This window comes from Sminthopsis crassicaudata, chromosome 1 (assembly GCF_048593235.1).
Source record: "Sminthopsis crassicaudata isolate SCR6 chromosome 1, ASM4859323v1, whole genome shotgun sequence".
Lineage (NCBI taxonomy): Eukaryota > Metazoa > Chordata > Mammalia > Dasyuromorphia > Dasyuridae > Sminthopsis > Sminthopsis crassicaudata.
Window position 1 is genome coordinate 675,538,122 of NC_133617.1, and position 71,868 is coordinate 675,609,989.

Below are 71,868 nucleotides of genomic sequence, written 5' to 3' on the forward strand. Positions count from 1 at the left end.
GAGATGAGGCAGAGAGACAGAATGAGAAAAAGAGAAAGGAGGTAAAAATGGAGAGGAGAAGAGAGAGAAGAAAAAGAGAAAAAAAGAAAAAGAGAGAGAGAGAGAGAGAAAGAGAGAGAGAGAGAGAGAGAGAGAGAGAGAGAGAGAGAGAGAGAGAGAGAGAGAGAGAGAGAGAGAGTGAGTAATGGGAGTGGAGGTAGATTATGACTCAAGAAACATCCTTTCCCCACTAATTCACTCTTTAGTATCTGTACTGCTAAAGAAGGGAGAATGATTAGTAAGAATGACAGAGATGGGGGACAGGGGGGCTGGGGGAGAAGAGACCGACAGAAGAGAAATGGAACAAACATATTCAAAGAGAGACACGGGGGGGGAAAGATCTCTAAGGTCCCTCGCAGCTGTATGATGTTATCTGAAGACAGAACAGAGGCAGTCGTAAGAAAAAGAAGGTGGAAAGATGAGGAAACACATCCACACACTGCTAGAAAAAACTGATGAGACAAAAACTTGGAGGGGAGAGGATGAGGAGAGACTTAGGAGTCACACCGAGAAACTGAGCCCCAAGGTGGAGAGATTCGGAGAAAGGGGTGAAGGAGACTTTCGAAACTGAGACAGAAGGACTCATCTCGGAGAAGCTAGAGATTCTCTACCTCCCCCGGCCCCGCGCGCCCCCCGCCCTCCCCAAACACTTCTGCAAGAGACAGAAAGTACGAAACGCAGCCAATGGGGCGGAGCGGCAGCAGAGTTGCAGTTTGGGGGGGCCGAGGGAAAGGAGGGGCCAGGAGGGAGAGAGGGAAGGAGGGAGACCTCAGCTGAAGAACGGGAGCAGGGGAGGGGCCGGGAGAGCGGCGGGCTGCAGGCGGGCCTCGGAGGCGGCCCTGGGAGGCTGTGGGCGGAACTGGGAGGGCCGCCGGGGTTCCCAGCACCTGGGTGAGGTCTCGGCCGCCCCGCCCCCCACCCTGCACTTCCTTGTGTGACGGTACCCGGAGCAAGAGGCAACTGGAGCGGCGTCCGGGCCCCGGAACCCAGCGAGAGAGGGAGCTCCCCCTGCCCCAGAGCAGAGGGATTCTGGGGTTGTGAGATCCTTGCAACAGAAGCAAAGAGATACCTCTTCCCCCCCCCCCCGAGAGATCCACTCCCCCACCCCTCTCCCTTCCCCTCCCCCCCCCCCTCCCCCGTAGCCGAGAGACGCCTGGGCCAAAAGATAGCTGATCACTGCTCTGTCCAGCAGAACCGAAGCACTCTCCGAGGGAAGAGACTCCTTGGACGGAGCGATCCCCCCACTCCTGGGGCGGAGAGAAACCCCAGGGACCTAGAGGTTCTCCCCCTCCAACTCCTAGGGTGGAGAGACCTCATAGGACTGGGCGATCCTCCGCTCCCAGGGCGAAGTCACCGTGGTCCCGGCAAGCCCCTCGCTCCCGAGGCAGAGGCACCCCAGAGATTCAGCGATCTCCGCACTCACGGGACTGAGAGACTACCCCGATCTCCTAAGCGCCAAGTTCCAGAGGACTGAGAGATTCCCGCCCCCCTCCGAGAGCGCCGAGACGCACCCTTGGGGCCTCAACACTCCCCGGAGCCGAAAGCCGGAGACTTCGCCCTTGCGATCCCACCCATCCCCACTCCTCGCCCGAACTCCGGGAGTCTGGGGGCTGCAAAACTCCCCGGGAGCTGAGACAGATTCCTCCCCTCCCCAGCTTCTCTCCACCCCCGGAACTAAGAGGAGAGCTTCTCCACCCCCGACTCTCCTCCAACCCCTCCCGCCCAGTCCCAGTTCGTGAGGAGGCCGTGAGAAAGGACTGCAGAGACCCCTCCCCCAAGCTGAGACAGCCCCCTCACTCCAGAGCACAGAGCTCTCCCAGACCCCTTCGGCCCGTGGTGTCGGGGTTAGACCCTTCGCAAGCAAGAAAGGCGATTGGGCCTGGAGAGACCCCTCATCGGGAGAAGCAACCCCCTTTCTTGGTTACCCGAAGGTGAGGAGGCAGGAGAGGGGCTAAGGTCCCTCACTCCCGGGATTGGGGGATTGGGAGAGGAACCTGGGTTTTTTCAGGGTAGTCAGGGCTACCAGTCTCTTGTCTCAGGACTTTGGGAGTCTCGGGGACCTTCTGAAAGTGAACTAAGTGAAAAGTATGGCCGATGGTCCTTCTGCTGATTTGCCTTCCCAGCGACCATTCTTCAGGCTTTCTCAGTTGTCGGGTCTCGCCTTTTGTCTCTGTCATTCTACCCTTGAACCCTGAAAAGCTCTCTCTCACCAGGAGCTTAAAAAACTGCTTCATCTGGCATCCCCATCCCCCCTCCCCGAAATTTATCAATTTCCATACACGTCTTCTTAATCCCTTCATTGAACCCCAATTCATTATCTCCCCCATTATTGTCCACCAAAAAAAAATCATCCTATTCATCTTCTTCCCTGTTGTCCATCACCCAGCTTCCCCCTTTCCATTATCCCCTAGTTCATCATCCCAGTATTCTGATGTTCCTTATTCATTGTTGTCTAGTCTGTCATAGTCTTTCCACTTCCTTCTGTCCATCATCTCGAATCCATTGCTCTCCATGTGTCATACCCACATCCATTGACCCCCCTCACATATGCCCCCTTATCCATTAGCTTCTTATTCATTGTTGCTTCGTTTTGCCTGTTCTCACCCACCATTCTGTCCTTTGTCCCCTTGGGCTTCCCTTCCTTTCTCTCCTCTCTCTTTTGTGTTCCCACTTTTCCTCAAGTGTCTCCTCTATCCTAGTATCCTTCCTTCTGCCCTCCTTCCATCTGTCTAATGTCTTTCTATTTCTTGCTCCTTTTACCATCTGGCCAAAGAGGAGACTAACTATCACCTTTCTCCATCTCTTTCTATGCTCCTGGGATCTTTTTCTTCCTTCAGCCATTTCTTTCTCCTTTCTTTCTTTCTTTTTTTCTTTCCCTGTCTCTTAGCGTACCAGTTTTCCTGAACTTAAATGGGTACAAAGGTACCCATTTACCCCCATCTCAGCTGGAACAGTAGATATGGGGCTACTCCACTGTGATTCTGGACTAGAAGAGAGGAGATTTCTGGAAGGGAAACATGGATACTTCTTGATTTAATGAGTGGCCTGTCTGTGTTTTTGGGGAAGGGTGTAGAAAATGAATGCACTTATTCCTACTCATGGAAATCATTATCATGCACGACCCTTTCCATTTCTAAGTTCTAACTCCATTCTAAGAAATGGAGTTTCCATTTGGAGAGTGGAGAAAAAGGATCTGGCTCCCATTTGGCTATCTTTTCCCTTCCCTTCCATGCCTTCCTCCTCTCTCTGGCTTCCTCCCCAGACTGGCAGTAGTAGGACAGATTTATGGCTAAGGAATTTGTGACCACTAGCCAGTTTAATTTCCTTGGGGATTCTCTCTGTATAATATCTTTATACATCTCTAGCTCTAGGTAGAATCTTCATTTTTCTCTATTCTTCCTGTTCCCTGCATGACTACTGTCTCTTTGGATTCTGTTATTCCTGTCACTGTGACTCCTGTTGGGAATTTAGTTATCAGGGTAGTTTATCAGTGCAAACACTGAATGCAGAATCTATCCATGCATCCACCTGATGTGTATACATGCATGTTGTGTGTATGGGTGTGTGTGTGTATTTGTGGGTTTTTTTTTTTTTTCTAGATATGTCCTCAGACATTCTATAGCCACCAGGATCACTGAGAAGTGGAGACCAGGTCATTTGGGCTTCCTTGTCATAGACCTATTTGAACCAGAATACCTAGTGACAGGCCAGCAGAGGGCGAATAGGCAACTAAATGTGTGGGAGGCAGTGAACATAAATGTGACTGTGCGTGATTGAGTGACTGTTCCTGTGTGGGTATGTCTGGTTGTATGTGTGAGTGTGCATGACTGTACAAATGCCTGCAGTATTAGTGTATGAGACTTACTCTCTGTGAGAGTGTGACTCCATGCTATATTCTGTGATTGAGAGTGTGTGGACCAGTGATGCAGTGAGTCTGTATGTATGCATATGTATTCTTGCACTTCTGAGTGTTCACAATGCTTGGAGAAAGTGGCTTCTCCGATGGAGATCTGAGTTCCCTATTTCTGGCTTCTTTCCTGTATGGGAGGGAAGGATTAGGAAAGGCTGGGGTCAGCCTCTCAGGATCATGCTCACACAATTCGATGGGCCTTAAACCTGGTGTAGGGGAAAGAGAGTTCACCTCAAACTCATTAAAACCTAGCATATCTTGTTCCTTCTCATCTCCCATCCACTGGCTTCCTTCAAGTCCCAGTGACAATTCCACCTTTTATTGGAAGTCTCTTCCACTTCCTCTTGATTCTAACAACTTCCCCCTATTGGTTATTTCCAATTTCTCCTGCTTCTAAAAATTTGCTTGCTGTCCTATTAGATTGTGAGTTTTTTTAAGAGTTGTTATTCTTGATAAGTATGACCCCACTTGGGGTTTTCTTGGCAAATATACTTGAGTGGTTTCCATTTCCTTCTCTTGCTCATTTTACAGATGAGGAAACTGAGGCTAACACTTGACTTGCCCAAGCTAATAAGTGCCAGGCCAGATTTGAACTGCCTTCCTGACTCCAGACTCTGCTCTATCCACTGGGTCACCTAATTATCCCTTTGAGGGAGAAGTTGTCCTTTGCCTTTCTGTATATGCCCACCACTTATCACAATATCTATGAAATATAGTAAGTTCTTAGTAAATGCTTTTTGATTGAGATCTGTATTGATAAAAAGGAGTTTCATCATGTATATGAAGTTGCAGATCTGGACCAAAACCCCTACAACTTTTCAGGCACTATGCATAACTCTGGGGATAGTCAAAAATGAAAAACAAAACAGTCTTTGCTCTTGAAGAACTTAGACTCTACAGGGAGGAAACTTACACGTAGATAAATAAATACAGTCACTTCCTGGGGGCTAGAGAACAACTCTGCTGACTGGAGGGATCGTGAGAGGCCTCTGGTGGGAGGTAGAATTTAAGCTCGACCTTGAAGGGAGCTAGCGATTCCAAGTACATTCCAGGCTTGGGGGACAGCCTGTGCAAAGGCATTGAGGTGGAAGATGGAATGTTGCGTTAGTTTCCAGTTTAGCTGGAAAAAAAGCCTTTGAGAGGAGCAGGGTGAAATCAGCCTGAAAAGGTAGGTTGGAGGCAGATTGTGACAGGTTTGAAAAGCCAAAGGGAAGAGTTTGTATTTCATCCTTTGGGTAATAGGGAACCCATGAAGCTTCTGGGGCAGGGAAGTCACATGGTCCAATTTACTCTTTAGAAATTCCAATTTGACAGCTCTGTGGAAGAGGGAATAAAGTCGGGGGAAAGACTGGAGACAGGGGAGCCAATTCATAGACTCTTGAAATAGTCTCGGCAAGAAGTGATGAGCACCTGACTGAGGATGGCTGTATTGTGAATGGAGATAAGGAGACAGGAACAAGACATGTAGAAGTCTTCAAGATATAATTAGATAGGTACTGGGGTATAGGGAAAACCAGAGACATAAAATAAAATCTCTAGATAATACCGATTTCGTTCTAAGCTTGATTTTTTTCTGAGATTTCTCTGCTCTTTTCCTCTTGCCTCTATGACCCTAAACCTTAGTTTCTAGTCCCTAGTTCTCAAGTGTTGTTATAGACTGGAGTCAGCATGGTATGGGCATTGGATTTGGGAGTCCCAGGATTTGGGTTCAAATTCCAGCTCTCCCTTTTCCTACCTGGGTGAGTTTTTTTGAGGGTTGTTCTTCTTGATCAGTATGTCTTACTCTTCATGACCCCACTTAGGGTTTTCTTGGCAAAGATACTGGAGTGGTTTCTGTTTCCCTCGATAGCTCATTTTATGGATGAGAAAACTAAGGCTAACATGTTTAAGTGACTTGCCCAGGCTCACAAATCTAGTAAGTGTCAGACCAGATTTAAACTGCCTTCCTGACTCTAGGCTCTGTGCTGTATCCACTGGATCACCTAATTATCCCTTTGAGGGTAGGAATAAGCCAGTGAGATCAGTTGTCTCAGTTTCTTCATTTGCAAATTTAGAGAATTGACTATAGGCCCTTTCAACCTCTAAATCTGTGTTTCCAGAATTTCTTTGCCTGATTTACTAAAAGAATGATGGAGGGAAGTTAACCCCAGAAAGGGAAACTAAATGTCTGGATGATCCACACATTGAGTCACTAAGCCCTGGATAATAGAGAGTAGCCTATTCTGGGTTGATTCTGGGCTATGGCTGCAGGGGATTGACACCATTTAGCAAGAAGAGATAATTAGAATTTAAATTAAAAGTTAAAATAATTTAAAGTGTTTTTTTTTTTTTTTTAAAGGGAGAGAAATATGAGTCAGTGAATATAGCTCTGGCCCTAGGATTGGATCTGTGACCTTTTGGACTAGGGCAAAGGAGATGGGTGAGCAAGCATGTCTGTGGCTTGGGGATGATGGCTATGATGATCAAGTCATAAGCTGGGGAGTGGCTCATTCAATGTTTAGCATTCCACTGCCCTGTGTTCTCTCCTGGTCTGTCAGAAGGAGAAGGGATCCTGGTTTAGAGGTCTTTGTCTTTCCCTAGTGCCTAGAACAGGGTTTGAATATTCATTAAAGACTTGGTATCATAGACTAAACATCAGAATATAAAAGGATCTTAAAAACCAGGGAGTCAGGGGTTCTTAACTTACGATCTATGAACTTGTTTTCTTATAAGACAGTCAGTCAGTCAGAGATATATAAACAAATAGATTAATTACTTCAGTAGAATTGATTTCTTTTGAAATCCTATGTATTTTAATTTATGTATTTAAAAATATTTTGAGAAGGGACCCATAGGCTTCATTAAAAGGTAAAAAAAGATCCATGACAGAAAAAAAGGAAAACTTTATCAAATTTGACAAAGATGTATAAAATAAAGCAGAACAGGTAAGTGTTATTAAAGTCCCACAGCAAATCAGCCACAGACAAAGATTAGAAGAATCCCAGATTTCCCGGTTCCTAGTCTGATACCCTTTCTACCCCTCTACTTGTAGATCGAAAGCTATTTCTGAAGTGATTATCTAATTCACCTTCTTTCTGTCTTGACTCTGTAGGTCTGGTGGGGATTTGGATGCTCTTTGGTCTCACATTAGTGCCAGCCCAGTCTGTAATTTTCTAATTCTTCAGAATTATAAGGATCTTGGACAAAGAGTGAGGCTGTAATCGGGAACAACAGGTAATGATGATCCAGGGGCTTCCTCAGTCCCTGAGTAGTTTTTTCTCAATTTTTTTTTTTTTGACTCTTCCTCTAATGTCAAAACCCAACCCTCTGTGAATCTGTTATCTATCTCTGGAATATCGGTTTAGAGAGTTGGGCCTTAGGATTCCTGCTAAGGTTGAGGACTGGGATGGGTTTGGGGTTGGCTGCCTGGGCTTAAGAGTCCTTTAACTTCCCAATGTCACTTTCAGATACTTTATGTTTAATATATGGCTTCTTTGCTTGGTTCTGGCTGAGCTTCCTGCTCCTCAGGATTTCCAAACACTGGAGTTTTCAAACTTTATACTATTAAAAATTATTGAAAATCTGTCCAAAACTTTTGTTTATGTGGGTTTATATTTATAGATATTTTTTCTATCACCTCTCTGATGTCATGGTCCTTTTTGAGAACGAAGGACAAACAACAATAACAACAATTAGAAATAAAAATTAATTTTGAATTTATAGACCCTCTGAAAAGGTTTCAGAGACCCCCTAGGATTCTCTGGACCATACTTGGAGAATCACTGGCTTAGAGGAAGGAGTTTGTAGGCTAGAAAGGAGAAGGATGGAAAATTGAAAGATAAAAAGAGACCAGTGGAAGAAATTGTTTGAAATGATATGTTACCTTTCAATCTGTGTGCAAAACACTGCCCTCATCATTGGTCAGTGACCCCAAAATCTACTTCTCTAACTAAGGATGCTTCGGCAGGCTCCTTTTGCTGGGGAGGGAGGCTGAAGGGAAGGTTGTACTTTAGGGGCTGCTATAGTCAGAGTGTTAGAGCCTTATCGTCTTAAGATCAGAAACTTTTACAGGTAGAAGAGAACATAGAGATCTATTTCTTACTGAACATAAAAGGAAATTAAAACCCAGCTAAGGGACTAACTTGCTTGAGGCCATGGAATGATTTAATGCCAAAGGAAACTTTCCAGCCCCTGTTTGCTGACTTTCCGAATGCCTATTAACTGATTTTGTGCTTCTCTGTTATATTACCCAGCCCCTAGGCTAACCCGTAACATAAGGGAAGTATGTAGAAGTAAACTGGAAGGGGTCATTGGGGTGGGATGGAATTTGAAAGAGACCCTGGGAAGGGTCACAGACTCTTATCTTTCCTTCTTTAGCTTATTATCATTGCTATAAATTCTGCCATTACGAATTCATTCTTGCCCTTTCCAGGGTGCTTTTGGGAAATACAAATTTAGTTTAATTCTCAGAAGAGTAGCATATCATATCACTAATAGCTCAGAGTGGGTGAATTTATCAGTAGCTTTCATTCATTTATTTAACAAATATTTATCACGTACCTCCTGTTTGCAAGATCCATTCGAGGAAAACACATTCTATTAAGCTATGGCGCCTATCCAATTTATAGCAAATTTCATGAGGAAAGGGTCCTAGAAAAGCAGCAAGATAGGGAAAAGGAAAGTAGAAGTTTTAAATTTGCTACTTTGCAGTTTTGCTTGGGACTGCCCCAGTTCTTTTTCTTCCAGGAAGTCCTTTATAACTAGTTCTGTCTTGCTCTGGTCTTTCTTTTTCCTGATTATCATCTCAGCAGATGTGGGGATATATTATGTGCTAGTTACCAAACATTTTAATGTATCTTTCACATATGGAAGTGGGATACCCTGTATTTAGGGCAACTAAGAGTGGGGATTTTGCTAGTTATGTTAACTTCCTGGGGCCTTGATCCTTTCTAAGTCTTACCTTATCTTCTCTCTATCCCCCTTGTCTCTTCCTCCCACCCCCCAATCATATTTTGGTCCCATGTTTCTTTGTAAGTCTGGATTCTTCCCCTGCTTCCCCAAGCCATGAAAAATGATACTGTTGCCCCAGAAAGAACACCCAGCACTGATGTGGGATCAGTCAACCTGAGTCTTTTGGACTAGATTCGATCCTGGCTCACTCTCAGCCAGTCCAGAAGTTCTGCTCTCTTGAGGTCACACAATAAGTGACTGGTGGGACTCAAACCCACACTTCCTGATTCCTATTCCTGTGTGCTCTTTCAACCACAATTTTCCCAAAATATTTACTGTACTTCAGTAGACACTTCTATCACTACATTTCCCAAACTAGGACAATGTTGACACCTTTCTCATCATCAGACTAGTTTACAGGGTGCTTTTGCCCCTCTCCCTCCTCTGCCCTCATTTTTTCCTGTCTTTTCCCTTCTCCCTTCATAACCCCCTCCCTTCCTTCTTTTGTCCTTCTCACTTTCCCTGTTGAGCACTGGTACACTCCACCAGAACAAAATCAGAACAGTAGTCTGGGGATCCAGAGCCAGGGCTGACTTTCCCTGAAATCTAGACCCCAAGCTGGGGTCCTGAGAATGTGGCAAGGGGCAATGTTGAATCTTAGCAGGCTTGGGAATACTTAGACTTATAGCAGAACAGGACCTTCAGAAGAAGGGAGATTGAGAAGTCATAGTCTCTGATCGTAGTTTAATGGGCCTAGAGAGCCAGACAGGGAGCTCCCCACTGGGAAGTCATTCTGGTGATTCAAGCATTGGATGATAGGAAAAGGGGAGGTGTGGCTATCTAAAGTCTAAGACTTAGAGGGGAGGAGGTTCTGCCCCACTTCCCCCTTTACTTCTCCCTTTTGCTCTAAGGAGCTCAATCCTCAACTTTTCTAAACAGAGCTGAAGGAAGGAAAGAAGGAAGGAGGGAAGAAAAGTACATATGCAGGGCCAGCCTCAGATTTTCCTTTCTTTTCCCTTATCTCATGTGAATTTCATTATCTAATGAGGTTAATTAGCCTTGGGACTGTATCATCCCTGCTACTCCCTACCTAACACACATATACAGAAATACATAAATATATCATGTCCGAAGATGTACACACACACATAAATACAATCCTTATCTATATACTCATAGAGCATGTGCACAATCAATCAAAAAGCATTTATTAAATGCCCATGATATAGCAGGCACCATGCAGAGCACTGAGGGTAGAAAGAAAAAAGATAAAATCATTCCTACCACCAAGAAGTTTATATGCTACCGAAGGAGGCAATATGCATATAGGAAGAATACACGTTTATGTTTATTATGTAATATAACTGCACATGCTCATACAGGTGCATGTATACATATAATGCATAAATGACATGTGCATATACACACATTATATATATTAATATGCAAAAGAAGTACAAAATGCAAGGTGATTTTTGAAAGTATATATATATATATATATGAATGTATATATATTTTTTAAATGGTACACAAAGTAAAGGTAATTTTTGAAGGGGCATATATGTGTATGAATATATGTAAATATGAAAAAATATAAGCTCAGAGTTATTTTTGGAAAAAAGGTACTAGCAGCTAAGGGGATCAGTAAAGATTTCATGTAGAAGGTGGTCCCTAAGCTGGATTTTGAAGAAAGAAAGGTAGGGATTCTAAGTAGCTATATGGGACACACTCTAGGAATGGAGTTTGCTTATGCAAAGGAACAGATAACAGAGACGAAATGCAATATGTGAGAAACAGTAGATATATTAAGGGGAATAATATTTAATGAGTCTCCTTACGTAGGGAGGTTGGAGCCTTATGAAAGGAGATAAAGGTTAAATTGAAGAGTTTATCTTTGATCCTCAATATAATAGGGAACTACTGGAAATTATTGGATGAAGATGTTGACATGGTCATCCTTGCTTTCAGTAAATCACTTTATCATCTTAATGGAAGCTGGATTAGACTGGGAGGAATCTGAGTCAAGGCTTTTACTGTCGGTCTGATAAGTGAAGATCTGAAGTATGATGGATTAAGGGGAGGGGTTGATTGTACAATATGACTATAAGAGAGCTAAAAAAGGCAAGACACAAACACAGAGAAATACGTGCTCAACACAGTTGTATGATCATATGTCCACACCCACTTAGGCACACAGGTTTATCCCATAGAAAAAAATTATGGGATGTTGAGGTCACATTAGCTTGGTCTTAGAAGACTTTTCTGGGAACATAATGTGTTTCGAGAACATCTATGATAGGAATGAGTCAGTTGATGGATCTGACAAGTGATGAGTTCTCTTGTACATTTTGTCTATGAATATTCTAGTTTTAATTCTCCCACTAACTTTCTTTTTAAAAAAATATTTAAAATAATTGAAAAAACATTTGGCATGCATATATTCTTCAAAAAAATTTTTTAATGATAAAGTCCCCTTTATCACATAGTTTTTAGATGCTCTGCATGACCACCCATCATTTCTACTGAAGTTTGTGGGATTTTCCATAATAACTATTCAACTTAGCAAGTCATTTAAATCATTGTTTGTTTTTTTTTAAGAGCAGTGTTCATAAAGAATATATCCATATTGATCAATGTCCACTATATAAATAGGACAAAGCTATCAAAAAGTTGTATGGGTAAAATTACCATTCAAGTCAAAAGTCATCATCTTTCTGAAAAGTTTGATGTGAAAAGTAATCCCAGTCATTTGCTGGCCTTTGGACCTTGCATTTCTTTATAACAGTTTATTGCTTACAACTTTAGTGTGATAACCTGGGGAGGAATGTTGGTATTTTCATGATCTTTTGAGTTGTGCTAATACCTTTCTCTCCCCCCCCCCCCCAATTCTAGAAGGGATTTTACTTTAAAAATCAAGCTAAGTTTCATTAGATGTTTTTCTAGGATCATCACTGCTATTTTCACCTAACTATTTTTTGTCTAGACTTTAGCATTTATCAACTTTTTAATAAGTTGATAATTACATTTCAATAGAATTCATTTCCTTTGTAATCCTATGTATCTAATTTTGTATAAATAAATTTTCAGAAGAAGTTCATTGGCTTTACCAGACTAGACCACCCAGGGGTTCCTAACACAAAAATGGGGAAGAGCTCCTGGTCTAGTGCTAGATAAAAATGATCAGCACCTATATTTATTAGTGATAATAACAGTGATCAAGGTTGCACTCTTCCCAGAATTCCTCAGCTACTCAATACTCAGTATTCCTGGGTGCCGTGGGCACCAGCTACCCTGCTATTGTGATTCTACAGTTTTAAAGGAGAGAGAACTCATCTTTCTAACCTGCATGAAATTGGACTGAATGGAAAGAGACCTTGCTGCTAAGTCAAAAGCCACATTTCCTTCCCCCCCACCCCTGAGGCTGGGGTTAAGTGACTTGCCCAGGGTCACACAGCTAGGAAGTGTTAAGTGTCTGAGACCAAATTCGAACTCGGGTCCTCCTGAATTCAAGGCTGGTGCTCTATCCACTGCGCCACCTAGCTGCCCCCACATTTCCTTTTGCCTCTTGCAAAGCTGAGCTCAGGAACTAGGGTCAGGCCAGAGGGTGGGATTCATCCATTAAGTGGAGTAAGGAGTTGACAGAATCATATGCAGCAGATGAGTGTGTGTGTGTGTGTGTGTGTGTGGGGGTGTTATGTGGTGAAGTGCAGAGAAAATTGGCCCTATAGAGAAGTTAGAACACCAGAGGTCTACTGGTTGAGTAAGCTGGAGCAAGTTCCAATCCTTCTTTGGCTTTCAGAGTTTTCCTCCATAAAGTCAAAAGCTTAGATTGGATCTCTTAAATCCTTTCAAGACTGGTCAGTCTGTGATCTAAAAAGCAGTCAGCATGAGGAGGCAGCTCCTCAGATTTGTTAAGAGAGCTGGGAGTATGGGATATGTTTTCAGGGCACAAGGTTCTCCCTTCCTGGGATGGGAGTCTCTATTAGAAATAGAGGACTATGTGAGCAGTGGGTGGCTTTGGCTTCAAGAAAGTAGGAGGGCCAACTCATGATGGTATTTCAACCTTTAGACCCTGGGCTAAAGCGAAGGTAGGGCAAGGGACAAGGCAGACCTGGCTTGTTCCTTCCCTACCCATCCTTTCTGTGGGTGCTATCACATAAATCCTCTTTGTGGGATATCCTTGGGTTTTTTTTGGAGGAGAGGCCAGAGAGCAATAGTTCCCACACTTTTCCCCACTGGTCTTTTTGTAGTGGGTGTTTATAAAGTGTTGCATATGGGGGAATAAGTAAGTATGGTAGGAGAGTGGTAGTGTGCATAAGACTTGTTTGAGGTTTGTGTGCCCACATCTCTGTGTTTGGTACTTACCTGAAATGTATGTACTACATGTAGTATAAGGGTACATGTGTATATGTTATATATTATCTGTGTATGTCATGGATGGTACATGTTTATGTATAAGGTATTTTGTGTGACATGTGAGGGTATGTGGGTACTAATTATGTGTTATATGTATGCCTGTCATGTGTAGTTATGTGTTTAATATATGTGAGTGGAAGATTGTACAGTAAATGAGGTAGGAGTGATATTGCATATGGGGTGTGTATATATAGTTGTAGTATATATATTGAGATGTGTAAGTAGTATTGTGATTGTGGGAGCATGTGTGGTATTACGTGTGGTGTTGGATTGTGGGGATGTATGGCTTGGAGCTGTAGAGTGGGTGGTACATGTGGTCCGTGGGTATGTGGGCATATATGATTCTGTGGTATGGGGGGTATAAGACATGTGGTACTATGTGTGGTGAGTGGTATTGTATGGGGGGCATGTCTATAGGGCATGTGCATTATGTGTGTTGTGTAGGTCTGTGAGGATGGGGGTGTGGGTGGCATGTGTGGTATGTGTGGTATTGTGTGGGGTAGTATCTGTGTTCAAGAAGAAGAGCCTTGTGCCTTGGGCTGCTGTGGAGGAGGCGTGCCCCACCGCCCCTTGCGGAGAAAGCCCCCCCATCAGCTGCAGCTGAGTACCGTTGGTGGCTGAAAGCTGGGAGGAAGTCTTGGGGAGTGTGGTTACCAAGCTGTTGGAGGGCCCTCTACCCACATGGAGAAAATGCATGGAGGCAGGTGTCAGCCACTGGCATTGTTCTCTCTTATCCTGGGCTTTGTGGTAAGCCCTTGGAAGCATGGCCAGGACTTTTTTTTTGCAATCTCACTCATTGGGTGAGAGGTATAGGGAGACCAGAGAGATGGGCAAAATGTGTGAAAGAATCCTTGAAGGTTTCTCTAGGGTCATGAGTAAGACTGAGTTTCCTGATTCCAACTCCTGCTAAGGATGTGACTGGGTAAAGCATTTCTCCTTTTGAGGCTTCCATTTTTATCATATGTAAAATGGGTTGATAATACTTTTTCTGCCTCTCTCAGAAGGCTGACATAGGAAAGGGCTTGGTAAACTCCAGATGGATGTAGAAATGTGAGTGGTCACTAGCATGACTATTAAATTACATGTCCTTGAGGTTATTAGAAAGCTATTTTCATCAGCACCTCAAGAAGACTTTCCAGTTTATACCAGCCAGCTCCCCCCTTTGGAAATACTGGTGAGAGGGAGTGAGGTATCTGGTGAATTTCCGGCCCATATAGTTCCCCTTGGGGCTGAACTAGGAAGTGGTTTACAAGATGGTCAGTTCCTCATCTTCCAGCCAGCTTGCTGGCTTAGTGCTTTGGAGGAGGGCAGATGCTGTCCATTTGCCCCCCATCCCCTGTTATGCCAAGTGATGCTAGGAAGTAACAGGCCAGACCAATTAGCTATGGCAGTGTTGTAAGTCACTGTCCTGATGCCTCAGACTCCAGGAGCAGGGCATAATGGGAAGTGACCTGAACTGCCTATACAGATGGAACTTTTTTTATCATAAAATTGCTTATTAGGTAAGGGCAGGAATTTGGTGTCTCTGGGCATATATCATTCCCCCAAACTTGGATTTTTCACTCAGTTATGTGTAATTTCCTGGGGTCATGAATCATAAAGGAGAATGTTAGAGTTGGGAGGTACTTAGTGATCACATAGTCTAAGTTTATCCATTTTATTGAGGTAGGAAGGACTTTACCCAAGTGACTTGTCTAAGATTACATGAGTTAAAACCCAGGTCCCTCAAATCACAGCCCTATGTTCATTCCACTGGTTTTTTGTTTCTTTTTTTAAAATAGTATATTTTACACCTTTCATGTAAAGAATGTCCAGGGATGAGAGGAGGTAGGATCTCCATCCCTAGATTCTCCTTCTTTCTCTCTTTCCATCTTATTTTTTTCCAGGGGCAAACTTAGAACTAAAAATACAAATTGTTCTCAAAACAAGTGACTCTGAGAGCCAGTGCTATGAGGCTGGTCCTCCTTCCTCCTCAGACCCCAATCAATCAATCATTTATTAAATGCTTACTGTATTTTAGGCAACATACTAAGTGCTGGAGATACAAAAAGAGGCAAATGACAGTCCCTGCCCTCAAGGAGATTTCAATTTAATTGGGGGAGGGAGTGTGGAACAACATGCCAACAAATATATGCAAAGCAAATTATATATAGGATGTAGGGAATTATTAATAGAGAGAAGGCACTAAAATTAAGAGGGACTGGAAAAAATTTCCTGTAAAAGATGAGGTTTTAATTGGGAGTTAAAGGAAGCCAGGGAAGGCAGTACGTGGAGTTAAGGAGGGAGAGCATTCCAGGCACAAGGAGCAACCAGAGAAATTGCCAAGAATCGAGAGATAGTATGTTTTGTTCATGGAACAGCCAAAAGGCCAGTGTTGATATCTCACGCAGTACATGGTAGGGTGTAAAGTGTTAAGAAAACTGGAAAGGTAGGAGGGAACTAGGTTCTGAAGGCTTTGAATGCCAAACAGCATTTTATATTTGATCCTGGAGGCAATAGAGCCTTTTCAGTTTATTTCAGTTTATTGAGTAGAGGAATGACATGGTTAAACCATCATTTTAGAAAAGTGACTTCAGTGGCTAAATGGAAGATGGCTTAAAGTAGGGAGAGTCTTGAGGCAGGCAGACTCACCAGAAGCTATTTTTGTTTTTTACTTTATTCAAATACCTTTTTATTGGAACAAGACCTGTGATTTCATTGGTGTAAAGAACCCCCCCCCTTTTTTTAAATTTTATTTTATTTATTTATTTGATTTTTATTAAAGTTTTTTATTTACAAAACATATGCATGGGTAATTTTTCAACAGTGATTCTTGCAAAACTTTCTGTTCCAAATTTTTCCTTCCTTCTCCCCACCCCCTCCCCAGATGGCAGATAGTCCAGTACATGTTAAATATGTTAAAATATGTGTTAAATCCAATATATATCCAATACACACACACACACACACACATTTATATAGTTATCTTACTGCACAAGAAAAATTGGATCTAGGAAAAAAAAAAAAACCTGAGAAGGAAAACAAAATGAAAGCAAACATCAACAGAAAGTGTGAAAATGCTATTTTGTGATCTACACTCAGTTCCCACAGTCCTCTCTCTGGGTGTAGATGGCTCTCACTGAACAATTGGAACTGGTTTGAATCATCTCATTGTTGAAGAGAGACGTGCTCATCAGAATTGTTCATCTTATGATCTTGTTGTTGCCATGTACAATGATCTCCTGGTTCTGCTTGTTTCACTCAGCATCAGTTGATATAAGTCTCTCCAAGCCTCTCTGTGTTCCTCCCGCTGGTCATTTCTTCCATATTCTATAACATTCATAGACCATAATTTAAATAGCCATTCTCCAATTGATGGGCATCCACTCAGTTTCCAGTTCCTCGCCACTACAAAAAGGGCTGCCACAAAAATTTTTGCACTTGTGGGTCCCTTTCCCTCATTTAAGATCTCTTTGGGATATAAGCCCAGTAGAAACACTGCAGGACCAAAGGGTATGCACAGTGTCATAACTTTTTGAGCATAGTTCCATATTGCTCTACAAAATGGTTGGATTCTTTCACAACTCCACCAACAATGTATCAGTGTCGCTGTTTTCTCACATCCCTTCTAACATTCATCATTATAATTTCCTGTCTTCTTAGCCAATCTGACAGGTGTGTAGTTCACCAGCAGCTTTTGCAATAATTTAGATATGGGATGATGAGGGAGTCTGTGGGGTGAAGAGCGGGGGGAAGTTGGTGAGTTTCATTTTAGACAAATGGAGTTTAAGACATCTGCTAGACATCCAATTAGACATGTGTGAAAGGTGAGATTGGATGGAGGTCAGCAATGGAATGGGAGCAGAAAAAACAAATCAACATAGAGATGACAATTTAATCCATGGGACCTAATAAGCTCATCAAATGAAATAATGGAGCAGGAGAAGAGAAGAAGGCCCAGGACAGAATCCTGAGGAACATTACATTTCAAGGCTATGCTCCAGATGAGGATCCAGCAAAGGAGATCAGATAAATAGGAGGAGAACCAGAAAAAAGCGTGACTTGAAAACTAGAGAGAAGTGGACTAGTGGAGAAAGTGATCTGCTGTCAAAAGCAGAGAAGGCAAGGAGAATGAGGATTGAGAAAAGGTCTTTGGAATTGGCAACTAAGAGATCACTGGTAACTTTGGGGAGAGCAGTTTGGGTGGTGTGATAAAGTCAGAACTTGGATTGTAAGGGTTAAAAGGAGAATGACAGTTCCAATTGATCAATGATGGACAGAATCAGCTACACCCAGAGAAGGAACACTGGGAAATGAGTGTAAACTGTTGGCATTTTTTGTTTTTCATCCCAGGTTATTTTTACCTTCTGAATCCAATTCTTCCTTTGCAACACAACAACAACAAAATCTGTTCTGCACACATATATTGTATCTAGGATATACTATGATATATTTAATATGTATGGGAATGCCTGCCATCTAGAGGAGAGGGTGGAGGGAAGGAGGGAAAATTCATAACAGAAGGGAGTGCAAGGGATAATGTTGTAAAAAATTACTTATGCATATGTACTGTCAAAAGATGTTATAATTATAAAATTAATTTTTAAAAATCTATTGAGAGAATAAAAAAAGGAGAATGAAACTAGAGGAACCTGTTGTAGATAGATCCTTTTCAAGGAGTTTAGCTATGAAGGGCAGAAAAGAAATAGGATAATAGCTAGTGGGGATGGAAGGGTCAAAAGAAGGTTTTTCTGAGGATGGGGAAGACATGTTTATGGGCAGTAGGGAATAAGCCAGTGCATAGAAAGAGATTAAAAATAAGTGAAAATATGGGGATGACAGAGAGGATGATGTGTTGGAGGAGACAGAATGAAATGGGATCATTTGCACAAGTAGATGGGTTAGCTGTGGTCAGGAAGAAAGCCATTTCCCTCCCCCCAATCCTCCTGCATTCTTTCTCAGCTTGTGAATGAATGAGAAAGCATGTGTAAGCCTTTCCCATTTGCTAATCATTCTGCTAAGCTCTGGAAATACAAATACACAACTGCCACAATTTCTGTGCTCAAGGAACTTACCTTCTATTGAGGAAAAAACATACATGTGGAAGAGTGAGATGTGGACAGGGAGGAATATTTTGGTTGGAAACTTTTAAGGATGGTGTGAGTAGATTAACATTGGAACAATGGAACCATTTTTTGTTATGGCTCCAGAGATAGAAAGTACTAGTTTAGTAGGAGTTTGGGTATTCACATGATTGGGAGGTAGATGGCAAGGATATAGGCAGTAAAGTGAAGCATGGCTGAAAAAGACCAAGATATGGTGGAAGGCCTTACCAATCAGGAACATAAAAGGGAAGGATCCAAGATGGAGTTTTAGGGCTGAAAGCATGTAGGGTAGAATATTTAGTCTGGGAAATATAGTCCTGGTAGTGAGTAGCATTGTTTTAGGATCTGCTAGTCATATGGCTGAGAATAGGAAGGAAGGAAAGATGCATTTATGTAGTGTCTAATATGTGCCAAGTAATTTACAAATATTGTCTCATTTGACCTTCATAAGAACCTGGGAGGGAGGTGATATCATTATCCCCATTTTATAGTTGAGGGAACTGAGGCAGACTGAGGTTAAGTGATTTGATCATACATGTAGGAAGTATCTAAGGTAAGATCTGACTTCCTGACTTTCTGGTTTTCCTGACTCCAGACTGATGACACTATACCACTGAGCTGTCTGTAGGATCCTAAAGGAACCTGTCTTTGCCTTTTGGGAGTCTTTTGCTTGCTAGGTTTTAAGGAAACGGCAGGGCTGAGACCTGGGGGCAAAGAGCTGAGTTGTGAGGTAGTTGGGATTAGTAGATCATAGATTTAGAACTTCAAGGGACATTTAGAGGTTAGGTAGTCCCTTCATTTTACAGATAAACTGAGAATCAGAGACTTTTGGTGACTTGTCCAAGATCATGCAACCAAGACATGATATAACCAGGATTCAAATGCAGTACTTCCCAATATATTATTACCATTTGTCTCAGGAATATGGGGATACATCTTTTTCTACTTTTGAATACATAGAGTGACTTGAATGAAGCTTACCAGAGTTTGCCTAGCACAGAATTTCTTAACCTTTTTCTGTGTCAAGGATTCCTTAGACAATCTGATGAATCTTGTGGACCACTTCTCATGTTAAGGTTTTTGAATGCATAAAATAAAATATACAAGATTAAAGAGGAAACTAATTATGTTGACATATAGTTATCAAGATACTAAAAAAATACAAACACTAATTTGGAGACCTTGTGTTAAAAATTTCTGTTTGCTGGAAGTTAGAAACTTTCTTTACATAAGAAATAAGAATAACATGATTAGCATTCAATTAATTCTCTTCTGAGAATTTAACTCTTATTTATATAGTTGGCTGTCCTAAACATTTTCAATTTCTAAACAACCTTGTTTATATTCTTTATTTGCCTGCAGAATAAAACTGAAGTTACATATATCCATTGCAAATATAGTGTCATTCCTATCAGAATAAATTAATAGGGATCCAGTTACTGAGATTTTACTGTTTTTAATCAACTAATCAATCACTATAGATTTATTCAGCACCTTCTATGTGCCAGGTATTAAGCTGGAGATAAAAAGACAAAAATGAAACCATTCCTGTTCTTTACTTTACTAGAAGAGATATTATAGATAGATAGATAGATAGATAGATATAGATATAGATATATGTGATATGATATGATATATCTATATGATAGAATATATAAAGTTAAATACAGAGTAGTTGGCAGGGGAAGACTGTGATGATGCACTAGCACCCTGGATATCTTAGAATCAGCCGGAGTCAGAATTAGCAAAAGTCTTTATTCTAGGTCTTTAGCGATTGAAGTGAAGAGAGTGGACGAGTAGGATCTCTGCAACTTCACCTCTTCTTCTCTCTCACAGAAGTGACCCTGTTTAGTTTCCCTCCACCTCCTAGTCCCTTTCACAATTCTCTGTATACACCAAATGATTGGGCCAGCACAAGATAGTGGAAAGGGCCATTTTCCAAGCATATTCTAATAGAGTATTGTCCAATCAGTAATTAGCCTCAAGTGCTCGATTGTCAGACCCCAGTACATTGACTCAAGAGTTTCAGCCCTTCACAGAAGACATAGCAGCTTGGGGAAGATGAGGAAAAACTTCATGTAAAAGGAGGCCGAGTCTTGAAAGAAGAAATGGATTCTAAAAAGTTGAGGTAAGAAGGAAGTGTGTTCTCAGGAAAGGTAAGGAGGGAATTGTTGTTGCAAAAGTGACAGAAATGATAGATGAAGCCTTTGTGTAAGGATAGGCAAGATGGCCAGTTTGACTAGACCATGGAGTTTAAGAAAGGGAGTGATCCAGAATGAGGCTGGAAAGGTAGGTTGAGATGAGGCACTTGTGAAACAGGAATTTCTGCTCAATCCTTGAGGCAATAGGGAGCCACTGAAGTTTCTCCAGTGGGGGGAATGACATGATCAAATCTTTAGTTAAGGAAAACTGGTTTGGTATTTGTGTGGAAGATGTGATTTTCAACAGGCAGGGATTTTCAACAATTAAAAGATTATTGCAATAGTCTAGCCAAGAGGTGACAAGGGCCTAAAACAAGATTGTGGCTGCATGAGTAAAGAGAAGAAGATGGATTCAAGAGATATATAGATAGAAATAGCAAGTGATGAAAGCTGATTGGAAACATGGAATGAGGAGTCAAGACTAATGTCCAAGTCAAGAAAGAACCTGGAGGAAACTAGAAGAATGGTGGTTTGATTAATGGAAAGAAGGGAGTTTGGAAATGGTGGCTTGGGGAGGAAAAAAGAATTCTGTTTTGATTATGTTGAATTTTAGATGCTTGTGGGCCATCCTATTGGAATATTCAAAAAGCAGATGATGATAATAACAAGAACTGGCATTTATATAGCACTTTAATTTGCAAAGTGCTTTACATAGAATTATCACATTTGGTAATATGAGACAAGACCCTGAGGCACTGAAGCCAGATGTATAGATTTGTACAAATACAGTTATCCTTCCTCACTGAGCCTTTCCCCTTTGTGGTTTCGATATATCACGGGTTAGTATAAAAAATTAAATGGGAGTTTTGGGGAAGTTTTGTAGAGGCTGATATGCAAAGACCAGCAAACAACACAGAAAAAGTTCAGAAATTCTAAAATGCATAAATATATGTATGTTATTGTATAATATGAACATATTTTATCTTTTAATACCATGATAATTCAGACTTCTTCTCTGACACAAAAGGAGGGCCTTAATGTGGATTTTCCAAATATGGGAGGGGGAGTGCCTTACCTCTATCTCCTACAATGTGGAAGGAATAATTGTTCTTAATAACCTAAAGATAGGAGAAAGCAGAGAAAAGGGAATCCAGCTGTGTTTCCCATTTTTGGATCATGGAGTCCATAAAATGAGGGAGTTTGACTAGATGTTTCCTTTCAGTTCTGAATCTCTGATCCTAAATGTTACTCTTTGGGTAGAAGGGGAGGCAGCAAAAGTCTGTGAGAGAAAGGTGAAGGTTAAAGTCAAGGAATATTCATGGTTTGGATCCATACTTGAGTCAGCGAAGTTGACAGTTAGGGTATGGATGAGATTTGGATGTAAGCCAGGGTTATGATCTTAGTTTGGCATACTATGTGGGATCAGCTAGGGATTGAACATTATTGTTCAGAAAAAGGTTGGAGGTTTGGGCCTGGGTTAGGGCTAGGGATTAGTGTTAAGGCTAGAGGTTACTCTCTGAGAAAGGTCAGGAGGTTCTCTGATGGAGACATCAAGTCAATAAACTAGAATTAGAACTTAGTGTCTAAATGTGGGGACCCAGGAAAGAAAGTTCTGTTCAAAGATGTTGGGGGCCCACCTTGGGTGCATGTATGGCATTGAGCTGTGTCTGGGTTGTATTTCACAACATCCTCTGGAAGATTCTGAACACTTCTTTGCCCATGTTGGGTAAACAGAAGCAGCTGATCTGGGCAGTGACCGTGGGCTGGGGATACTGTGAGTCCAGATCCGATTTCTTGGCCTGGCTCTCTGACAAGTATATGTTAACTGTGGAAAAGGAGTGAGGGATGAAAGTTTTGGGGGTAGGGAAGGGAAAGTCTGGATTATTTTTTTTAAATTGAAGTTTGGTCCCAAGAAGGCAAAGAGTAAATAGGGAATAGTTCTCCTATGAATTATATGAGGAATTATCAGAATATGAGGGTTATTATTTTTAAAAAGCCATGGAGGACTTCCTGGAAGAAGTGGTTCTTCAGGTAGCAAGATAGCTGTGTGACAGCTCTATTTTGTTTCTGTTTTATGTCAAACATGGGGATGACTCCCCTCTTTTTGAAGATAGGCCTTCAGGAAATCCTCACTTGGAAATGGCTAGTGGGAGTTCTAATTTCATCCTCTAACTTTTGCTAGTGTTACACTATACCTATTCCTCTCTGCCTGGAATTCAAGTTCTCATACAAGAGTCCTTTCCTCTTTGCTTTAGTTCCTCTCTTTTCCTCTCCATTATTCCCTTCTCCCCACCTAATGGGGGCTCAGTTTCACTCTGTAAATGGCTGATGAGAAAAAAACATGCATTTGGACATTTCCTGGAGAGAACCTGGAGTGAATAGGGGATCCCTTTCTGCAGAGGTGTCTCTATCTTGTTAAATATTTCTCTTCCATGTATATATCTCCCTGGGTGGGCCCTTCTTTCTCTCTGTCTAGACAGGAGGTTAAGCCTTCTATACAAGGATTCTTCTTACTCCCACTTCCACCCTCTGCTGGGCCCCTTCTTGGTCCTGAAAGTTGAAAGCAACTATCTTCTTTCCCTTCCCCTAGAATCCGGAAATTGTGGCTTTCGCCTCATCAGACTGGCTGGAGGTACCCTACATGGACCTTGTTCCATGCTATCGACAGGGGAGGGAGAAGAGCAAGGGAACAGCTCCCCATATCAGCTGTATCCGGGCCACTCCTTTGCCTTGTGAGACAGGGCTTATTCCATATGGCATTACTTCTGTCCTCCCATCCTCCTCTCTTTTCTGCTCTGACTCCTCTTTTCTTCTTCCTTTGTTCCCTTCTCCCCTCTTAATGGGGGCTCAGTTTTACTCTGTAAATAGCTGATGTGAAAAAAAGACAAAAAACATGCATTTGGACATTTCCTGAAGAGAACCTGGAGTAAATGGGGGGGCCCCTTTCTGCAGAGATGTCTCCATCTTGTTAAATATTTCTCCATCTATATATCTTTCTCCCTGGGCTGGCCCTTCTTTCTCTCTGTTTCTCTCCATTTTTAACTCTTTATTTCTGTATATTATATTTTCTCTATCTTCCTCTAGCTCCCCGTGTCTCAAGCTCTCTCCATCTTTGTTTCTTTTTCTGTTTCTTTGTGTCTCCATCTCTCTCTCCTCCTGTGACTTTCTGTGTGCTGTGCTTATAAACAGGGAGAACTCTAAGGCCTGAAGATTTCCTGGAGTCTTTCCATTTTCCCTTTCCTTGAAGGTGCTGGAGCTGTTGTTGCTTTAAAAGCCAGAAGAGGAAAGCAATGGGGGAGGGAGCAGCTGCCAGCATGGGCAGTGACTGCTCTTGGTGGGCTGCTCTCCTTTCTAATTCTTTCCCCCTGTTGGCTCTGAAAAGGAATCTGTAGGCCAAAAAGTGTGAGTGTGGGTATCTGTGGAGGTCCATCTCTGTGTAGATGTGTGCGTGTGTTACTGTATCCAGTGTCTAACCCCACATGTGCCTATTTGTGTGTATGTTACTGTATCCAGAAATGTGTAAATTTGTATGTGTCTATCCCCACATGTGCCTATTTGCATGTGTGTTACTGTATCCAGGAAAAAATAAAAATAAAAATATATATATATATATATATATATATGTGTGTGTGTGTGTGTGTGTGTGTGTACACGTATCTATCCCCACATGTGCCTACTTATGTATATGTTACTATATTTATGAATGTGTAAATTTGGGTACATGCTCTATCCCTATTTGCATGTGGATTATTGTATCCAAAAATATGTATATTTGTGTATATATATCTATCCCCACATGTGCCTATTTGCATATGGATTACTGTATCCAAAAATATGTATATTTGCTTTTTTTTCCCCCTGATGCAATTGGGCTTGTTACTTGCCCAGGGTCACACAGCTAGGATAGGCTAAGTGTCTAAAGTCAGATTTGAACTCACATCCTCCTGACTTCAGGGCTGGCACTCTATCCACTATGCGACCTAGCTGCCATAAATATGCATATGTGTCTATCCCTGCACTTGCCTCTTTGCATGTATATTACGATATCCATGAATGTGTCTATTTGTATCTATGTGTCTATTCAAATCCACATGTGCCTACTTATGTTTGTGTTACTGTATCCATGAATGTGTAAATTTGTGTACATGTGTCTATCTCCACACATGTCTATTTGTGTATATGTTACTATTATCTATAAATGTATATATTTGTGTACATATATCTATTGCCACATGTGCCTATTTATGTTTGTGTGTGTTACTGTATCCATGAATATGTATATTTGTTTACATGTGCCCACACGTGCCTATTTGTGTTCGTGTGTATGTGTGTCTGTGTGTTGACATCTGCATGACTTGCTTGGTGTGGCTCGGGGAGAAATCCACAGCAGCAGTTCCAATCCCGCAGTCCCAGCCTCTGGCCAGTTTTCTCCGGTAGCTCTCTAACAGAGGCTGTTTTGTACTTGGAGCCAGCACAGGGCTCCCTCCCATCATGAGAAGGGCTTTGTCCCCTAGGGGGTGGAGTAAAGAGGGGTGGGTGTGCCCATCACAGAAGCTCCCAGGCTGGTCCAGGAGGCCCTGCTTGACCCTTTTGCCTGGGCTGTCAGTGCTGGCTCATCCCTTTATCCCGCTCAGGTAGCCAGGATGTGGTGAATACTCTCAGGAGCCAGACTTTTCTTGATCATTAGGTTTCCCACAAACTGGTACTCTTTTCATCCTTCTTCCCTTCCTTCACTGCTTCCTATCCCCATTCACTGGGCTCCTTCCCTGTTTTGTTTATGCAGTTAGTTCCTTGTGTCTCCTCCACCTGGATAAACCTATACCTATCCTTTAAGGCCCACCTTAAGCTCTCTCTGTCTCTTCTGGGAAATCATATCAATTATTTTTCACTTGATTCTTTCTGAATCCTTTAGGGATTTTTTTTTAGCAAAGATATTTGAGTGGTTTATCATGTCATTCTCTAGCTCATTTTACAGATGAGGAAACTGAGGTGAACAGAGTTAAGGGTCACACAACTACTAAGTGTCTGATGCCAAATTTGAACTCAGGGAGATGAGTCTTCCTGATGGCATTCTATCCATTGCACCATCACTACATATATTTTGTCTGAATGGGGACTTCTTAGCTTTTTTTTGTATCCTGGACCCTTTGGGCAGTGTCAGCTGAAGCTTATAGAATCCTTCTCAAAATCATGTTTTTAAATGCATGAAACAGCATAGGATTATAAATTATAAATCTAACCAATTATGTTGAAATACAATTATCAAAACATTAGAACCCCAGATTAAGCCTCCCTGCCCTAGAAGGCACTTAGTGAATGTTTGTTCCTTTCCCTATCCAGACTGGGATGTCACCAAGGGTCAATCTCTGTCTCCTCTATCTCTCCCGTAGAATAGAGGAATTCAAGATTGGGCACATGGGGGATGGAGAGGAAGCCTCCCGAAAGATTTGTGGATTATAGATTATTAAAGCCAGATGGAGTTTCACTTCTTAGAGAGTCAATCTTCACCACAATCTCCACCTGCCTTCTTCTCCACCCCCAGCTATCTCATTTTTGGCATCATTGTAGAATTCCCAAGGTCTTTCTGATTGAAGACTGTCCCACGACAGGGGCACCCAGCCAGGCAGCTTCCTCCATCTCCTGGGACTGGGCAGCTCCCACTCAACAACCCGCCCATCAGCTGGCTGCCTGCCTGGTTGGGTGTTGCAATTCTGTGCAGGGAACTAGATGAAGCAGAACAGCCAGGAAAGGTTTCCCTTTCTGATGTGTCCTGTCCACATGGTGGAAGGGAGAGAGATCTTGTTATTTCCAGGAGCCCCTCCCTCCCATATTCATTCATCAGCTCTTTTCTGAGCACCTCCTATATGGTATGCCCAATCTTGCTAAAAGAGCCTGTTGGGAAGACAGAAGATCCAGCCTCAGCCTGGGAAGCTGACTTCCAGCTGAGGAAACAGAGAATGCCAACAAATTGTAGTAACTAGAGCTCACCTTTCATGGTTCTCTATTGTTTGCAAAGAACTCAAAATCCAGGCAGTCTAGGATTTCTGAGGTTTTGGATTCCATCCTAAGGGTCCAAAGGAGGGAGAGAGAGATTCTGGAGTCTTCTCTTTTCTTTCTCCGTCTCTCCTTGCCATTCCCAGCACAATTGTGCTGCCCAAACTAGAGCAAATATTTGCTGGCTGTGTGAGGTGACATTCTCCCTAGATGTGTGCATTTCTGGGCATTATATATGCACACGTGATGGTATGTGCAAATATGTGTGAATATATAAATTTTAAAATTTATTTTGTTAACTATCAATTACATGTAAAAATGTTTTAAACAATTTTAAAAAAATTTTGGTTCCAAAATTCTCTACTTCCCTGCTCTCCTTACTCCTTGAAAGGCAAGCAATTTTATTTCAATTTATTTATTTGTTACATTTTAAGTTACAAATTATCTCCCTCAGTAACTTCCTTTCTCCCAACTCTATATCAGAGAAAAACAACATTTGAATAGATATGTGAAACTATACAATATCTACTTCCACATGTCAGTTCTTTCTCTAGAGGTGGATACCATTTTTCCTTCATAAATTCTTCATAGTTGATTGAATGATCATATTATTCAGAATAGCTTTGGTCCTTCATAATTACTCTCTGAACAATATTCTGTTACTGTTTATAGTGTTTTCTTGGATCTGTTCATTTTACTTTTTACTATTTCATGTCTTTCCACATTTTTCTAAAATCAACCAGTTCATTATTTCTTATTAAGAAACACAGTAGTAATGTTTCATCACAATCATATACTGCAACTCGTTCAACTATTCCACAATTGATGGGCAATTTATTCATTTTCCATTCTTTGTTACTACAAAGAGAACTGCTATAGATATTTTAGAACATATGGGTTCTTTTTTCCCCTTTTTCTTTAGAAACAAATCTAAAAATGGTATTGCTAGGTCAAAGGCTATACATAGTTTTTTAAACTCTGGGCATAATTCCAAATTGGTCTCCAGAATGATTGGATCAGTTTACAATTTTACCAGCAGTGTGTTAGTATCCCAAATTTTCCACATCTACTCTAGCATTTACCACTATCTCTATCATTTTAGCCAATTGGATAGGTGTGAGATGGTACTTCAACTTGGTCTCTAGAATGATTGTATCAGTTTACAGTTTTACCAGTAGTGTGTTAGTGTCCCAATTTTTCCACATCCCTTCTAGCATTTTAGCAAATTGGATAGGTGTGAGGTAGCACCTCTGAATTATTTAAATTTGCATTTCTTTAAACAACAGTGATTTAAAGCATTTTATTCTTAAGGAATTATTTAAAAGATTTTTTTTTTTTTTGCCATTTGCAACTTTACATTTAAATTGCTTTATTGATTTTTTTTTCTATTTACATTGTTGTTGCCATAATATGGGGGCACCCATGAAGCTTGAGAGTTGTTCTCGGAGTCAGGTTAGACCTGAGTTCAAATGTAGCCTCAGATTCATAACTGGGCAAGTCACTTAATCTCTGTTTCCCTTAATTCACCAGAGAAGGAAATGGCAAACCACTCCAGTATGTTTGTCAAGAAAAACTCATGGATAATGTGGTTCGTGGGGTCACAAAGAGTTGTACTTGACTGAATAACAAGCCATTATGTACATTTTCCTCCTGGCCCAGTTTATTTTATTTTGCATCAGATCAGACTTCTCTATTTTCATCATCTTTGTCCTTTTTTTAAGTGTTTATACTATATTCTCTATACTACTATAGTGCCTTCTACTACATTCACCTATTACAATGTGTTCAATTGTTCCCCATTTGATGGGCATCTACTTTGTTTTCTTTGCGTTCTTTAGGATGACAAAAGAAAAGTCAATAAGTGTTTATTAAACACTAAACTATATGCAGAGCATTGTGCTCATCTCTGAGGGTACTTTGATATTTTTGTAGACTTGTCATGTTGTCAGGATGGTACTCCTTCCAATTGGAGAGATTATATATCATTTATACCATCTCTTATGGGACTCTTCTTCATGTCCCTTCAGAAATCCTCCATAGGAACTCCATTTGATGACTGGGCACTTTCCTCTAGATCTCTTGACGTTGGATGAATACTAATAAAGCACATATCCATTGGTTATCTGTTTGCTCATGCCGGCCACGTACCATTCCATTGTACTTTGAGCAGTTCAAAGTTTTAATCCTTTGGGAATATTTCATGACTCAGAACAATTAATAATAATAATTGACATTAATATATACCATTTATTATGGTATATATACCACTGTGTCAAACACTTTGTAACTATTATCTTATTTGAATCTCATAATACCACTCATTTTATAAGGAGGAAACTCAGGCAAACAGGGGTTAAGTGAATTATACAGGGTCACAAAGCTAGTAGATATCTAGAGTATGGCTTTGAATTCAGCTCTTCCCAACTCTGAGGCCAGCATTTTATCCACTGCTCCACCTAGTTGCCTAAACCCTCACTATACAAATATTTTTCTTTTTTTTTTTCTTTTTTTTCTTTTCTTTTCTTTTCTTTTTTTTTAGGCTGGGGTTAAGTGACTTGCCCAGGGTCACACAGCTAGGAAGTGTTAAGTGTCTGAGATCAGATTTGAACTCTGGTCCTCCTGAATTCAAGGCTAGTGCTCTATCCACTGCGCCACCTAGCTGCCCCTATACAAATATTGATATTAAAAAGTCAGGCCTTTCAATTTCAATAGATTTGGGATGGAAAATGCCATCCACATCCACAGGGAGAAGTATGGAGACTAAATGTGAATCAAAGCATAATTTTTTTTTTAATTTTAATCATATTTTTCTAAATACATGCAAAGATAGTTTTTGACATTCATTTTTGGGAAACCTTATGTTCCAAATTTTTCTCCCTTTCTCCTTTCTACCCCCTCCCCAAGACAGCAAGCAATCTGTTATAGATTAGACATATGCAATTCTTCTAAACACATTTACATATTCATCAGGCTGTGCAAAAAAAAAATCAGATAAAAAGGGGGAAAAAAACCATGAGAAAGGAGAAAAAAAACAACCAAGCAAACAAACAACAATAACAAAGGTGAAAATACTATGCTTTGAACCACAATCAGTCTTTATAGTTTTTTCTCTGGTTATGGATGGCATAAGTGCATTAGATTTAAAGCATAGTATTTTTACCTTTTTTGCTGTTGCTGTCAAGGTAACCTTGACCTATGACAAGGACATCTGTTTCTATCATTCCTTTGGATCTCTTGCTATCTCCATGCATTTCTTTTATCTTTGTTTCTTTTCCATTTCTAAATTTCTCTGGCCTCTTGTATTTATGTATCTGTGTTCTGTTCTCTCTGCCTATTTGTCTCTGTCCCTACAATCTAGGGCCTTTTAGGGGAGGGTTCATACATTTTCTGGGCAAGGTCCCCAAGGAGCTGAAGAGAGTGGGTGGCTCCTTATGAGACCCTCGATTGGACTGTCAGGAGAACACATCCTTTCCAAGGAATTGTTTTCTGCCTGCCGGGAGAAAAATCTAGGTTGCTTCTCCTCTTCCCAATAGACTAGCAAAGAGAGACAGACACAGAGAGCCATAGTCAGAGGCAGAGAAACAAAAGCAGAGGAAAAGGAGAAGAAAGTCTAAGAGAAATGAAGACAAATAGAACAGGACATTGAGAATCTCATAGAAAGGGACAATAGAGCCTGACATGGAAGAACATGGCCAGAAAGTCATATGCAGAGGCTGAGATAGGATCATAGAACTTGATAGGCACACAGAGACAGGACAAGAGAGAGTGATAGAGAAAAATAAAGTAAGATAGACACACACCAGAAAAAAAAGACAGAGGAAGAGTTTCTGAGCTTGATCTTCTGCAGAGATTCAGGACTTTCTGGCCTTTAGTCATTAAAACCAGAATTATAAAGAAAGGGCTATTGGTGATGGACTTTGGGGTGAAAACTGAGTGGGGCCTAAATTATTCTGATTTCTGAAGTAAGGGGAACCTTCTGTCTTTTTGCTTTCTTTGTTGGCTCTGTGAGAAAGGGATAGAAATGGAGGCGGACAGTTATTTAGTTAAGAGATAACTTAGTAATCTGGGTGGAGTCCATTGGCCTGGCATTTAAGTTCCCACATAGATAGGGTTGTTAATGAATTGAGAAATGAAGTTGTTATTTAAGGGTTCTAGGTCAGATTTGATTAGAGAAACTTTGGAAGGATCAGCATAGAAAGCTTAGGGTATCTAAGAAGGATGGGGAAGGCAAGGAGAGGATTGTTATTATTATGCACATTTTAGGAGCTTCCCCCATTCTATAGATTGCCTTTCCCCTCCGAATAAAAGCAGAACTGCAATCTTAGGTTGTTGAAGAAGTAGAAAGTGGGTGCTAGATTCCTTTCACTAAGACTCTGGGACAGTCAAGTCAAAGGGCATATAGGCCAGTGAGCTAAAGCTTGTTCAAGGGTCAGAAAGATCTGGAAACCTAGCAATTGGGGTTTAGGGATCAGGGTGAAAGTTATATGACTAAAAAAAACCTGATCCCTTTATATAAGAGCTATAGAAAAGGAAACAACCTCATATTTAATATCATCCCCTCATTTTTTTGATGAGAAAACAAGTCTCTGGAGGTCACTCAGAGGTGGGATTTGAACACATGTTCCCTGATTACAGAGCCTGTATCTTTCTACTGTACCATACATCATCCTAGCTGGCTTTTGAATACTGATTGCCTCAGACCCAGAATGTTTCATAAGCACCAGAATACTTTTAAAGATGCTTCTTTCTGAGCACAAAGAGCTAACCTGTCCTATTTCCTATAAGAAATAATTGTATCTGTATCCACCTTAGGATTTTTAGAGGGCTTGCTTACCATTTCTCTCATCTGAGAAATTAGCAGGACCAGTGGACGTTATTACCACTTTACAAGGCCAGTGTCTCACCAAAAGTTAGAGACCCTGGTCTAGTTGTGTAAATGGGTAGAGACTGTAACTGGGAAATATGAGGTAAACAATGTGTACTTTCCTAAGCCACGTAACAGACCTTAGTACAGACCAGGATAGGGAGAAGAGAAGGGGGGTTCCTAAAAAGCTAGCCACTGAACTCCATCTGTCTTTCCCATGCAGAAGTGCTCCTAAGGGTGAACCTAGACACAGGTTTGGAAAGTCAAAATTCAAACCCTGGCTTTGACCTGCTGTCTTCCCTTAATCTCTTAGCCTATTTTCTTCTCACTAAAATGGATGCATTCATTCCCAAATTAAAGTTTGAACTTTAGACTTGTTTCTGTCCTTGACTTGCTGAGTAGCCTGCTCTTTGAACCTCAATGTGAGCTAAAGATGAAGAGTTATAGAAAAAGGCAATTAGATGTTACTTCAGAACCCTCATATTGGACAAGATAGGAGCAGAGATTCCACAGAAAAGTATCTGTGCTCATGAGATTTTTCTAAAGTATTAAATTGTGAAATGATATGGGTTGATATGTAAATGAAATCAGTCTAATACTGGGACAAATCATAAAGCTTCTGCCTGTTCTCATCCTGTGCTCTTTTTGTCCATGCCTTACTATAAATCCTCCATAAAAAGGACCTACCCTACTCAAGATGCTGGAAACCTTCCTCTGGTGAATGTAATGTGTATGGCTACCTGTGAAACACTTGCGCTATTTGTTGTTGCTTATTCTTGTTCCACGACTGGCTCACCATCTCTTACCTATCACGTGTGTCTGTGGGAATGTTGCTATTTTGTTGTTAAGTGGTTTCAGGAGTATTTGGCTCTCTGTGATCCCATTTGGAATTTTCTTTGTAAAGATTCTAGAGTAGTTTAATATTTCTTTTTCTAGCTCATTTTACAGATGAGGAAACTGAGGCAAACTGGATTAAGTGACTTACCCAAAGTCATACACCCAGTAAGAGCTTGAAGTCTCATTTGAGCTCAGGTCCCTCTTATTCCAGGGCTGCCATTCTATTCACTGTACCTCCTAGTTACTCCTATATATGTATGTGTGAACATGATATATATATATATTTGCATGTTTATATATGTATATGTAAATACTTTTGATATCTTTTAATATCACTCCACAAATGCAAATCAACCTTGATAATAGGCTTCAGCACAGTTTTTCCTGTGAATGAAATTTTATTCTTCTGTGATTATGATGTTCCTGCTTTGCAGCCATATGGCTTCATGAGGAGAATATTAATGTTTTTAAAAATGTATTTTGTTGGTAAAGAGCAGATTGAAAGCATTGCATATGGCAGCTAGGTGGTACATTGGATAGAATATTGGGCCCAGAGTTGAGAAGATCTGAGTTCAAATCTGGTCTCGGATATCAACTAACTATATAAACCTGAACAAGTCAGGTAACTACTGCCTACCTCAGTTTCCTCATCTGTAAAATGGGAATAATAATAATATCTACCTCACAAGGTGGTTGTAAGACATTTGAATTGCACTTAATATTATGTCTGGCACCTAAATGCTCATTCTCTTCCCTATTCTCTGTATATTTCTTCAAGTTCAGTTCAGCTTAATGTCCTCTTCACATTCAGTTTTGGGCCTACTTGATTGCAGTACATGTCTAAGATATATGTACCAATGCTCTAATTCATTGGACTGCCATATGCTTATCATCCACTTGATTTTTCCTATGTGAATTTCAATCAAGTCAGTAAACTTTTATTAAGCACCTATCATATTCCAGCAACTGTGCTACATTCTGGGAATAAGAGAAAGGCCAAGGATAGTTCCTGCTTTTAAGGAGCTTACAATCAATATTATATCACAACAAACTTGGAAGATAATTGCTATTTTTATTCTCATTTTACAATTAAGGAAAATCAGGCAGCCAAGGTTAAATGCCTTGCCTAAGACCACCCAGTTAGAAAGCGTCTGAAGCATGATTTGAATACATGTCTTTCTGATTTCAAGCCCAGCAGTTTTTGGAAATTTGCAATTTGCCAGTAGGTAGATGCGTTTTGAGTGGCCAAAAATGCCATTGATGAAGGCTTATAGCTTCCTGGGGCTCAATGAAGTTAGAACAATGGTACTCAAAAGAGATTCTAGAAAACCTTTCTCTCTATAAGGAATAAGTCAATTTTCTGCATGTATTTTGTAGAAGATATCCTTCATAATCCTGATAACATCTCTGAAGAACTCTAAAGTGTCTCTGTTTTATGCTTGTTGTTTTAAAAAATCTATTTCTCACTGACATTTTTCATTTTTATATCACCTTCATTCTCAAATGTATTCTCTCTCTCTCCACTCTCCAAGAGCCATCCCTTAGAACAAGCATTTGTTTAAGAAAGATAAAAGGCAGTTCAGCAAAACATCAGCTATGTCTGACTGTATGTGCTGAAGATTTCATACCCAGAGGCAACTTTTTCTTCAAAGATGCTTTTTCTTTAGTCTCCTCTGAGCCATATTTAGTCATAATAAACAGTGTTCAGTTTAATATTTTTGTACTTTCTGTTTACATTGTCTTAGTCATTATGTATGTGCTTTTCCTGTTTCTTTTATGGTCATTATTGATCCTCAAAGGATTGTTGAACGAAACTTTCTCTAGTTGCTTCTATCAAGGAAACTTCAATGACCTCAATCTACGTGTGAGGGACATCTTTTTGAAGGAGACCCTTTAAGACTGTTTTGCTCTACTGAGTCAAATGCTTCTTTGTAAACAACCAACAATATTGTTGCAACCAACCACAATAAAACAGTGAGCCCTTGTATTCTCTGGGCTTCTTAGTCACTTAGATGACTATGTTGTCTGCTGGAGAGAATGGTCTATAAAAGCAGGCCCTGTTCCCTTCTCATATTTCCATTAAGGATGCTCTTGATACTTTGACCACACTAATAAAGATTTTATAGAAATGTGAAAAGTCGACATGTACTATCAATACTTAGTGAGAAGTAGCTTTGGGGGGAGGAGGTGTATTACTATCTGCAATTTTTCTTTCTTATTGTGGTCTTTCCCTCTTGTAGACATTTAAAAAACCTATTTCTGGATGCCTTTAAGACTATCATGTCTCCTCTCTCTATACTTTGGTCAGGTCTGGCCATTTTTCCTGATTTCATGTTCTTGAATGCCATTTCTGCTTCTTCATTGTAGCATACCAGGGACTGAGATGTTTAACTACAGATAAGGTGAGTCATTGATGAGATTTCTAGGTAAATATTGATGGGTCCGTTCTGTTTCACTTATATTTGTTATCTTTTCAGTTTCATCTATAAAATTTCTTGGAATAACCTTTCATTGGGTCTCATATTAGCTTTTCTGCAGGATAATTATATCTTCTGATTTCAGATGTCTTATGAGACAATATCTCTTATAATATTATCATCCTTTTGTGTAAGGTGTTGTAAATGAATATGCACTCCAAAGCAGGGTGACCTTGGCAGCTACCCCTCCCCCCTTCCTTTTAGCAGTATTTTTATTTGATGGTTATCTCCAGGTTCTTTAGGATCCTTCTTGTAACTCTTTTAACCATGTTTATGGTAATAATCAGTCAATATCTTTATTTTTCTCCATTTCCTATTTTTCAGAGGAATCAGCAGCAGTTTGTCCAGACAGATTAGGGTGAAGTTATAATTGCAAATAATATTTTCCCATCTTTAGTCTTTCTTTTAATTTGATATTAATTTCTGCCTTTGCTAACAAATTAATAGTGTGACTGCACATAGACTACTGATTCTGAAATAACTGCAGTTATCAGCAAGTAGCTATTTCCTGTCTGTTATGATATAATCATTTTTTCTCATCTATAAAATAAGGGGTGTGGCTTAGATGACCTTTAAGATCCTCCCCAGCACAGAATCAGTGATTCTACGAAGAACAGTTACATCATGTTGTACCAGTTATCTAATATCTATCTATATTAGCCATCTTGTCAGTTACAATTGAAATACTCTGTAAAATCGAATGTGGCTTAAACCTCAGTGGTCTTGAGCATTAGCTCATATGACCATAGATGAGCAAAGAACAAGAAGGGGGAAAAAAAAAAAAAAAAAGAAGAAAAAGATTTGTCAGTAGTTTATGGAAGAGAAGTTATCATAATAAAAGTATTGTCCCATTATCTTTGCCAAGAAAACCCCAAGTGGGGTCACAAAGAGCTGGACATGGCTGGAAGGACTGAATAACAACAATAACAACAAACATAATGAGGAGAGAGGGTCTAGTACTGTTCCATAAAGTTGTTTTCTTTTTCCTTGGATACCCAATGAAATGAGTAAAGCTCACTTCCTTGAGGAGAACTGGAGGTTCCTCCTTCCATTCAGAGAGAACTTCCTTAGCACTTCTGTTTCATTTCTAGTGAGTATAGGAGAATTAGAGACAGTGAAATGGCCCAGTGGATAGAAGCCTGGATCTGGAGTTAGGAAAACCCGAGTTTCAAGCCTCAGATACTTGCAAGTTCTATTACTCTATACAAGTCGCTTAATATCAGTTTCCTCAAATGTAAAGTGAGGATCAGAATACCATCATCCTCCTAGATTATTGTCAAAGTCAATCAAAGAGATAATATTTGTAAAGAGCTTAGCCCTTAAGAAGGGCTAAGTTAGAAGCTATATAAATCCTAGTTATCTCCTGTCATTTCATAATGAGGTTATCATAGTGGGGTTTCAAATTATCTATTGAAGATAGTTATTACAAATAGTTTTGTTTGTTTGTTTTTGTTTTGTTCTGAAAATAGACTTCATTTCCTCCATTTTGGGGAACTCCTCCTCCAAAATCTAATATCCCCATATTTTATTAATATATTTTCTGTTCCTTTGCCTTCTGTGGCCGGGCACATTTGGTAAACATGGGGCTTGATTTTCCTAGCTCTAGAATTATTTGATTAATACTATAGCAAACTAAACTGCTTTGTCCTTGGAGGTGACTAGGCAGTGCCCTGGAGTTACTGGGCCGTGACTCAGGGAAACAATGGGAGGGAGAGGAAATGAGGGAAGGGGGCTCTGGGTCTACCTACCAAAGCTGAAAAGACTGTAAGTTTATATTCATACTGTCAGCTTGGGGACCCCAGTCGAAGGTGGTATGGTGGAGGGGACTCCCTTTATCCTTCCCCCCTATCTCTATCTTTCAGGCTGCTCTCATAAAATTTCTTTTCCCCTTTGGGCTTTACTGAGGTCTTCTTCAGATGTATCTGCGTGGCCTTGACGTGACCCTGGCTTCTCAAAGGCTATGTCAGCAGAGAGCAAGCCCTGACGGATCCTACCAAACTGGAAAAGCTCTGGGAATTGGCCCAGAGAAGGACTGTTTGTGAGCCTCACTAAGTGCAAAGAGGCACCAAGGAAGGAAGATTTTTTGACCGGGGCAGCTTGTAAAATTGCCTGTTGAACTGTGAAGAGGCTGGCATTAGATTAGTTGGAGGGAATGCCCACACTGATGAAGTTACTGCTCCTGGAAGCATTTTCTTCAAGGCTCTCCTGAGTATCTGCAACCTGATCCTAACTCTATTATGTATGGGGGAAAGTAGCCTGGATAAGCCAAAAAGCTTTATATTTTGGGTTATTTTTAAATTATAGCTTTTTTATTTTCAAAATATATGCAAAGATAGTTTTCTTCAACATTCACCCTTACAAAACCTTGTGTTCCTATTTTTTCTCCCTGCCTTCCTCCCACCCCCCTCTTTTAGACAGCAAACAATCCATATATTGAGTTTTGAAATTAATATCCTAAGCAAAATTTAATTGAAATGATTAGTTTTCCCTGAAGACAAGTGGGTTACAGGGTGAATGGAGGGCTGTTGCCAGTTAAATTAGGTAGAGGGAAGAGAGACAAGGAAACCAGTCCAGAAAGAAAAACCATCAAGGACTGATTATAGTCTCTTCCTCCAGCCCTCACATCACATCAGCACTGTTCTTCATGTCTTGCTTGTTTTTTTCTTCCAGGATTGGGGGCCCTTGTATTGCTGGTCCATGATCTCACTTCAAGATTAGCAACCCCATTTTTGTCACCAAGTAGGTAAGGAACATCAGTCTCCACAACCTGTCCCTGACTAGATTGATCCATTAACTTCCCAGCCTATCCATCAATGTCATCATACCTCTTTAACCCCAATCTCAGCCTCCCGAGTCTCATACTTTATTCCCCCAGATAACCTCTAACTGGACTCCGAATCATGATGTCCCTGGAGTCCACCCTGGCCCTTTACAGTCCCCAGACCGTTATGAGTCTCTAGGTTCCCCCCTCTCCAAGATCCTCAAACTCCTTTCCTCACCCTTTCCAAACTTCTGATTTCCCAGCCCTCTGGCTTCTAAATCCTTTCTCCCACAATTGCCCCAGTCAGGGAAGAGAATTGAAGGTGTTCCAAATCTGGTTGCTACCCCCAAGGAGAAATATCCAAAGGGAAAGTTCTTAAACTAGGATCCATGCATAGATTTCAAGAGGTCTATGATTTGTATAGGAAAAAAATTATATCTTTATTTTTCCTAAACTCTGACTGAAATTAAGTGTTTCCTTCAATTATTTATAAAGCATTATTCTGAGATGGGGGGGGGGGGTCTATGGACTTTGTTAGACTGCCAAAGGGGTCCATGACACAAAAAGGTTTAAGGTCCCTTGTCCTAAAAGGAACAAGGCTATGTTTCCATTGCTTTCCTGAGTTCTAAATCTTGATCAGTGGAGCTTTTGACTTTTTTCTTTCTTGGGGTAAGAGCCCTTGGTCCTCCTTATTGAGTTTGTTGCCAACTCAGGAGTCTCTTTACAGACACACAAAGTTACTTTGAACCAGTTCCAAACCCATTCTTCTTCCATCCTTACACCCATATATCCAAGGCTGAAGTCAACGATTCTAGAAGCAGGAATCTCAAACTCACCCATTATTCACTAAGTTACCTAATTCATCAGCTAGCCAACAAAGTGGCTCAATGGGTAAAATGCTGGGCTTGAATTAAGAATGATCTACTTAAAATCTGTTCTCAGAAAGTGTGATCCTACCAATGAAGTTGTCATGAGTATCAAATAAGAATATAATTTTAAAAATAAACGAATGCTTAGCATCCCTGGCACATAATAGGTGTTATATAGGTGCTTATTCCCTTCCCCTGCCTCTATTTATACTTGAACTCTGTAAATCTCTAAGGGACAAGGGATTATATAACATGACTTGGCAGTGGTAGTGAAGGGAAAGGATTGTAAGCAGCTTAAATAGGAAAGGACTTTCTAAACTCTAGGTTCTAGTCCTAGCCCTATCTATGACTAATTTGCTGTGTGACTTTCTCTGAGCTTTTATTCTGTAAAATGGAGACAGTTATCTCTGCTTCCTTCTGTCATGGAGCGGTTATAAAAATTTTGAGTAGAAAAGCTGTTATAAATCATCTAGACCAATCTCATTGATATGCATGCTGTGGACATGAGAGGACTTTAGGAAACACTGAGTGATGATGGATGAATGTGTCCTGGATCCTTACTATTATTTTTGTCTCCCAGATGGGGAAGTCAACCTGATCTCTGCTACACCAGCTAAGGAAAATAAGATTCCCATCCTCTGCCCTGAAGCCATTGCATAACTTACTCTGAGTTTCCTAGCTAAAAGTCCTCTCCAAAACTTGCTTAATCTTTCTCATGGGTATTGGGTTTTCCATAGGATCATGGGATCCAAGATTTAGAACCATAAGAGAATGTAAGAAATCATTTAGCCTGCTCCCTTTATTTTACAGATGAAGAAATACAGGCAGAGACTTGTTCAAAGTGACACAGATATGAGAGAAGACAGGAAAAATCAGACCTTCTCCATGGCCATCTCCTGATCTCAGAGGGAAAGGCTTGCATTTACAGCTTTGAGTTGTCTCATTTTAAGGAGCTGTCCCAGCATTCTGAGTACTCTGTAGGCCATGCAGTTGTCTGTCTCCCTGGCAATGGCTTTGGACCAGCTCCTCTCTTCTCCTCCACCAATTGCTTCCCACCCCCATCTCAAGCTCCTGCCATTGCCAACCTCTTCACCCTTTCCTGACTCAGTGAGATTGTATTGATAATAATAATAGTGATAGTAATTACTTACATTTGTAGAATTCCTTTTAAAAAGTTTCAGTAGTATTTTATTTTTCTAATTATACATAAAGATAGTTTTCAACATTTATTTTGGTAAGTTTTTGAGTTCCCAATTTTTTTCCCTTCTTCCTATCTGAAATAGGTTACACATATACAATCATTTTAAACATATTTCCATATTAGTCATGTTGTGAAAGAAAAATCAAAATAAAAGGGAAAAACCATGAGAAACAGAAAGCAAATGAAAAGGTGAAAATAGTATGGTTCAATCTGCATTCAGTTTCTACAGCTTCCTCTCTGGATACAGATGGCATTTTCCATCCAAAGTCTGTTGGAATTGTCTTAGATCACTGCATTGCTGAGAAGAGCCAAGTCTATCCTAACTGATCATCACATAATCTTATTGCTGTATAATGTTCACCTGGTTACAGAGTTCTTTAAAGCTTTAAAGAATGCTTTCTCCACAGCAGCTCTAGAAATTAAGCAGTACAACTATCTTTGCATGTTTTGGGCAAAATAAAATACTATTAAGAAAATTAAAATAAAATAACCATAGAATGTTAAAAAAAAAAAAAAAAAAGGAATTAGGCAGTACAAGTATTGTTTTAGATATGAAGAAAATGAAACTTGGAGAAGTTGCTTGTTGCTTATGATCGCACAGCTAGTCAGGGCCTAAACTGGGGCTCCTGACCCCAAATCTAGAGCTCTACCTGCTCTGCTGTGGCTGATTTTGGTCTTTGAATTCTTCATCTCAGAGCTAGAGAGCCTCCCGAGAGACAATTTACATTTGGGAGGCAATATGGCCTTGTGGAAATAGAAGTGAACTTGAGTCAGAGGACCTGGGTTCAAATCTTCTCTCTGCTTTGATTTTCATCACTTGCTTTGGGCTTTAATTTCCTCATTTCTAAAAAAAGGGAGAGATTAAACAAAACAGTACCCAAGATATCTTTTGTAAGATGATTGTTTCTGTGGTGATTTCCCCTAAGTCCCACAGCCGGTTAGTGTCAGAGCCAGAATTAGGACCCAAAGCTTCAGATTTAAGGCTCTTTCCATTACACCACACACGTTTCCTTTCATCTTTATTCTCAGCCATAAATACACATTGTTTCTTTTCCTGTCCCTGTCGGCCAACCTTACTCTTTCTCTAACAGGTGTGTGACCGGTGTGATCAGCCATGGCCCCATTCCTGCGCATCTCCTTCAACTCCTATGAGCTCGGATCCCTGCAGTCTCCTGAGGAAAACTGCCAACCGTTCTGCGCTGTCAAGATGAAGGAATCACTGACCACAGGTGAGAGGGAGCCTGAGCAGGAGCACCTCAGCTACAGGAGAAGGATTCGGTTCTGGGCCCCCACAAGTGTGGGATCCTGCAGTTGGAAGGGGATAGAGAGGGCCCCGGGGCCAGCCCTCCAGCCCCAGCATTCCCAGGTCCAGGGGACAGGTGGGGTGGAAGGAAGAGGCAGGTCAGGGCTGGCGAACCTGCAGGAGAGAAGACACTGACCTTCACAGACCGGCTCCTTCTCTTGTCCCCTGTGCTGGCTGCGGCATGACTGCTGCTTAGCTGAACTGAGGGGGAGAGCAGAGCATCCCTCGGATCCTGTAGCTTCCAGGGGAGGACTGGGTGGTGTTGGAAACCTTACTGTGGGGGAGACTGGGCGGTGATGGAGACCTTACTGTGGGGGAGACTGGGCGGTGATGGAGACCTTACTGTGGGGGAGACTGGGCGGTGATGGAGACCTTGCTGTGGGGGAGACTGGACGGTGATAGAGATCTTGGTGGAGGGGACTGGGTGGTGTTGGAGACCTTGCTGTGGGGGAGACTGGGCGGTGTTGGAGACCTTACTGTGGGGGAGACTGGGCGGTGATGGAGACCTTGGTGGAGGGGACTGGGCGGTGATGGAGACCTTGGTGAAGGGGACTGAGCAGTGATGGAGACCTTGCTGTGGGGGAGACTGGGCGGTGTTGGAGACCTTGTTGTGGGGGAGACTGGACGGTGATAGAGATCTTGGTGGAGGGGACTGGGCGGTGTTGGAGACCTTGCTGTGGGGGAGACTGGGCGGTGATAGAGATCTTGGTGGAGGGGACTGGACGGTGATGGAGACCTTGCTGTGGGGGAGACTGGGCGGTGTTGGAGACCTTGCTGTGGGGGAGACTGGGCGGTGATGGAGACCTTGGTGGAGGGGACTGGGCGGTGATGGAGACCTTGCTGTGGGGGAGACTGGGCGGTGATGGAGACCTTGGTGGAGGGGACTGGGCGGTGATGGAGACCTTGCTGTGGGGGAGACTGGGCGGTGATGGAGACCTTGCTGTGGGGGAGACTGGACGGTGATAGAGATCTTGGTGGAGGGGACTGGGCGGTGTTGGAGACCTTGCTGTGGGGGAGACTGGGCGGTGATGGAGACCTTGCTGTGGGGGAGACTGGACGGTGATAGAGATCTTGGTGGAGGGGACTGGGCGGTGTTGGAGACCTTGCTGTGGGGGAGACTGGGTGGTGATAGAGATCTTGGTGAAGGGGACTGGGCGGTGTTGGAGACCTTGCCTATAATGAGGTTTGCAGGTTGTTCCTGGTAGATAATTAGGGGGAGTGAATTCTCCAGAACTAGTTTGGGGGAGGGGGAGATTCCTTCTTATGAGGGAGCAGTGTAAGCAGATGTGCCCATACCCTGTGTCTCCCCCTTCCTCAGAGAGAGGGAAGACGCTGGTCCAGAAGAAGCCCACCATGTACCCAGACTGGTCATCCACGTTTGATGCTCACATCTACGAGGGGCGGGTCATCCAGATTGTCTTGATGAAGGCGGCCGAGGAACCCCTGTCGGAGGTGACTGTGGGCGTGTCTGTGCTGGCCGAGAGATGCAAGAAGAACAACGGCAAAGCTGAATTCTGGGTGAGGAGCTCTGTCCTCTGGGGTCAGGGATCATCGGGCGCCCTGTGGAGGCCCACGAGTGAGGGGGGGGGTGCGAGTCCTTGCGGATCTGTGTTCCCTTGTGTCTGTGTGAGTGTTACATACACATTGTGATAGCCGACGGCTCGGAGCCACGGGGCTTTGCTCCCCCCAAGCACAGATGTCTCACCAGGAAAAGCCTTTATAACTGTCCACTGCTCTGCCCCCGGTGAGACCTGCTTCAGGCGGGCTAGGACAGGGGAAGGGGCAGATGTGAGACAGGACCTCTCCTCCCATCAGCAGCTGAGGGCAGAGCCCTGACTTCATACAAAGAGTATTTCTATTTCTGTACCTACTTCTGGTTGCCATAGTGGACAGAAAGGGTGTAGCAGAGGATAGTTGGGGAGAACAAAGAGTGAGAATAAAGAGGACTCATTGGGGCGGGAGTACCAAGGACCTTCGTCCAGACTGGGGCCTGCAGGAGAGTCAGGAAGGGAAGGCTCCCTGGAGGAGGTGTCTTAGCCAAGTCTGTCGGTCTGTAAGGAGAGCCTGACTTTCTGGTGTCCCTGGTCCAGAGTGTGTTGGGGGCCTTCTCTCTGCAGGCTGAGGGCCCACTGCCTCCCCTCCGGGCTGTTCCTCTCATTGAGCAGCTGGTGGTGGGGGTGGGGAGTTTCCCTTCCTTCTCATTCTGTTCCTGGGTCCAGGCTGGGGTTAGAATCTTTCACTTCCCTAAATGTAACAATACCTCCTGGGGGATGGGGACCCTGCCTTCCACTTCCGAGACCCTTTTCTCCAGACTGGACTGGGGGAAGATGTTTGATGGCGCTGCAGTCTGAGGGAACGGAATGGGGGAGGGGGTGGTGGCCAGTGATTGGGTAGGACTCAGAATGCGGTGTCTGGATTGAGAAAGAGGCCGGGGATGGAGGCCTGAGGGCCCCGGGCTGGCTGGCTTTGGGGACTCCTCCACCCCGCCTTATCCTCCCACCTCCTGCTTGTCTCCTCAGCTGGACCTGCAGCCCCAGGCCAAGGTTCTCATGTCTGTCCAGTATTTCCTAGAGGACACAGGTAAGGGATGGCTAACCAGGGCCTCACGCTGTGTGCCAGGGCCCTGCTGGCAGTGCTGTGGCTTGGGGGAGTGGACGTGCCTCCTGTAGCAACAGGAAGAGGTCGAAGACGGAGCTCAGGGCAATGACAAACTCTGTTGTCACCCAGACTTACTGAGCTTACTGGTCCTGAGCCTCTAGGAGGACGGATCACCCTGTTTCCTCTTCAAGTTTGGCTCAGAGGGGGTGGGGCAGAAGATTTTGGGGAACCAGTTGCTATTGCCTACTATGGATTACCCAAGTGAACTTCCCTCACCCTTCCCTGCCCCCAGTACTTTGCACTGAAGTCTCCTCTGAGGCTGACTCTCTCTACCACTCCCGTCTCTCATTTTCCTATTCAGAAAACCCGAATCCTCCTGTCCTTATCACCCAGTCATGGTGTGACCTTCTCCTTCAAATGAAATTTAAGGAGAAATGCTCGGAGGGCCTGTCCAGGCTCTGCTATAATTTAATGACTCTGGAATCTCCCAGCTAAGGGAGAATGACCTTTCTGGTTCCCCTTCCCCCCAGATTGCAAGCAGTCCTTGAGGATGGAGGACGAGAGCAAATTCCCCACCATGAACCGGCGGGGGGCCATCAAGCAGGCCAAGATCCATTATATCAAGAACCACGAGTTCATTGCCACCTTCTTTGGCCAACCCACCTTTTGCTCGGTCTGCAAGGACTTTGTTTGGTGAGTTGGCAGGGAAGGTTCCCGGGGGATGGGGGAGTCTTGGTGAGGGGATGAGTTGGGGAGGAAGGGCAGGAGCTGACGAGAGAAGTCCAAGGAACTGGGAGGAGGGATTAGGACAGAGGCTAGACTCCTAGGGGAGGTAGCAAAAGTCATCCCTCACCTGGCCTCTCTGGTCTGGTTTTTCAGGGGTCTTAACAAGCAAGGCTACAAATGCAGACGTAAGTATGAGCACGAGTACGTGGATGTGTGTCAGTGTTTGTGTGTCTGTTTGTCCATGTGGGAATGTGTGAGCTATGGAGAAAGGATAAGGTGCTTCTGTGCCGTGCCCTTCGGTAGTACCCTTCCCCCGGGGTACCAGTCCCCCAGAGAGCCCAGTTCTGTACTCCCCCAAAACTCCTTCCTGTGGTTCCCTAGCACCTTCTCAGGATCTCATTCTCGCTACTCCTAGATTGGGTTTTCCATCCACCGTGTTCCTCTCTCCCCTCCATGGCCTCCTCGTCCCCTTTGTGTCCCCCCCTACCCCAGTCATTATTTCTTCTTCCCTTCCACTTCTCCCCGTCCCTCAGGGTTTCATGGTAACCGGGCAGGCAAGAGTGGGGAGGGGAAAAGAATCAGTCCTTTGGGCCAGATGCCTCCCTGATGGTGTGGGAGGCCACTGGGGAGGCCAGGAGAAGGGGAAGCTTTGTGCCTGGGGGCTGGCAGTGTTGGGCGCCTGCTCACAGTCTCTGCCCCCTGCCCTGCATCTCTTCCCACCCCCTACCCTGGCCTTGCCTTCCCAAGAATGTAACGCGGCGATCCACAAGAAATGCATCGACAAGATCATCGGCCGCTGCACGGGCACGGCGGCCAATAGCAGGGACACCATGGTGAGATGTTGGGGTCAGGGTGGGACCGTTGTGGTGATGGGGCCCGGGCAGGGCTGGGGAGGGGAGGGGGACAAACTAGGGACATCAGAGTGACAGCGGCTGAGACCGCTGGGGAGGGGCCACTATTGATTTGGATTAGGAATTCTTTAGGAATTTGGGGGCTCCGGGATGTGGCCAGCACCCACATAGAACCTAGTCTTTCTTTAGAGCGGCTGCAGTAGGAAAGGCTCTGAATGGTACTAGATGTCCCTGTCTGAGGCCTTCATGGCCGGGAAACTGGCCCTCCTGGCAAGGGGCTGGTCCCCAGCGGCCTCCGGAAGGGCTCTTCCAGTGCCTTTTGGGAGGTGGGCGTGGAGGCGGCATGAGGTTTGGCTTTCTCCCACCCCCAGGGCCAGTGCCATCCACACCTTCTCTCTGGGCCTTTTTACCTAAAAGTATCATGGATTGGGGCTCCGACTGTCCGTGGCCCTGGAGCTTCCATAGGGCTGGAGGACGGGGGGCAGAGGCTGGGAGCAGGTGCAGGGACTCACAGCCTGTTCCTTACCCTCTCCCCAGTTCCAGAAGGAGCGCTTCCACATAGACATGCCACATCGCTTCAAGGTGTACAACTACATGAGCCCCACCTTCTGTGATCACTGTGGGAGCCTGCTCTGGGGCCTGGTGAAACAGGGCTTAAAGTGTGAAGGTTTGTGAGCAGGAGGCAATGGTGGGAGGGGCGAGGGACCGAGGGGAGAGGCAGGGGGAGTCTGAATTCCGAGGCCCAAGCCCATCCCTCTGCCCACAGGACCTCCAGGTACAGAGATCTGGGAAGTAATTGTGCAAATCTCAGAGCTCTGAAAGAGGTCAGGGCTCCACTCATTGATGGGCGGTCTTGCCTGGAGAGTCATCCATCCTCTGAGGCGCTGGTTGAAGCCTTGGGCGTGAAAGAAACTGAAAAGGGAAAGGCCATAGCAAGAGGAGAGGTTTCAAAGCCAGAGCCTTGGGGAACATCCATATTGAGGAGTGAGGGAGTTTGGTGGGGAGCTGGTAGAAGGGGGAGGTGGTCTCTTGGAAGCAGAAGAAAGGGGCACTTACTCATCAGTGAGCCAGCCCTTTCCACTGAGATGATAGAGCACTAGGCTTTATGTCCAGAAAATCCAGTTCAAATGTTGCCTCAGATGTTTATCTTTCAGGCAAGTCACTTAACCCCTCTCCTTTTCTTCGTCTGTAAAAAGGGGATAATAATGGCACTTTCTTCACTGGCTTGTTTTGAGGATGGAGAATATAACATGTTAACATGCAAATCTTAAGTGTTATATAAATATTAGTTATCACAATTATTTTTTATTATGTAATGCTACCTCTTGGGTAGAAGTAGGTCAGGGTGTATGTAACTTTCCCACCTGACATCTCATTTCTTTGGGGAAGGAAGGAAATATGTATTTGCTGATCACCTCAAGTAGGCCAGTCACCGTGTTAACAACTTTACAGATTTATCTCATTTGAAACTCACAACAATCCTGCATCTCTATTTTGCAATTGAGAAAACTGAGGTAAACTGAGCTTAAGTGACTTGCCCAGTGTCACACAGTCAATAAGTATCTGAGACTAGATTTGAACTATAGAGCAACTCTCCATCCCTCTGGGGGCTACAGAATGAGAATGCAGATGGGATTCAGGGAAGATTCCAAACTCCTGTATTTTCTTTCTCCCCTAGACTGTGGGATGAACGTACATCACAAATGTCAGAACAAAGTGGCAAATTTATGCGGCATCAACCAGAAGCTGTTAGCTGAAGCATTAAACCAAGTCAGCCAGGTATGGCAGCCTCCAGGCTGTGGGAACCGAGCAGGGGGGATGTTTTGCTGCTAGGACGAGGGGAAGCACTAACCTGCACCTTTCAGATAAGGACAGATCGAAAATCCCAACCCCAATTTGCAGAATAGAAAATTTGGGACTTGGATGATGTATGTTAAGACTAAAAGTTTCTTCATTCAAAGAATTCCCCAGAACAGTTCAGGGCTCTGAAAAAGTTAAAAGAAGAACCTTGTACCGTGCTGGGAAAAGTGCTCAGAAACTTAAGTGAAAATCTTAGAAGGCCACAGAAGATTTACCAGAAGTGAAATGAACATATCCTGAGAAAATAGGGCATCGGTGGGAAAATGGGATTTGGTGAAGCCTTTCTAGCCATATAACCATTGATTAAAATGGAGTAAATCTGTTGTTGAAATAACAGGGGGTCCCCCCATGAGCAGCTCTGGAAAGTTGGCTTAGTCATGGAGTCAGGGTTGTGGGGGACAAGATGCTGCTCTTCCCTCCAGCTGCTCCCACCCTCCTGGGGCTGTGGACCTGGCTCTGCTGCTGACTCTGTTCCCTTTCTCTAGAAGTCTTCCCGGAAGTCAGATGCAGGGTCTCCGGACAATTTTGGCATCTATCAAGGCTTTGAGAAGAAAGCAGAAGCCTCTGGAGAAGATATGGCAGGTGAGCTGTCAAAACATAGACTTCAATTCAGCTAACTTTTTTTTTTTTGGCTGAGACAATTGGGGTTAAGTGACTTACCCAAGGTCACACAGCTAGGAAGTGTTAAGTATCTGAGGTAAGATTTGAACTCAGGTCCTCCTGACTTAGGGGCTGGTGCTCTACCCACTGCGCCACGTAGCTGCCCCCTTCAGCTAACATTTACTAAGCACTACTGAGTGCGATGCACTTGGGATGCAAAGGCAAAAAAAGAAGTGATCCCTGCCCGTGAGGAACTTACATTTTTTTTGAAGTATACAACATATATCGATATATGTATAATATATTATATGTATAATATATTATTACAAGTATGTCAGAGATGCAGAAATAAGGAAGAAAGCAAAGGGGATAAATGTCTATGTAGCATCTAGCATGTGCCAGGCACTTTACAATTATTATCTCATTTGGTCGTCTTAGTAACTTTCACAGGTAGGTGCTGCTAATAGCACTATTTTACAGATGAGGAAACTGAGGCAAGTGGGTTAGATTACTTACCTTAGGTAACAATAGCAATTAAGTGTTTAGGTTGGATTTGAATTCAGGTCTTCCCGACTGCAGGCCCAGCACTGCCTGCACTGTGTTCCCTACCTGCCTCTGTCCAGATAGTTTATGGAAAGGTGTAGAGTTCAGGAAACTGTGAGAAGTCTAATCCTCTGGGGAGCAGTCAGGCTCGATGGGAGGCACCTCCGTAAGAGTCCCTTTGGGCACTTCCGAACCAAGTTAAATGCAGGGGGATGTTGGAGTGCGAGTCGGGGTCTTGAGTGAAGATCTGAAGTGTTTACTTTCTGTTCCCACAGATAACGGGACCTACGGAAAGATCTGGGAAGGCAGCACGCCCTCCAAGTTCAACATCGACAACTTCACATTCCACAAAGTCCTGGGCAAGGGCAGCTTTGGGAAGGTGAGGGGCTTCCTCCTGTGGCAACCAGTGCTGGAGGGGAGCTTAGAGATCACTTTGTCCAAGGGTGTCCCAAAGAGGTTGCAAATTGCAGAGCCAGCATGCTGGTCCTGTGGCTAAGGTCCGCAAGTTCTCCTTGGCAGTGGAAGGAGCATTCCATCTTCATTTGGAGAACAAGGGGTTGATTAGGTTAGCTAATTCTGGGGCTGCTGATTGGAGAAGTTTGGAGAGTTTGAAGGTTTCTCTTCTTGCTTTAAAGACAACTTCCATGGGGCCATCTTCTCAGTCTTAGTTGGGGTAGAGAATTTGTGAGAAATTAGACACTAATGCACACAGGAATCATCAAAGATCCATTAGAAGTGATCAAAAAGCATAATTGTGAGGCAATGGAAAATAGCATTTGATGGATGCAATGTTCATCTACACGCAGTTTTTTATGGATCTGGACAACTGCGTCATGAAGCATTATGATGTGTGTTGTTGGAAGTGTGGGTCAGATGTGGGCAGGTGTTTGGAGGGGATGATGGGGGGAAGGGTCTACTGCCCCCCCCCCCCCGCTCACCCTTTGCACAGATGGCAGGCTCCTCTGCCTCCTCTGCCTGCTTCAGTTCCCTTGCCTCTCTTCCTTGGCGACTCAGGTGCTGCTGGCCGAGCTGAAGGGAAAAGGGGAATTCTTCGCTGTGAAGGCTCTGAAGAAAGATGTCGTTCTGATAGACGATGATGTGGAATGCACCATGGTGGAGAAGCGAGTGCTGGCGCTCGCCTGGGAAAACCCATTCCTGACGCATCTGTACTGTACCTTCCAAACCAAGGTACTTTCCCCAATCATGTGTCCCCTCCACTCCACTTAGCCTGCAGGATCCCCATGCTTAGAGCCGTGTCTTCCCCTCAGGGAGGGACATCTCAGAACCAAGGATTTCTGAGGCTAGGGGGAGATGACCGACCTCTTTTATGTCTTTCCCCTCTCCAAGCCATCCTCACCACTTTCCAACTCAAGAAACTTGTACGGTTTCCAGAACTGTGCTGGCAAATATTTTAACAACCAGTTCCTTGAAAATGAGAGGGGTGGGGATGGGGAATATTTGTGTGTACACTTTTATATTTAATCAGAATTTTCTCCATCACTTTTTTAAGTCTAGACAGTCAACAAGCTAATAAATCAACTCTGATTTGTAGTTTGCCGATTTCCGAGATGTAAATGCTTAAAATGAAAATTTTAACAACCAGCTCCTGTTCAACCTGGCTCCAGCACACCCCTCTCTGAGTGACTGCCTGTTCCTTCTTGGATAAAATATAAACTCCTCTTCCTGGCATTGAAGTCCCTTCACAGTCTGACACCGTCCAGGCTTACTTCCATATTTCCTTCTCATTCTCCATTCCCACCAGTGTCCTTTCCCTAAACATGGCTAGTCCGTGTCACCTTCTTGTGTTTGCAAAGACTGTCTCCTGTGCCCTTCTGTTCTCCTTCCTTGCCTCTTAGCTTCTCTCAAGTGCCACCTTCTCCAGGAAGCCTTCCTCAAGCCTTCCCATGTCTGTGCTTCCTGCATCATCCTACACTTCCTGTAGCAACAGCAGCAGTAACCAGAGTAAAAGGAAGAGTAGCAGCTTTCTTCCACAGGGTGTCCCAAAAGTCTCAGAGCAGTTTTATTTACTATTGCATCCATCTCACTCCCTTCTTCCTTGGCTCCAGCAGAATACAAGCTCATGAGGGGAAGGGGCTGTTTTTTGTCTTTTACCCCCAGTGTCTAGGACATAGTTGACAAATAATAAATGCTTGTTGAATCAACTTGTTCAGCATTGCCCACAGGGGTACCATAGGTGATCTACCTTCTGTCCCAATATACTGGGCAGTGGTCCCTTTGTTCACCACCTTCCCTTCTCCTGCCTAGGACCACCTGTTCTTTGTGATGGAATTCCTCAATGGAGGGGACCTGATGTTTCACATCCAGGATAAGGGACGCTTCGACCTGTACCGAGCCACGTGAGTGATGGGCCAGCCGTTCCTGAATGGTGGGAGAAAGTTTCCCCCCAGACCTTTCATTCCCTGACCTTTCTCTCCTGGGAAGCCATTCTTACCCTGGTCTGAGTCGCAGGGATCAGGGCTAAGGGAGGAAAGATTTGCACCAGATAAAGTATTTTTGGTACCCTTCAGATCATCCCCGTTAGAAGCTGCAGTAGATTGACAATGAGCCCGTGAGCAGAAGTATTGGCATTATGGGCTAGCCGTATCTCAAATTAACTGTGATCTTAAAGGGTCCCTTCCCATTCTGCTCCTTAGTTTCCTCATATGTTAAAAAAAAAAAAAAAAAAAAAAAAAAAAAAGGTCAGAGGTTGGGAGATTGGAAGAGTTGATCTTGGAATCCCTGATTTTCCTGCTCCGATATCTTGTATTTTTTTTCCCCTGGAGGTGCAGAGGAATGCTAATAACTCCTTAGGTGCATAAAAGACCTTTTCCTTTCATGTTCATTCTCCTCCTAGATCCTCACACCAAAAGGGCATGCCAGAGATGATTATCCCCTTTTTACAGATGAGAAGAATGAGATCCAGAGAGACAATAATAACACCTTGCATTTATATAGCACTTTCACATAAATTATCGCATTTGATTACACAGTCACATAGTAAGCTGGGACCAGGTTGAAACTAGAGGTTGGGCTTTGACTCCTGACTTTTGTCCAGAATTGTTTCTTTGGCATTGAATTGTCTAGCCTCAGTGTCAGAGCCTGCTTTTGAGGAACTCCGTCATCCACTTTGTTTTAGAAGAGGGAAAAAAAGTCATCAATCTAAGTTGGAGTGCCTTAAGGAACACTGAGGCAGTTTTCTTTGGGAGAAAGAGAGTTTAGGTATAGGACTGGCCCTTAGCCCAGCATGATTTCTGGGGTCCAGTCTGAGCTGTACCTCTATAAACATTCTCTTGTGATACTGTATGGATTCAAGCTTCACATCCTCCCCATGGTCTTTGGTTGCCCTGCTGGTGACAGAAAGAGAGGGGTGTGAGCCCTGGGATGAAAGAGAGGATTCAGGCAGAAGTGGCAATTCTCTGAGTCAGTTCCTATCCTATCCCATTCCCATGATGCCTGAAAGAGACCCACCTGCTCTTATAGTCCTAATTTATCCTCCACAAATTTAATCCTCTCCCCTTTGACCTTAAACCTCCGATAAATATTCACAGTATTTTCTTTGCCATGGCCCTATTCTGTGGGAGTAGAGCCCACTGCTTATGGTTAATTCCTGTCTTGCACCTAATTTTCCTGCCATGATCACAACCCCAAACAGAGAGGATCCAACATTTTTTGATGGCCCTCCTCTGTGCTTTAATTCTTTGCTCTCCATAGACCTGACCTCTCCAGATGAGCCTAAACTCCACTGTGACTTTAAGTCCCCCATTGGACTTAACATCCCCATCACCACGATCCACCTCCCCCAGACCTTAATTCTATACACCATAGTCCTAACCCCCTGGGATGCTTTTAACTCCAGTAGTCAACTCTCTGAAGGCCATCACTTACTCCTCAGGGCTTTAAGCCCCTGCATGCCCTGGACCATGCTTTTCTCTTTCACCAAGACCCTAAACACCCTCAACAGCCCTGACTCCCCTCGTAGTCCTTTCCACTTTCTCTGAGAGTGACCAACTCTCTTCCCCCCTCTGCCTCCCTCGGACAGGTTTTACAGTGCTGAGATCCTGTGTGGTTTACAGTTCCTACACGGCAAAGGCATAATTTACAGGTGAGTCATGGGCTGGAAGTGGCCAGGAAGGGGGGGCTGGGGATGCAGGGCAGCTAGGGGCGCCAGGAACACAGAGACCCTTCTTAGCCAGGTGTTGCCATCTCCCCAGCTTGGAGTGCGGGGTTCTGCTTGTAGCAGATGCTTAATCAATACTTGTTGAGGTGAGTTAAAGCCGGGGCAGACAGGTCAGGTTCAGCAGAGCTGAGGAAGAGAGCTTTCTGGAGGCCCAGGGACAAAGGCCCATCCCCTTGAGGTAGGGAAAGGAGAAGGAATCCATTTAATCACTCTTCCTCTGTTCCCCGCCCCCCATGACCCACAGTACTCACCTTAAGGAGAACTCCTTTCTCTGGGTTTCCTCTGTCTGTCTGTCTCTCCTCAGCCTGTAATGCTCTGCTTGGGAAGAGAATCCTGGACATCTGGGGCCCTAGTCTCCTCTGCCGTAGCAGACTGACTCTTGATGCCTTTCTTTAATCATACTCTCCCACAGGGACCTCAAACTGGACAATGTGATGCTGGATAAAGAGGGCCACATCAAGATCGCCGATTTTGGGATGTGCAAAGAGAATGTGGTGGGGGAGAACAGGGCCAGCACCTTTTGTGGTACACCAGACTACATTGCCCCCGAGGTGAGAGTGGGTCTGGGCAGTAGGCATCCCTGCCCCAGCTAAGGAGGGGGACCTACCATGTGAAATTCAGAGTTGGTTCAAGAAGGGTCCCCCTTCACCAGCTTTGGCCAGTCCACACCTATTAGGCCCTGACAGGAAAGCCCCAGAACCGTTTGAAGCCCCATCCCCAGGACTGAGAGTTCCTCTGCTTGGGGATTTCTCAACATCTGTCCTATCTGAGTCACCATGAGGCCGAGGGGAATACCAAATATATATATCTGGACTATATCTCCCCGCCCCCAAATGCTGGACTTGGTGTCCCAGAGCTGGAGAAGCAGCTGCTCTTTCTCCATCCTTGGCCAGCTCCAGGGCTATGAACTGTCACCCAGTGGGACACCTGGACCTTCTGCCCCTTAGATCATTCTGTAACCTTTGGTGAGCAGCTCTTTCTCTCTGAGCCCCAGTGTCCCACACCTCCCTGCTCCCACCAAATGAATAATTCAGCTTTGAGAAAGTGCTTTGAATTGAGGAGCAGGGACAGAGGGATTAGTTTTCTGGTCCTTTAGCAGAGGAGGTAAAAATGTCTGAGGTGGAGGAAGCCTTAGGAAGGATGGCGTATAAAAAAAGCTATTATTCTAGGAGTCCCAAGGTATAAGTCCCAGCCTTGTTTCTGCCTCCATTTTGCTGGACTATTCTTTTCTCTCCTCTGGCTGGGACTCAGTTTTCTCCTCCATCCAATGAGGAAGTTGAACCTGATGCTCTTAGAGTCCCTTCTAGATCCAAAGGGACTCAGGGAGTCTCAGTGGGTATGACTGTGAATAAAAGGAAGTTAGCCCAGTATCCTCACTATTCCATGCCCATTCCAGAGGCAGTTTCTGCCTGCCCTGGCCCCAGCCTTTCTGCTTTGCTCCTACAGATCCTGCAGGGCTTGAAGTATACGTTCTCAGTGGATTGGTGGTCCTTTGGCGTCCTCCTGTATGAGATGCTTATTGGGCAATCCCCCTTCCACGGCGATGATGAGGATGAACTCTTTGAGTCCATCCGTGTGGACACTCCCCACTACCCACGATGGATTACCAAGGAATCAAAAGACATCCTGGAGAAGGTATGGGGTCCGATTGATGGCAGGAGGGCACTGTCAGGGAGAAGGAAGAGCCTAGACGAGGACTGCAAGGTTGAGAGGAACATAATAGCTAATAAAAGCTAGCATTCATATAGCAATTTAAGGTTTGTGGAACACTTTGTAGATACTATTTTTTCTTTACAACAATCCTGAGAAGTGGGTGTAATTATGATTTCCATTTTACAGGTAAGGAAACTGAGGCAGACAGATTATGTGACTTGCCCTAAATCACAAAGCTAGCAAGAATCTGAAGCTAGATTAGAACTCAGACTTTCCTGCCTTTTCCAGTACTCTAACAGAGCAATTTAGCTGTCCAGATCAATCAGTAAGCATATATTGAGCTCCTCTGTGCACCTGGCTCTGTGCTAAGCTCTGGGGGATACAAAGAAAGGCGAAAGACAGTCCCCACCTCCGAAGAGCTCACAATCTAATGGATGCTGCTCTCCAAGGCATGAAACTCATGAGAAAGGAGGAAAAGAAGCAGAAAGGGCCTGAATTCCCCTCCTTCCCTTTAAGGACAGCATCTGTTCTTGGTCACGGGCAGGAATTGGGGTTTGGACTCTTTCCAGAGGCATGACCCCTCGGTCACTACATGCTCCTTAGAGCTGTGACTCTCTTCAGAATCCAAAGCCACTGAGCCAGGCTAGGGGTGAAAGAGCGGCTGGGGTTGGGGCAGGGAAGGAGCTGCAGGAAAGGAGGAGAACGTTTATTTTGGAGTAAAGGAATCATCTCAAGAGCACTGGGGAGAGGGTGGGGTTAACCTACTTAAGAGAACAGTCTCTTCTTATAAGCCCTCAAACTCTCTTCCAAGACCGCATTTAATTGAAGACAAATAATGCCGTTGGTTCGTAAGCATTCATTAAATCAGGTCTGTGAGACTGCCACCTGGATCGTCTTTGTTAGCCTCATTCCATAAATGTCAATGTATCACGTATTCATATAAATTTCATAATAATAAAGCCACATGTCTTTAGAAATACTCCATTATTCCCAATGTCAGCCAGTTTGGCCTAGTCACCCCTGAAGTTAGTCTGTCTGAATGAATGACGTTTGGTTCTTCAACCACAATTGCTTTTTACTCATTGCCTGGAAGGATCATAGACTTCTGAGCTGGAAGGAGCCTTAGAAGTCATCTTGTTCTCCGCCATCATTTTTTTACAGATGAAGAAATCAAGACCCCGAAAGTTAAATCAGTGACTGGCCTAAGGTCACACAGGTTGCTGGTAGTAGAGCCAGTATTTGAGCTTGGGCTCCCAATGCCAAATCTAGAGCTCATTTGCTTTGGCCTTTCTGTGGGCATTTCATGCCATCTTTCTAATTGCCAAGGTAGCCAGCTACCTCCCGTGTGTCCAGGTACTGACATGTACAGAGAAGCTCAAAACACAAAGTGCCTGCCCTCAGAAAGCCCATAGTCTAAGTCAGGAGACAAGTCACCCACATATTGCTCACAGAATTAAGAACAGAGATGGATTGAGGATTCCAGACAATAACGCTACAAGAGCCCAGAAAAAAAAGAAAATCACTTTTGTCTGGAGGTGGTCAGTATCCTTGTTAGAGGATACAAATCTTGAGCTGAGCCCTCAGCTCAATTCTTCTAAGGTAGAATTTATATGGGTAAAAAAACAAGGATGAGAAGTATTATTATTTTAGTAAAGCTTTTTATTTGCAAAACATATGCATGAATAATTTTTCAACAATGATCCTTGCAAAACCTTGTGTTCCAGATTTCTCCCTCTTTCCCCTCACCCCCTTCCCTAGATGGCAGATAATCCAATACATGTTAAATATGTTAAAATATGTTAATATACACACGTATATACATATACACAAGAAAAATTCGATCAAGAAAGGAAAAAAAATGAGAAAGAAAACAAAATGCAAGCAAACAACAGCAGAAAAAATGAAAATGCTATGTTGTGATCCACACTTAGTTCCCATGGTCTTCTCTCTGGATGTAGATGGCTCTCTCCATCACAAGATATTGGAACTGATCTGAATCATTTCATTGTTGGAAAGAGCCACATCCATCAGAATTGATCATAATATAATCTTGTTGCCTTGTATAGTGATCAAGGATGAGTTTTCTAAACTGGTGGGAATTACATCATCCAAAATGGCCCACATGGAGTGCCCCTTCTCCTTCCGACCCATTGATATTGCCTGCTAGCCCTAAGCCATAGACAATTGCTTCCTTCTCTCAGGACTTTACTTCCCCTCATCTTTAAAGAAGGGATGATGATTCCAAACACAGGATTATTTTAAAGATTATCTCACTTAGATAATGGATATAAAGGTCCTATGTAACCAAAAAGCATCATAGAAAAATGGAATCTTATTTCCAACATGAAGAACATCTTGACTCACTCGTCAAACCTTAGTCACCCTGCACACCTGCTTCCAGATAAAGCTTCTATTTCTGGCTAGAGTATCCAGAACCAGGTTTGGGGAAGACCATGGCCAGCTTCTTTGATATAAATCTCACTCTGTCCATCGCTTAAGTCCCCCAGTGACTGATTCTTGTAGTCTGTTCTCAGCAAACTTGCCTGAGCTTGAATTTATATAATTTTCTAATACAACTACGATGTTCTCTTGGGTTGCAGCTGTTTGAAAGGGATCCCACCAAGAGACTAGGAGTGACAGGTAATATCAAAGTTCATCCATTCTTCAAGACTATCAACTGGACTCTCCTGGAGAAGCGGGAAGTAGAGCCGCCCTTCAAGCCCAAAGTGGTAAGTGGTCCACTGCCTCGTAGTCACTAGTAACTTGGAGTTACCATCTCCAAACCTGAGGTTTTCCTGCCTTGCCTTCCTCCACCACTTCTTCTGTTTTTACCGTCTCACCTCTGATCTTCTCTGACTTTTCCCCCTCAGTCCTTCTGTTCTTCTGGCTCTTCAGCTGACCAGGTTCCTATCCCATCATTCAAGTAAACTCCATGAAGGCACCAACTATTTAATTTTTGTCATCATATCCCCAGACTTGGAATATAATAGGTGCTCAACGGATTGATTTGAATTAAATGAGAAGATATTGGTGATTGAGTGCCTACTTGTACCTAACCTCAAGCCAGATCTTCTGAAAGATTCAAATTCACATAGAAATCAGACTCTTATCTTTAAAGAGCTGACAGAGATTGCCAGGTGTGCAGTGGCTAGAGCATCAGCCCTGGAGTCAGGAGGAACTGAGTTCCTCAGACACTTGACACTTACTGGCTGTGTGACCCTGGGTTAGTCACTTAACTCTAATTGCCTCAGCAAACACACACACACACACAAACTGACAGTCTTCCCTGGGAAGGGGGAGTGGGGCAGATATACATGAAAAGTTTTATATCTGCATGAGATGTATAAGCATTACCACCACCCGGGAGCCCCCTTCCAAGATTCATCCTTTTCCTTTCTCTACTATTCCTTCTAACTTAGATTTAGCCCTCCTAAGCAGGAGATGGGTAGGGATCAATCAGATCCAGGCTGTTCTTCTGTGACATTGCCCTCTCCTTTTACGGTTATCCTCTGTTCTGATACTTGGGCTTCACAAAAGAATTAGGCAAGCCATTTACTGCAAAGCAGTAGACCTTTATGTAGCCTGTTTTTAGGCACCTGTTGTTTGACTTGAGATACCTTAGGGTGAGAGCATAGAAGGGGAGATAAGAGGGACATGAGAAGTCACCCATGTGGAGTTGGGTTTCTTACCTCTCCTCTGGCAGTTAATAGATGGACTCCCGGATCCCTCATCCTTCCATACATGAGGGCATCTCTCAGGGAGGCTGAAAAGACAAGGGGTTTTATGGAAGGGAAGGGCATCTCACATTTTGAGATTGGCTTCCTACCTTTGACATCACAAGTGGGGAACTAACAACAACGGAAGGTTTTATAACTAAAGGAGCAGACGTAGTCCATCTAGTTAAAAAGCTATATCCAGAAAACTAGAGAGGTTTTCTAGTCTTCCATATCTTCTCATTCTCTTAGATACCCAGGATCCTCCTTCCCTTTCTCTCCATTATATTCCACTCTTTTTTTTTTAAAGCTTTTTATTTTCAAAACATATGCATGGATAATTTTCAACATTGATTCTTATAGCCTTATGTTTCGAATTTTCTCCTCCTTCCCACCATCCCCTCCCCTAGAAGGCAAGCAATCCAATATATGTTATACATGTTAAAATATATGTTAAATCTAATATGTGTAAGCACATTTTGATCTACTCTTAGGAGAGATTCTAGGATCATGGCCATAGCCATGTTTGGCCTTATGGGAGGGAAAAGTATATGGCCTTCTCCCGGCCTAAGGTCCTGCCTTCTGCTCACTCTGATTTTTCACATCCTTGACTCCTTTTCTTCATACCTCCCCATCACAGAAGTCAGCTGGTGATTTCAACAATTTTGATCGTGAGTTCCTAAGCGAGAAGGCCCGCCTATCCTTCAGTGACAAAAATCTCATCGATTCTATGGACCAGACAGCCTTTGCCGGCTTCTCCTTTGTCAACCCCAAATTTGAGCGGCTCTTGGAGAAATGAGCGTTTTGTGGAACCCTCTACCCCCTTGGTCAAAAGCCCACCAGTGCTAGCTAGCTAGGTGTACCGGTCCCCCAGGGTGAACAGGGCTGGGATCTCTCCTGGCCCCCTCTCAACCCTCTCCTGGGCCCCCATAATATGCAACAGTGTGATTGTAATTATTTTTCTAGCTGCTTCTATGCCCATAGACAGCAGGTCTTTTGCATGATTGGGGTTTTAGGTACCTTCCTCTGTGAATCATGTGTGAATTTTCTGCTCCTCTCATTGAAGAGGAAGATTGTAAATCCCATGTTTTGTTACTTGAATGTAGTTATCTATTGAAAATATATATTATATATAAATATATATATATATATATATATATGAAAAGCTGTATATATTGCTCCATAGAGAAGAAACGTGTAAGGGAACTGGTGATATGTTAACTTTTTTTTTTTAATAAAAACACACAAACAAAATCCAAACATAAACCATAAGCCCTCTTGGTTCTATTATTTATGTCTCCAATAAAACAATGGAACAGTCAGTCTGTCCTTACAGTGTTCTTCTCCACAAATTCTTTGGCCACTGTTACATTCTGGAACCCACCTAAGGGACTCGGAGAGTTCCCTGTCCTTGCCCTGGGCCGGCTGCCCCCGGGGCTCGGAGTTGAGTCAGTCTACCTTCCAGGTCCTGCATCTTCTCCACCAGCTGGACGTGCGCTCTCTGGAGCTGTGGGAGGAAGAAAGCCGAGTTTAATCAGACATCATTCCTTGTCTTATCCCCCCGCCATTCTCTAGCAGGGACTGTTTATGAGAGACAGGAGACACTTCTGGATCTGCCCTCAGGGAGGGTATAGTCTGGAAGAAAACCAAATTGCCAGACTCTGTCCTAGGAAGGAAACAGGAAGATGTGAAAGCCAAGGAAAAGCTCCCAGTCTATCTAGGTTGTAGGTTGGCAGAAATACAAGACTAATGAAGAAAAAAAGAAAACTAAGAATGAATAGTAAGATTTGTCCATGAGTGGGGGCAGAGAAAATTGTAATTCAGAGGAAACAGAGATCTGTGGGAACTGTATTGATCAGGAGAAGCTTTCTGGATGCCGCCAGACTTGAGCTGGCCCTTGGAAGAAGGATGGGATTTGGAAAGAAGGGAAGGAAGGAGTATCTGAAGGAAAAAATATGAGGCAAGAGCTCAGAGTCCAGAATGTTTGCAGTCTTGGGAGGGGGTGGAAGGGTGGAAGGGTGGGGGAGGTGGAGATGGCTCACTGAAGTGCTGGGTCCATGTAGGGGCAGAAAGGAAGGGAAGTCCGGCAAAGAAGGAGGCTCCAAGGCAGCTAACTACACTCTGGTCCAGTCTTCCTCCTGACCTAAAGTTGCCTAAAGTCCAGCGTTAGGTGTGGAGTCTGTCTCGGGACAGAGCCAGATGATTTCCCTTTTGGATGTCTGTCTCACACTCAACTGCCACCCCAAGAATTAGAGAACTGGGGGGCTTATAAAGACCAGAAAGGAAGCCCAAGGCCCCTTGCATCCTGCCCCAAAGGACCACAGTTTTCTTTTTCCCGAGAAGACTCGAGGAGGAAAGCAGCCGCTGTCTGCAGAACTTTCAACATCTGGCAACCACAGAAGCTCATTTCCTGCAACCACATTTTTATGGGCTGAAGTACAAGTTTCCATGGCTGGAGTGAGCCAGAGTCTGGGAGTGTAAGGCAGCCAGTGGGGTGGAGGCCCTGGCAGAGGGCTGGTGATCTGAGCCCAGCCCTGCCCAGGCGCTCACCTGGTCAGTGGCAGGAAACCCCGGGAACAGACTCTGCCTTCGCTGGGAGCCCCCTACAAGCCGCTGGTTTGTGCTTGAGACTTCAGCCCTGCCCCCTCAGCCAGCGGCAGCATCTCCGTCCAGGAAACCCAAGGCCTGAATCCCAAAGGCCCTGAATTAGCTCTAGGACATGGGGTAGCAATTGCAGTGGGGCTGGAGCTGGGGGAGGATAGAAGGAAATTCCAGCTGTTGGAACCTACAGCCTGACTGGGGACTCCTGGGGGGGAGGGGGGTTGAAAGGAAGGTTTTTTTAGGTTTAATGCTGTCAGTGCCTATCAGTGTCCAATAAAGAAAGCCTCAGGGGAGATGTGACCCTGTAGCTGATCCAGATTCATCTTGTCAGATTTCCCAGGGATGCAGTTTTCTAGGCTGTGCACAAGGAAGGACTGGCATGGAGTTAGTAGGGATAAGGGGGGGGGGTCAAAAAAAATAATTACTTTTGGTAGTGGTCCCACCGATACTTGCCTGAAGGCTTCTAGGAAGTCAGGGTCTGGTCCCCTTTTCCCATTTGGAGTTCTCCACACCCTGTTCCCCAACTGAGCTGATGGTAGGGCCCACAGTACATCTGGGGCCCCTGAGGTCTGGGGGAAGGACTGGCCATCAGTGCCAGTGGAAGAGGGCATTTAGGAGTGGCCCCCTGTCTTTGGACCTGGAAGGTGAAGCCTGAGTTGTACCTGGAGAGCTGCAAGATGACTTGGTCATCTTGGGGGGACCAGGATAACAATGAGTGCATCCTTCCTGTCTCTGGTACTTGGAAGACTCCCTGGGGCACAGAGGAGAGGAGCTGAGTTGAGACAGACACAAGCACAGAAATATAGTTTGGAAGAGCAAATACTAGTAGCACAAAATGGAACTCTTGGGATAAATTGAACCAGAGGATACATCTTCCCTCCTACCCCAACATGCTCACACTTCTTCCCCCACACAGTGGAGATAGAAAAAGACTCAGAGGAAAAGCAACTTATACAGACAGAGGCAAAGAGAGAGGATGCAGCTTGTGGCATAGAGAGGTGGGCCTTGGGCCAAGGCAGGCCACATTCCCCTCAGGCATATTCCCCTCACCACCCCTTTCCCATCCTGGGGGGTGATCCAAGTGTGGCTCTGACCACTGAGGAGTATGACCTCTGGCCTATAACTAAGAGGCTAGATCTCTTCCTTTCTTTTCCAAAATGTGAAATTCCAAAAAGTCAATTACAAAGATAGTAAAACACACATATCATATTTAATGTTCCTTTCCAGTTCCAAAATCTATGACTGTAGTGTGATTTGGGGGGAGGAAGAGCAGGGATTACTATCCCAATTTTATTGGCCAAAGTTCCTTTTTAGTTTTAAATCTATAACTCTAGAATGATTTGGGGGAGGAAGGTCAGAGATTACTATCCCAATTTTGTTGGCCAGAGAAACTGAGGCCCAGCTGGGAGAAGTGAATTGCTCAAGATCACACAAACATCAAGGGAGAAAAGACTTAGAGCTGGAAGGAATTTTAATCCATCTCCTTCATATTGTGAATAATAAAGTCCTGCTCCAACATAGACCAGATTTACTCTCCTTTCATTAACTTTTTTTTTCCTCTGTAGTTCAGGAAAATCGGAGTAATCAGGGTAATGCAGGTGGTATAACGGCACTGAGTAAAGTCCTGATTAGGGGCTAGAGATCCTGGGTATATTGGGCATAGAGAGTCCCTTAGTATCCAGGAGAAACAGCTGCATCTAGGAGTTGCCAAACCATCACCCCAGGCATTCTGACAAATCACCCACAACGGCCACCAGCCAATTTGGTCTAACCCAACCTTCTTCCCAAGCCACGAAGACTAGAGCTACGCCTGCCACTACACTGACTTCAGGAAATTCTTCTCATAGTTGGGCTCCAGTCCATGCTTTAATTTGGGGGAATATAGGCATGGGGTGAGCATACCCCGGGAAAGAATGTTATAAAAACAATGTGAGTACATCGTCTTCCATGTCTGTGTTGATATCTGTTTCCTGGGGGTGGCAAAAAGGGCAGACTCCAGGAGGAGCTCAGATACTTTCTAATTCAAGGAATTTTCCAGTGATTTTTAGAGAACTGTAAATATTTCTCCTGTTTGCTAAAAAACAGAACTGAAACATATTCAATTTTTCACTATCACAATGTCAGAGGACCCTCAGAACCATTTTGTCCAACCACATCATTTTACAGAAAGGAAAACTGAGGTTTAGGAGCAAGAACATTGCAAAGATGAAGTGCCTTACCCTGATTATAGAAGTTAATTTAGTGCTAGTTCTTCTGATTTTCTATCTAGGGGCCCAAGAAAACTCATTTTCTATTGCCAGATTCATTTTTCAGTGTCTCTGTTACTCAAGAATGAAGTCTCTCCCCACCTAGAAAGCCACCTAACTGCTATTCTGCACCCAAGAGCCATTGCCAAGGTATAAGATGGAACCTCTCTGTGTACCCAGAATCCTCTGGGGAGGGCACTGACACATTTTTACCAAGTCCTTAAAATCTTGGATCTTAGTTTAGTATCTGACATTTTCACAAATGCTTGTGCTGTTAGACCTTTCTCATTCCCATAATACTGAAAAGTCATCTGGGGACTATCAGTCACCAGCAAGTTTCCTTTGCATCTTTCATATCTCTGGTGTAATGTGTTCCTGAAATGCTGACTGGGAAGGGAATTTCTGCAAACCACAACCTACTTTCCCCCTGATTATCATCATGAAATGGAGATGCATTTTCATGAGGGAAAATAATTGCCCATAAAACACTTACTAAAATAGCATCAATGAAAATAATTTTAAAGAGAATCAATAAAAGATTTAAAAAATACTCAGAAAAAAGTTTTCAAATGAAATTGAATGTTGTGTAATTATAATCACCAAGCTTAGCCTTGGAAAAGACTTGAGAAAATGCATTTCCCTCCCTTTTCTGCACAGGCGGGGAATTGTGGATTTATAGTATTGCATATTTTGGCAGACGTGGTCAGTGCGTTGGTTTTGCTTTTTTTTTTTTCTTTATTTTAAAATCTGTTACAAGAGTTGTCTTGCTGGATAATGGAAGGAGGAGAGATCTTCAGAAATGAAGGTGTGTAAGAAACAAAAGAAAATAAAAATAAAATAAAGATAAAACAAGCCATGTATAGGTCACAGATATTTTTCAGCCTCACATCTCTTTGGGGAAAAAGAGATGTATTATGAACCAATAGTAATCAGAATATATTTCAACATTTCATCCATGATCTTACTGACAAAGTCTATGAGCTCTTTAAGAACAGGGAATGTCTTTTGCCATTCTTTCTATCCCTGGTCTCTAACACAGTACTTAATACATAGTAGGAACTTAATAAATGTTTATTGTCTCATTGATATTGATCCTCTCTTCTGTGGCGCAGAACATAAGCCATCCACACCTTTTCATCATGTGTGGTCTTGCTTGTTCATATCCCTAAATCCTAAGTTACTGATCAGTATGCTGAGTGAGGGTCTTTCTTGGTATCTCTTGATTTGATGGCATGTAGGATGGCCAGCAGTTATCCCTCACTATTACTATCTGAATGGGCACCTCCCCTACCTAGTTAATTAAATGGAATCTGCCTCACCAGAAATACATACCTTGAATCAGGCCAGTTCCAATGGTCTTGTGATGGAGAGAGCCATTTGCACCCAGAGAGAGGGAGTATGGATCACAACATAGTGTTTTCATTTTTTGTTGTTGTTTGCTTGCATTTTGTTTTCTTTCTCATTTTTTTTCCCTTTTTGGTCTTATTTTTCTTGTGCAGCATGATAAATGTGGAAACATATAGAAGAATTGCACATGTTAACATATATTGTATTACTTGTCATGTAGGGGAGAAGATGAGGAGAGGAGGGAGAAAAAAATTTTGGAACACAAGGTTTTCCAAGAGTGAATGTTGAAAACTATGCATATGTTTTAAAAATAAAATAAAATGAGGAAACTAAAAAAAAAAAAAGAATATACATACTCTTGAGAGTAGTGATTGCTTACCTTTTGACTTTATATCCTAGAGTTTAACATGCATTAGGCATGTTTTATAAATATTTACTAAATGATAGTTGACTAATTGATTGACTATATAGTATACCTGTTTCATCTACTCATATGGCACACCTGCTAGCATACTTTTTTAAACCAAAAACCATTTTAATATTCCAGATATGTTTTAAGTGTATAATATTGGTTATAAACAAATGTACAACTTTTACACAAAACATTGTTATTATTATTTTTGGCAAGGCAATTAAAATTTAAGTGACTTGTCCAGGATCACACAGCTATTACGTGTCAAGTATCTGAAACGAGATTTTTACTCAGTTCCTCCAGATTTCAGGATTGGTGCTTTGTGCTACTCAGCTGCCCTTAGCATACTTCTAAAGTATTAACTTGTGTGCTACAGGAGGCAGGGCTAAAACAGGGAAAGACAATAGTACCCAAGATGCCTGGAAATTGGTGAATAAACATGCTGTGGAAGAAGAACTCCAATTCTGAGAGGAGTGTTGGCCATTAGGGCAGATTGTGCCGATGGGATTGAGGAAGATGGAAGACTTTCATGTCTCCAGGAAATGTTCTGCTCTCTCAGAGCTATTCTTTAGCTAAGTCTGTTAGCAGGTTGAGTAACTGAATACATAGATCTAAATTCCATGACAAGTTTCCAAAGACTTTTCCAATTGAATGAAGGTAAAAGCAAGCCAGTCAGATAAAGTACTCTTAAAGCCAAGTTTGTGTCAGTCCACAGATGGTTGGAATATAGGCCCCATGGAGGATATGTTTGCTTTCCTCCTTCCCAGTCCTGGCACGCGTGGTAACACTGTAAAGCAGGTTGTACACTTGGAAATGATGGTGCAGACCTTCCTCCTTCATGGCATTGAGAAGCATTTTGTACATTGTAAAGCTCCGGGGCCCCTGGAGTTACAGGAATCTTGGTTCTTCACTTCCTATCTGTGTCATCTTCGAGTTACTTCCCCTCAGTCTGCCCTATAAAATGAGGGGGTTGAATTGGATGACCTCCAAGGTTCCTTCCACCTGAATCCTGGGTCCCTTGACTTTAATAGACTGTAAACTTCCTGATGGCAAAAAGGGCCTTGTGTGTAATAGGCACTCAAAAATGTTTGATCAAGGAACTCTATAACAAGGGAAGAATAAATAAGACCTTTAACAATTTTCCTCATGGTGGCTGGTGAAGACTGCCTTGGAGGCCATGTACTGATGGAGGGGTGACTGTGCTCATTCCTGACATTAGTCATCTCTAAAACATAAGGGTACCACTTACAGATATGCTGACTTTTAAACAATCTTCATGGACGGATGGCACTGTGCTGGTGAGAAGTGGTAGCTATCATGCTTACTCTCCCCTCTTCTTTCTGAGGAGCTTGTTTACTCTTCCCTAAGCACTCTTCCTCAGCTCCTCCTCTGTCAGAGGGAAGAGTAGGGGTAGGTGAGGGATCACGAGGGCAGAAGTCCAGACTCCATACTAACCCAATAAGTCAGCATCCATGCAAACACTGCTGACTCATCCACTGCCAACTGTATCCCAGTATAAACATTCTTTCTGCCCTGGTAAGTTGTAAAAATGAATACATAATTTTCTCTTTCAATGCCAAACTCTTAATCAGTAGATTGTGGACAAAATATAACTGCTGTTTCAAAATCTCCCTCTCTCTCCCCCTCCTAGGTGCTCCCCAAACGTCCCTCTCTTCTCCATTTTAGCAAAAACCCATATAGATCAGCAATGCAGCCTTTATATGAGGATTGTCCTCCTTGTAAACAGAAAGATAAAGAGACTTTTAAAAGAGCAAAAATAAAATAAGAACGGATGGGCTCAAGAATCCAAACTGGTTCTGTCAATGAAGCTCCTGCTTCCATGTATAGAATGAATCAATCACATCATATTGATCTTTGGAGACTGACTGTGATTGCCATATACTGTCCTTTTCACACCTTTTCCCTCTTCTATTCCAAATAGATTCTTCTCCACTGTACTCTTTGCTTCTCCTTTCTACAATCCTTTATTATGGGAAGAACTATCTTGTCAAAGTCTATGGCAAATCTCTGGTTCTGGGCAAACTTTCTTGGAATTAAGGGAGGGATCTGGGAGACTTTTCTCAGCTTCCTCCAGGTCAGCAGGTAGCCTTCTCTGTTGCTCTCATTGCCTTAGCAATACCAACTCAGTGCTATGTAAAAAAAAAGAATATGTAAACCTTAGAGTGCCATGTAGCTGGCAGTGATTTGGATAACTTTGAGGGAGAACTTTTGGTGAGGGAAAGGAAAGTGGCTGGGGATCCTTCAAGGTATGGGCAGGGCAGTGGGCTGAAGGGTAGGTCACCTCCAAACCTGGTGTTGTTGCTGTTCAGTCCTGCCTGACTCTTTGTGACCTCATTTGTAGTTTTCTTGGCAAAGATACTGAAGTAGCTTCCCATTTCCTTCCTTAGTTCATTTTACAGATGAGAAAACTGAAGCAGATAAATGATTTGTCCAAGGTCACATAGTTAGTAAGTGTCTGAAGATGTATTTGAACTCAGATATTTCTGATTGCTCAGCATTCTATCTACTTAACTTCTCCTACCCCAGGTTTTAACACTTTCCAAAAGTATTTGTATTTAAAAAGAGGTGTCCTAGAGAGATAAAGAAATCACTCTCTAGTGTTCCAAATCACTACTGATCAGAGAAATGCAAATTAAGACAACTCTGAGATACCACTACACACCTGTCAGATTGGCTAAGATGACAGGAACAAATAATGATGAATGTTGGAGGGGATGTGGGAAAACTGGGACACTGATGCATTGTTGGTGGAGTTGTGAAAGAATCCAGCCATTCTGGAGAGCAATTTGGAACCATGCCCAAAAAGTTATCAAACTGTGCATACCCTTTGATCCAGCAGTGCTACTACTGGGCTTATATCCCAAAGAAATACTAAAGAAGGGAAAGGGACCTGTATGTGCCAAAATGTTTGTGGCAGCTCTTTTCATAGTGGCTAGAAACTGGAACATGAATGGATGTCCATCAATTGGAGAATGGTTGGGTAAATTATGGTATATGAATGTTATGGAATATTATTGTTCTGTAAGAAATGACCAGCAGGAGGAATACAGAGAGGCTTGGAGAGACTTACATCAACTGATGCTGAGTGAAATGAGCAGAACCAGAAGATCACTATACACTTCAACAACAACACTGTATGAGGATGTATTCTGATGGAAGTGGAAATCTTCAACATAAAGAAGATCCAACTCACTTCCAGTTGATCAATGATGGACAGAAATAACTACACCCAGAGAAAGAACACTGGGAAGTGAATGTAAATTGTTAGCACTACTGTCTATCTACCCAGGTTACTTATACCTTCAGAAGCTAATAATTAATGTGCAACAAGAAAATGGTATTTACACACATATTGTATCTAGGTTATATTGTAACACATGTAAAATGTATGGGATTGCCTGTCATCAAGGGGAGAGAGTAGAGGGAGGGAGGGGATAATTTGGAAAAATGAATACAAGGGATAATGTTATTTAAAAAATTACTCATGCATATATACTGTCAAAATATATATATATATAAATAAATAAATAAAATTAATTTTAAAAAAAGAAAATGGAAAAATTCAGAAAGAAATCATCTATTTCCAAAAACAAAAACAAAACAAAACAAAACAAAAAAAGAAATCACTCTCTAAAGGTGGAATTTTAAATATCATGGCATCTTGGGCTTTCACCTATTTTACTTCCTAAAGTCTGCTCTGATAGAAGGCTTATTGGGGAATAGAAGCAAGGGCTGAGAGAAAAAACAGCTGCTGAAAAGTCCACTCCTCAGTCATCTATCATATTGTTGAGGGCGGTAGCCCCTTGAGTTCCTTGTTTGATCTACAACTTCCTTTGGGACTTGGACTTTGATACAAGATCTGGTCAAACTAGTCTGAGCTTATACCCAGCCCCCCACTGGATCTGAGCTGGCTTGGATAAAGCCCGCCAAAAATCTGGCCTTCTAGGAATTAACCTGAGCTCCGCCCATTACTTCTTCAAGCAGATAAAAAGAGCAAAGCTAGAACCATCTTTGGTTCAGAGATTTGAAAGATGCCAGCCAAGATGCTTGCATCAGAGATTCTCTGTCCCCGCCGCTTTCGGCGTATATCTTCCTCTATCTAATGCCTTTTGCTAACCAGACCTTAACTTTGCTTCCAAACCCTGCAATAAACATCTTTTACCCATCTAGGTTTTCGGGCCTGTAAATTCATTTACAGGGGACTCTCCCCGCCACTAGACCTGATCTAACTTTGTATCCTTGCGCCGAATCCTAAGGGGGTTGCAGGGGAGCTCCATGTGACTCCCTGTACCCGGAATCCTGCCACTAGACCTCACTTAATCCTATTGAGGTATATACCTCATTATTAAGTATTTATCTCATGATTTGGTTCAAGTTATCTCATCATTTTGAGGTTCCCTATTACCTCATCAATATTATAAATCACTAAGAACAGCAAAAAGGTGCTGGACTTTCCTAGTCTTCTTTGCCCAGATGCTGATGCATTAATAAGGAAAATGGGGGTGGGACATAGGAACTCTTAGTTAACTGTAGATTGAGAGGTGCTGCTTCCAAAGCTTGGGAGTAAAGAGGAATAAGGAATAGAATTGTATTTTTGGTGGGGTGAGACAGGGACAAAGGGGATCCAAAATCCATTTAATGGAGAGTGCAGTACAACTGAGAAAGGATGTCCAGCACTGCATTTAGCTGATTCTTAGATAAGAAACAAATTTGTGAATGAAAATTAATGGAACAGAGGAGACTTAAAAAAAAAAATCACGAAAAAAAGTTCCTGTGAGATAGACCTTATATCCCTCCATAGGATCTGTTAGAGACAGGAGTGGTTTGAAATCTTGACTATTATTCTAGGGCATGGGAGGTTTCCCGGGGACCTTTTCCCTAGTCATCTGGATTAGATAAAGCCCAAATCATTTCCTGAATTTGAATAGCTTATCATGCTTTTAAACTAGATCCTTTTATAAGGATTGTCTGATCTTAGTCAGCAAGTATTCCTATTGTGTGCAAGGGTCTGTGTGAACATTCTATGAATGGAAAAAGGGAAGTGAATAAAATCCTCAGAGGGTTTATAACCTACATAATAACAGTGTTAGGTAATTAGGGAAAGACAATTCTGGTCATTTGAAAGATGAAGAACTCTGGGACTCAGGGAATCAAAGAACCATATTATGTCAATGTGAGAAAAAATCTTAGGGGAAAAATTAGTCCAACCTTCTCATTTTATGGATGAAGAATCTGAGCACTAAAAACAAGAAGTCATTTATTCAACTAGTGAGTACCTGAGCTGGTATTCAGTCTAGGTTCTCTGACCCCTAAATCCAGTGTTTGTTCTGGTTTTTTTCTCTACATCATGGACCTTAGAGAGATTCTAATATTTTAATTATTACAGATAAGGGATTTATGCTTGGACAAGATCAATGCTATCATTGAGGTACTCATCCTTATCTGTTATACATATCATTCAATATCAAAGGGCACTCTGAGGTAACCACTGCACTCTCTGGCTGTTTGAGAACTCATTGCTCCTCTCTTTTTAGCTCCAACCTTTATGGGTTAATGATGGTTCTAGCCCTATCCTGTTGGTTACTCCTTTTTGTTACATCTTTGGCTTGTGCTTCTTTGATTAATTTATCAAACATAAAAAATTAAAAATAAAAATAAAGTTAAAAACCAAATGCACCCCACTCATGAAATATGTTTCAGACCAGCCAGCAAACTGTCTTCTACAGGCAGGTCTAAAACCTAGAAGCTAAGTGTTGCCCAGCCATTGCCATGGGAACCCATTAAGAAATCCATATTTATTTGCTTTCCTTTTTACGTTGGTTTTTTAAAAACTCATGGTAAAAATGGAGTAGAATTATGCCCAGCCCTTTTTTGGGTCACCTCTTCAGGGTCACAAATAATTTGTTTTTCTCTTCAATTTTCTCCCATCTCTAGACAGTAGAGAAAGGCATCAAGTGTGGAGGTGAAACACAAAGGATATCTGATATATTGTGTTATTAAAAAAAAAAAAAGAATACAAGAGAGATATAACAGGCTAGCAAGAACAGGGAGACAGGAAACAGCAGTGTACCCCACAGTCCTCCTGAGGAGGTAGGGGCATCAAGCCCTGAGAGATATTAAAAGATATTTGAGGAACACTCTAGAGACTGGGAAAAGGAGGTATTGATATAAGACCAGACCACATACCCTCTTGTCAAGCACCCAGAATAGTTTCATTTGCTTACTGTATTTATTATTATTTAATCAATCCAATAATCATTTATTAAGCACTAACTATGTACCAAGAGCTGTGCTAAGTGCCAGAGATACAAAAAGAGGCAAAAAAAGTCCCTGTCCTCAAGGGAATCATAATATCATAGGAGAGAAATTTACAATTGCTAACTACATATTAACCATAGTTATTTTATTACTGTATATGTTACAATTATTAACTAGAACTATTATTATAATACTTCACATTTAAGTAGCTTTTTATAGTTTAAAACACTTTTTTTTTTTTTTTAAACAAACATCGATATGTGAGGCAGGTAGTTAGGGATTATTTTACTCCTCTTAAGAAACTGAGGGTTGAAAGGTAGTGTACCACCTGAGTTTTCACAACTAATAGGTATTAATGCCCAGAGTTTGTGATTTGGGGTCTTTTGCACTTTCCTGGCTGGATGTTGCTTTCCCCAACATGATAAATTAGGCTGTCATTTTTGCCTGGAAAAGATCAGGAAGTCTGGTTCAGTTCTGGCTAACACCCAAGGTGACATGGCTTGGGCTGCCTCAGTTATGATTTGAAAGTAGAAAAGAAGTGAGCAGCGGCAGTACCATTATGCTGAGATGGGAATTCTTAGAATCCAGAGGGAGATTTAAATTAAAGCCACCATTTTAGGTGGGTTCACAAAGCCCCCAATAAAAGGCCAGTGGATCCAAACCTAACCTATTTTGGACCCATGATCAAGCCATATTAGGATAATAGATTCTCAGAAGGTGAAAAATAGCTCATTTAATACATAGGGAGACTGGTTCAGATTAGTTCCAGGTCACAGCAAGTGGTAGAACCAGTAAAGTCCAGAGCCTCTTGATTTTCATTCACTCTTTCCCTGAATTAAACATGGTGTCAAATGACAGCAACTCTATTGCATGCCCTGGGCCTATTGAAACTAGTCATCCTTCCAATCCCAAGTGAAATTCCCCATCTTGATGAAGCTTTCTGTGATCCTTCTGGCATAAAATTTCCCCTCTCTGACTTCATCTCCCAAATTTAATCTATATTTGAAATACCTTGAGTTGTTTTTCCCTGCCAGACAAGGACAGAAAATGAAATGGACTAGGAGTTGGATTGCCTAGGAATTTGAAAAAAAATTTTAATAGTTTTTATTTACCAGATATATGCATGGGTAATTTTACAACATTGACAATTGCCAAATCTTTTGTTCTAATTTTTCCCTTCCTTCTCTCCCCACCAGATGGCAGGCTGACCAATACATGTTAAATATGTTAAAGTATAAATTAAATACAATATATGTATACTTGACCATACAGTTATTTTGCTGTACAAAAAGAATCGGACTTTGAAATAATGTACAATTAGTCGGTGAAGGAAATCCAAAATGCGTTGCCTAGGAATTTTAAAGCAAATAGAATTGCTTAAGATTGTTTAATGTCATGCAACAGTAGGCCATTTAAAAAAGTCTTTACAGAAAACAT

The 71,868-nt window shown here is 42.8% G+C and overlaps 1 protein-coding gene across 4 annotated transcripts; it reads left to right on the forward strand.

Annotated features, from left to right (window-relative positions):
* The first annotated feature begins 957 nt into the window (after positions 1–957).
* Positions 958–58,868, forward strand: PRKCD (protein kinase C delta). 4 transcript variants are annotated; one of them, XM_074283535.1, is made up of 21 exons: positions 958–1,970; positions 6,288–6,368; positions 7,041–7,162; positions 37,362–37,434; positions 40,614–40,751; positions 42,144–42,343; positions 43,345–43,405; positions 43,954–44,116; positions 44,303–44,334; positions 44,897–44,982; positions 45,538–45,667; positions 46,679–46,779; positions 47,346–47,442; positions 48,279–48,382; positions 49,018–49,191; positions 50,269–50,360; positions 52,043–52,105; positions 52,593–52,731; positions 53,627–53,815; positions 56,434–56,562; positions 58,187–58,868. In XM_074283535.1, the coding sequence occupies exons 5-21, from the start codon at positions 40,637–40,639 to the stop codon at positions 58,343–58,345; spliced, it is 2,034 nt and encodes a 677-aa protein (XP_074139636.1). In that variant the 5' UTR covers positions 958–1,970; positions 6,288–6,368; positions 7,041–7,162; positions 37,362–37,434; positions 40,614–40,636; the 3' UTR covers positions 58,346–58,868. The 4 variants fall into 4 exon arrangements, with proteins under 4 accessions (XP_074139636.1, XP_074139635.1, XP_074139638.1 ...); XM_074283534.1 differs by lacking the exon at positions 6,288–6,368; XM_074283537.1 differs by lacking the exons at positions 6,288–6,368; positions 37,362–37,434.
* Positions 58,869–71,868: the final 13,000 nt, after the last annotated feature.

What these genes read in the sequence shown, in the direction of transcription:
- PRKCD (XM_074283535.1), top strand. Translation starts at nt 40,637, where the DNA reads ATGGCCCCATTCCTGCGCATCTCCTTCAACTCCTATGAGCTCGGATCC. An exon ending in TTCGACCTGTACCGAGCCAC is followed by an intron (nt 50,361 to 52,042) that starts GTGAGTGATGGG and finishes TCCCTCGGACAG; the next exon opens with GTTTTACAGTGCTGAGATCC. An exon ending in CGCCCTTCAAGCCCAAAGTG is followed by an intron (nt 56,563 to 58,186) that starts GTAAGTGGTCCA and finishes TCCCCATCACAG; the next exon opens with AAGTCAGCTGGTGATTTCAA.